General features: G+C 42.8%; 5 protein-coding genes and 2 pseudogenes across 7 annotated transcripts; 1 reads left to right on the top strand and 6 right to left on the bottom strand.

Annotated features, from left to right (window-relative positions):
• Window positions 1-1,335: 1,335 nt before the first annotated feature.
• Window positions 1,336-2,420, bottom strand: LOC136508351 (CEN-like protein 2). Its single transcript, XM_066503004.1, has 4 exons — window positions 2,169-2,420; window positions 2,025-2,086; window positions 1,834-1,874; window positions 1,336-1,755 (listed from the first exon to the last, which is right to left on the bottom strand). The coding sequence occupies exons 1-4, from the start codon at window positions 2,367-2,369 to the stop codon at window positions 1,538-1,540; spliced, it is 522 nt and encodes a 173-aa protein (XP_066359101.1). The 5' UTR covers window positions 2,370-2,420; the 3' UTR covers window positions 1,336-1,537.
• A 6,500-nt stretch (window positions 2,421-8,920) lies between these two features.
• LOC136508350 (uncharacterized) lies at window positions 8,921-11,124 on the top strand (annotated as a pseudogene).
• A 10,178-nt stretch (window positions 11,125-21,302) lies between these two features.
• On the bottom strand, window positions 21,303-22,812 carry LOC136506426 (uncharacterized; annotated as a pseudogene).
• A 3,956-nt stretch (window positions 22,813-26,768) lies between these two features.
• LOC136508642 (pentatricopeptide repeat-containing protein At1g22960, mitochondrial-like) lies at window positions 26,769-30,131 on the bottom strand. Its single transcript, XM_066503374.1, has 2 exons — window positions 27,551-30,131; window positions 26,769-27,455 (listed from the first exon to the last, which is right to left on the bottom strand). Exon 1 carries the CDS (start codon window positions 29,757-29,759, stop codon window positions 27,606-27,608), a length of 2,154 nt encoding a protein of 717 aa, XP_066359471.1. The 5' UTR covers window positions 29,760-30,131; the 3' UTR covers window positions 26,769-27,455; window positions 27,551-27,605.
• Window positions 30,132-30,666: 535 nt separating this feature from the next.
• LOC136507878 (ACT domain-containing protein ACR12-like) lies at window positions 30,667-34,949 on the bottom strand. The gene is made up of 10 exons (XM_066502474.1): window positions 34,656-34,949; window positions 34,061-34,112; window positions 33,627-33,740; window positions 33,435-33,529; window positions 32,851-32,929; window positions 32,676-32,735; window positions 32,407-32,462; window positions 31,355-31,460; window positions 31,206-31,274; window positions 30,667-31,097 (listed from the first exon to the last, which is right to left on the bottom strand). Exons 1-10 carry the CDS (start codon window positions 34,778-34,780, stop codon window positions 31,035-31,037), a joined length of 819 nt encoding a protein of 272 aa, XP_066358571.1. The 5' UTR covers window positions 34,781-34,949; the 3' UTR covers window positions 30,667-31,034.
• A 12,241-nt stretch (window positions 34,950-47,190) lies between these two features.
• Window positions 47,191-56,276, bottom strand: LOC136508553 (transcription factor TGAL4-like). Of its 3 annotated transcripts, none has more exons than XM_066503250.1 (14): window positions 56,027-56,276; window positions 52,817-53,478; window positions 52,519-52,708; window positions 52,071-52,192; window positions 51,430-51,536; window positions 51,183-51,332; window positions 49,997-50,047; window positions 49,803-49,862; window positions 49,634-49,711; window positions 49,503-49,545; window positions 49,132-49,430; window positions 48,636-48,872; window positions 48,162-48,304; window positions 47,191-47,677 (listed from the first exon to the last, which is right to left on the bottom strand). In XM_066503250.1, the coding sequence occupies exons 3-14, from the start codon at window positions 52,617-52,619 to the stop codon at window positions 47,596-47,598; spliced, it is 1,473 nt and encodes a 490-aa protein (XP_066359347.1). In that variant the 5' UTR covers window positions 52,620-52,708; window positions 52,817-53,478; window positions 56,027-56,276; the 3' UTR covers window positions 47,191-47,595. The 3 variants fall into 3 exon arrangements, with proteins under 3 accessions (XP_066359347.1, XP_066359349.1, XP_066359346.1); XM_066503252.1 differs by having other exon boundaries at window positions 49,132-49,403; window positions 52,519-52,711; XM_066503249.1 differs by having other exon boundaries at window positions 52,519-52,711.
• A 1,427-nt stretch (window positions 56,277-57,703) lies between these two features.
• On the bottom strand, window positions 57,704-58,540 carry LOC136506496 (uncharacterized). Its single transcript, XM_066501417.1, has one exon. The coding sequence runs from the start codon at window positions 58,473-58,475 to the stop codon at window positions 58,104-58,106; it is 372 nt and encodes a 123-aa protein (XP_066357514.1). The 5' UTR covers window positions 58,476-58,540; the 3' UTR covers window positions 57,704-58,103.
• Window positions 58,541-60,116: the final 1,576 nt, after the last annotated feature.

The raw sequence follows: 60,116 nt of genomic DNA on the forward strand, positions 1-60,116 counted from the left end.
TCGCCAGGACGGAGTGGAGCGCCATGACCGGCATATGACGCCTGCGCATGGCGCTAGTGACGAACAGGACCGCGACGCGAAGCCGTCCCTATTGACATCTACAGGGTCAGCGGGACCCGCATGAAGGAGAAGAAGGACCCGACGATCGTGAAAGCCTTTGGCTCTCTCTCTCTCTCTCTCTCTCTCTCTCTCTCTCTCTCTCTCTCTCTCTCTCTCTCTCTCTCGCTCTTCTTTTTCCTCCGTTGTAACCCATGCTTTCCCTTGGCCTATAAAAGGGAAAGCAGGGTGCCCCATAAAGGGCATCGCAACACATCGGATCGATCCAGGCCAGACCCAATCGAATCATCACGAACCCATCGAACCTCAAACCGACCAGAACACACGGCCGAGTAGCAACCGAGCTCTCTCAGCACCCGTTCACTCCTTTCACCAGAGACTTGGGACTTGTCCCTCTCTCGCCCGTTTGTAACCCCTACTACGTACTTTCAGTGCTAGGAACACGAGCAGCAGCAACGAACTAGACGTAGGGACATTCTTCCCGAACCAGTATAAGCATCGTGTCCTCTAATCACACCATCGGAGCCAGACGCGCAATATTAGAAATTTATTTGTCGGTGGCAACTCGAAACACCGACATAGCCAATAAACACATACATTCAGTTTACAGTCAGATTTGGTCACATAGAAGGTCAAGTAGAGGGTCAGGCGTGAGTCTTTTATATTCTGGTTGGGTTGTTTCTTGGTGTATGCCAGGTGTCCAGATGATTTTCTCTAGTGTTAGCTCATGACCTCCTCATACCCTCTAGGCGGGTAAGGAGGTTTGTATGGGATTCTCTTCCCTTTCCCTCTCTTTAATCCAAAGACACGCGTCTCTTTTGCATGTTCGAGAAAAAAAGTTTACAGTCAGATTCAATTAAATGGATTGTATTTAACATGCATGGAATAGAATTCTGGTCATGTGGCTTAAGGACAAAATGAAGGAAAGATAGGGGCAAAAAAAGGCCCACCACATTGACATCTCCATACTATTCATGTGTCCAGTGGGCAATCTTCTGGGTAAAATGGATATCTCCGTTTTCTATCTATGCCTCTCTTAACAATATAGCAGTCGAATGCAGTTAGGGTGTCTTAATAGTTCTACAAGTTGAGACAACAAGATCCAACAGTTTTCGTTCCAGGAGATTGCCTGTTAGAAGAAGTGCACATAGTCCAAAGCTGCAAACAGAAAATGAACTTTATTCCCTGGGGGTGGGGGGGTGGGGGGGGGGGGGGATCCACCAACCCTAGTCTCTGACTTTTCAGTGACAGATTATCTTACACATAAAAAATTACCACAAGGATGAATCATTCATAATTCTCATTCTTCCCACTTACAAAACATTCTAGTGCTAATACAATCAGCAAAATGCATCTGGTTTATTATAGGGTAGGGCTCAGGACTTAGGAGAATTTAATGTAGAATAAGTTCATTGACTTCCTAGAAAGAAGATCAGAAGGCCCTTATTTATCATCAGGTGGACAATAAGAGCTGGAATTTTCAGCGTCTCCTAGCAGCAGTTTCTCTCTGCGCATTGAAGTAGACAGCAGCTACAGGGAGGCCAAGGTCATTTTCCTCAGCGAACTGCCGAGTGTTGAAATGATCTCTGGAGGATGGCACAGTTACAGTTTGCCTACCCTTCTGCTTGAAGAGCACAAAAATGAACCTGTGGATACCAATGTTTGGTCTTGGGCTCTCGTAGCTTATGACCTCTCGCCCTGCAATTGAAAGATGCATGGTTATTAATTCAAAGAACAACTAAAACATGGAATGTAGCCTGAATCAGCAGAACCTACCAAAGGAGGCATCTGTTGTCCCAGGTATATCAGTCACGATCCTGCAAATGTAAAGGATACCATTTAGCCAGATTATTCATTGAAATGCTAAAAAAACATGCAATTTTGTTATATGAAAGATATGGTTCTATCTTCCTCAGCAATATATGCTATTTGACACCCCTACTAAGGTAAGAAATGCTGAATATTACCAATGAAGGTGCTCCCTTAGATATGGATCACTTGGTCCTGGGACATCTGGGTCTGTCATAACCTGAAATTTGATGACCATGGCCATCAGGGAAGGAATAGCGTCTGTAGAATGTTTATCAATGATGGAACATTTGACTGCTAACCAATGTGAAGAAAGACCGCAAGTCACCCCCTTGAACCTCTACCCTAGGTTTAGATACAACAGCTGATGGGTAGATCTCATGGCCATTGAATACGAGTTTGTTTGAGTTGTAGGTCACTATCATCTTCACACATGGGTTAAAGGAGTCGAGAACTTCTCCAATCACCCGCCCAACTATGAGAGGCTCCACAGACCTAGACATGGTTGGAGGGACAGGTATTTGTATTTTGCACAAGAAATGCTCTTACTGAATGGAACAAGCGAATGCACTCAATGATACGCAGTGAGCTGCTTATTGGGCATTGGTAGAGGACAAGCCTCTATTTATAGCGGTTAGGAGGCTGCTGCTGAGTGTAGGATAAAAAGACGATGTGAGGCATGTGTGTCTTTTAGTTGGGTATGGTGTGGATGCAGCTGAAATGGCAACAGGAGGGTTGTACCGCTTTTTCCAAGAAAGCCACCAAAGGATGTCATATCTTCTGGAACGGTTACAGATAAAATCTATGCAAGCAATGCTTCATGTCTCATCTTTCAAGTTCTTGGGATAAAGCATTTTTCTCTCTTTGATGACTACGTATGTGCAAAATTGTTCTTTCATGACTCAAACAAAGTATTTCAGGTCACCGTGGAGTCCACAAGAAAATATGTGATAGAACAATATGTTTAATTCTTTATAAAACATAACACACCTCCAGGAAGTGAGCCAGTAAAGACTACGGTGCTAAACTATCTGGTATTATTGGGAAACATTCTCCCTATCTACATGTAGGGTCTGCATGACAGTTACTTTGCAGAATTTGTTGCTTAATGATGTTATCAAATTGTCATGTTCCACCCTTCCGAAATAGAAAAAAGTGAGCTTTTACATAAAATCGTTACCGTCAAATTTCTGGAGAGCACAATTCAAGCACCTTATCATTTTCCATTTTTTTTCTTAAAATGACATATCTATGTAGCTGTTCATGGCAAGTTAGGAAGTATAGCTTTGTGGAGAAAAAAATGGAAAATAAAGGGGATTTTTGTTCATTGGTCTGGAGACAAAAAAATTGCTGCATTTTTTACGTGGAAGCCTTGGCGCTCTGCAGAATATGATGCTTAATCACCTTATAAAATTTGTGTATTGGCTCTGCATTTTTTAAAGAAAAAACATATGAACTATTCTGGAAAACGTGTAGTAGTATCTGATTTCTGGTGAGCACATTAAAATACCTTATCGTGAAAAAAAAACATCTAGATGAAAAAAGTGTCTAATAGGGAAGTGTGACTTTTCTGGATCTAAATGGAAAAAAAAGGAATATGGTTCTTTAGAATTTGGTTTTTGGTGAAACTATCAATTCCATTTGGCATGCTTGATTTGATAAAGGGGGCAGACCCAGTGCCGGAGGCTCCCACATGAGTGCGGTCTGAGGAAGGAAAAAACTGAAGCAAGCCTTCCCCCCGCAAATCTGCAGAGAAACTGCTTCGAACCCACGACCTGGTGACTCAGTGAGACAGCTCTCACCACTGCACCAGGCCTACCCAGTTCCATTTGGCATGCTTGATTTGATGTTTACTTAAATTGCCTATATTCTTATCCTCCTGTTTTCTAATATTTCCTTTTCATGATCTGGGAGACAAGATGCTGCATGGAAGCCTCTCAACCCTCAAATGTTTATCTTTGCTGGTTTATTTGTTTAGGCAACCCTCATTTAGCTGCCCCTTTTTCTGTTAAGGAAAAGAGAAGCTTTGAGTTTAGTTGCTGCCAGAATCTTTGCTCAAACTGTGATACCAGTTGATTTACAATTACATCTGTTTATTCTCTTCTTTGGAATGCCATGACAACAAGTCACTAAAGAGAATAAAGGAACGAATGCAGTGCCACCACCACTTCATCATGTAGGGGTGCTGTCTAGTGCAGAGATGTCAACTCAGTTATAAAATGTTCCTAGGCTCTTCTTGATTGAGCATTTAAAAATCTTTATAGTTTTCCATAAGTGGTGGAGCCAAGTACAGTTTTGTGCATTCTTCTGTTATGGTCAATTGCCATCATGCCTGCTTGGCACCATGCCCAAGTGGTAGAAGTGGAGTCAAGTACGGCTTGGTGACAATTTTCTGCTCCTGGCCAATGCCATGATATTTGATTGAACCTAGCTAGGGTAATGGAATCTCGTAGTTGTTCCAACCAATGGTAAGTACATATAATTGCACCATTGGTAGGTAAATCTCAACAGGTCTGTTTTTTGGCAACTTTGACTAGTTTATTTATCAATATCAGGTCAGGGCTCTCTCTTTTTTTATCTGATAAACGCACATTAGCACCTTTTACAACTTATAAAACGACCTCGACCTAGCGACAACTCATGCTTGGCACAATGACTAAGAGGTATGTAATGCTTTTAGCCCTGCCCAAACCCCAGTACAGCTCTTCACCATCGAGCAGTTAAAGCTTTAGCTATACTCTGGGACACAACATCAAACACACACCGGTTGCAGTGATTCCACAAGGTCCAGGCACCAAGTCAGGGCTTTGTCAAGGGCAAATTTTCATCCATACCATAACTTAAGGGACACTTTTTTGTTTATTATACCACCAAGCTAGTCAATGACAATGTAGGGTCAGGTCCTACATAACATCGACACAGGCTGACAGGCTCGCCACACGTGAGCTAACACACCCTAACTGCTGCCCTTTCTATGATCAAATGGATGAAACTATACGGCACTTGCTGGTTTCTCTAGGCAAATGTGGTTTATTGTCCTCCAATTTTGGGACTGCAGCAGGTGGTTACCCAGCCAAGCTCAGCAGGTTTCTCCTCAGGGTGGTGCCAAGCTCTAAATCAGGGGGGCAAGCAATTCAGGAAAGGGCTCAATTTTTCTTTTTATCATCTTAGTTGCGTGGCAAACCTGGAAGCATCGTAATGATTGCATTTTTAATATAACGAAGCCAAATGTATGGCTGGTAGTCCGGAGCATTTCAGAGGAAGGCACCTTGTGGTGTGCAGGGTGCTGCAGGTGCTAAGGAGTTACATAAATTAACTGATATATGCTGCCAAGCTTTTACAAATAGCTGCCAAGTGTGTTTTTCACAATAGTAATTATTGACTAGCTCCACTTACATTTAAATCCAAAAAAATAAAAGAAGGTCAAAGGTTGCTTTACCAGAGTTGAGCTTCACTAGCAAGTTTCATCTTAACATCTCTGGGGGCACAATAAATCAATAATCATCTTTCACCTCCATGCAGCTGGCGATGTTTCTTGGTTGCTGTCATTAGCTGCTACTTGACACCTCGGAGGCCTGAAGCACCTCGGCAAAAAGGAGCCGTCCACTGAACCTTTTTGTCCCCGGACCGGACATGCAGATGAGTGGTAAGTAACCAACCTGAATGACAGGAGGATCATTGTGGGGGCAACCCCGAGGAGGCAATTAGTGCCCTGTTCGCTTGGCTGATAAGCCATGGCTGAAAGTACTGCTGATTTGTTGTGAGAGAAAATATTGTTCGTTGGCTTAAAAAAGTACGGCTTATAAACCAAGCAAACAGGGCGCAGAAGACTTTGGAGAGGCGAGGACCATGCTGCAACGGATCTCCATGGATCAAGGTGTCGCCACTTGATTGAGTACGAGTCAGAATCCAGACACACAAGATGATATGATAATGATGTACTCAAAGTTGCTATGAATGTGGGGGCTGACAGTGGGCGAGTTTCCGTGTGGGTTTGGGCTAGTTTTCCGTGTGGAATTGGAATTGGGCAGTCAACGCCACGAGATTTGGAAATATTACATTTTTATTTGTTTATTATCATCCCACTTGGTGGGAAGCCGCAGGATTTGGTCGAGAAAGTGGAAGTATTTGCTCATGTTGCGTTGAGGCTCATACACACGAGCAGAAAATTTGCAGTGGTGGCCAAATCATCGTGTGTCTGAAAACTGGCTGGCTCAGGGCACCAGAGCTGTTCATTTTGCACCAATTCTGCCCAGTATCGTCACTGTCGCGGTTCTTTTTTATATTTTTTATTATCTGGAAAAACATGGAAATGTTTCAAAAACATCGAGTTATCTACATGTAATAATTCATCAAATGTGTTGTGATAGAGCTCGTGTGTTGTACCAAACCGAAAGCGATGAAACTGGTGTTTTTGGGCTGTACCAGGACCAGAGCGCCATTGGCAGCAATGAGCTGGGGTCGTACTCGTACGTGCTGCTGCTCTCTTGTCTCCACGACAACTCAACACCAACCCGTACGTGATCTGGGATCCATCCACGTGATACTGCCTACCAAGCAGTACCAACTTGCAGTTGCAGGCCAGGGGAGGTCATGTGGTTAAGGTCAGTGCGTTTTCGCTATCAGCGTGCACCGAAAAATGGTCGCCAGTTTTCTGAGTCATCTACCATTGTCCATTGGCATATAGGATGTGTCACTCTCTGCCTGCTTTGGAGGCTCGACACTTCAGTACCCACTTGCATTGCAAGCGAAGAAACTGAACCGCAGCAGCAGTCATGGAGAGGGGCGGGGATCATAGTGCAGCTCTGATGGTCGCCTGATACCAAGAGCACGCCTCTGCATAATCCACTGTGCTAAGCACCTTTGATGCATGCCTGATCTGCTGCCACTTTGCTACAACAGCTCAGAGATGACTAGGCCTGTGTACTGCAACAGCACCACAGATCTTCACAGCAGTGACATACTGATCCCACTCACAGCTGCAATCCTGCACAGAGCACATATGCAGCACAAGAGCAAAACCTGACAGACAGGAGAGAGAAAACAAAGTTAATCCTGAATCAGGTCGCACTCATAAACTCATGCGGTGAAATGCAGTGTGCAATATTTATATCATCACAGTGGGAAAAATGATAGGGCGCAAAATCATTCCCCACCAAGAGATACTACATGGTAAAGTCGGAACAGAAAGCTGTACCGGTCCCGTTCGGCTTACCCAGAAACCGACTTGTTCGGCTTGTTTTTTCAGCCAAAACAATGTTTTTCTCTCACAACAATTCAGCCAGAACAGTGTTTTTCAGCCAGTTTCAGCCAAGTTTCAGCAAACCGAACGGGTCGGGTCGAAATCCGAAATTCTAAAAGATGGTAAATATATTCAGATTTGCATACAACAACAACAACAACAAAACATTTAAGTCCCAAATAAGTTGGAATAGGCTAGAGTTGAAACATAGCAGAAGCAATCAAGGTTCAGGCACGTGAACTTCTAACCACTCTATCTAAGACTAAGTCTTTAGGTATATTCCATCCTTTCAAGTCTCCTTTTATTGCTTCTACCCAAGTCAACTTCGGTCTTCCTCTGCCTCTCTTCACGTTACTATCCTAGCTTAGGATTCCACTACACACCGGTGCCTCTGAAGGTCTCTGTTTGACATGTCCAAACCATCTCAACCAGTGTTGGACAAGTTTTTCTTCAATTGGTGCTATCCCTAATCTATCACGTATATCATCGTTCCGAACTCGATCCATTCTTATATGACCGTAAATCCAACGCAACATACGCATTTTTGCGACACTTATCTGTTGAACATGTCGTCTTTTCGTAGGCCAATATTCTGTATCATACAACATAGCAGGTCTAATCGTCGTCCTATAAAACTTACCTTTTAGCTTCTATGATATCCTTTTGTCACATAGGACACCAGATGTTTGCCGTCACTTCATCTACCATGCTTTGATTCTATGGCTAACATCTTCATCAATATCCCCGTCTCTCTGTAGCATTGATTCTAAATATCGAAAGGTATCCTTTCTAGGCACTACTTACCTTCCAAACTAATATCTTCCTCCTCCCGAGTAGTAGTGTCGAAGTCACATCTCATATATTCAGTTTTAGTTCTACTGAGTCTAAAACTTTTGGACTCCAAAGTTTTCCGCTATAACTCCAGTTTCTGATTCACTCCTATCCGGCTTTCATCAACTAGCACTGCATCATCCGCGAAAAGCATACACCAAGGGATGTCCCCTTGTATGTCTCTTGTGGCCTCATCCATCACTAAGGCAAACAAATAAGGGCTCAAAGCTGACCATTGATGTAGTCCTATTCTAATCGGGAAGTCATCCGTGTCTCCATCACTTGTTCAAACTCTAGTCACAACATTGTTGTACATGTCCTTAATGAGCCCGACGTACTTCGTTGGGACTTTATGTTTGTCCAAAGCCCACTACATAACATTCCTTGGTATTTTATCATAAGCCTTCTCCAAATCAATAAAAACCATGTGTAGGTCTTTCTTCTTCTCCCTATACCGCTCTATAACTTGTTTTATTAAGAAAATGGCTTCCATGATTGACCTTCTGGACATGAAACCAAATTGGTTTATAGAGACCCGCGTTATTACTCATAAGCGATGCTCGATAACTCTCTCCCATAGCTTCATAGTATGGTTCATCAACTTAATTCTCCGGTAATTAGTACAACTTTGAATATCCCTTTATTCTTGTAAATCGGTACCAATATACTTCTCCTCCACTCATCAGGCATCTTGTTCGATCGAAAAATATGGTTGAACAACTTGGTTAGCCATACTATAGTTATGTCCCCGAGACATCTCCACACCTCGATTGGGATACCATCCGGTCCCATCGCCTTACCTCCTTTCATCCTTTTCAATGCCTCTCTGGCCTCAGATTCTTAGATTCTCCGCACAAAACGCCTATTAATGTCATCAAAAGAGTCATCCAACTGAAAGGTTGTATCCATATTCTCACTGTTGAACAATTTGCATAGTGTTTGCAAAATAGAAACATAGATCTGGCCATCTGGGTCTATGTACACCATGAGGATGTAATGAGTTACATGTACACAGCAGCAAAAGCTAGAGTACAATTGGGCAAAATAAATATAAATAAAGCAAGATGGGGTCGGGGCGGTCCATCTGTTGCAATCAGGCCACCAGTGGAATAAAGGACAATCGACATTAAACCGATCCGCTTCTTTTTTTATTCGGAACAGTGTTTTTCTCTCACAAATTTTTCCAGCATTCCTCCAACCATCCAAATTCCTCCAGAATTGGGCCTGTTCGCTTGGAGGAATTCTGGAGGAATTTAGATGGTTTGGAGGTATGCTGGAGAAATTTGTGAGAGAAAAACACTGTTCCGGATGAAAAAAGAAGCGGATCAAGCCGGGTTTAAGGGCTTAAACCCGGCTTCCGCTTCTCTCACCTCAAAGCACAACCAGATCTTGGAGAAAAATGGCCCCTAAATTAGTCTTTGTTCTTCCAGTTGTGCTCCTCGGCTTGGCACTCCAGGCGATTCTCCGGCCACCGCCCCAAAAACTCTGTGGCTTCCCAGGTGGCCCTCCTCTGACATCCCCCAGGATCAAACTCAGGGACGGAAGGTACCTTGCATACAGAGAAGATGGAGTACAGAAAGACAAGGCCAGGTACAACCGTACAAGATCATCACAGTGCATGTGTTTGATAGCACCAAGGACTTCCCCTTACCTGTTTCTAAGGTAAATCAAACAGCACAACATGACTAGAAGTGAGATACCTTTTCCCCACTTCATATTTTGCTTACAGCTGGTTTCTTGGAACTGTCAATCAGGAGCTTGTGGAAGAATTGGGAATTTACCTCCTTGCTTATGATAGAGCTGGATATGGGAAAAGTGACCCGAATCCCAAGCGGCATGTCAAGAGCGAGGCACTGGATATCGAGGAGCTTGTTGACCAGCTGGGGCTTGGGCAGAAGTTCTATGTCTTAGGGGCCTCAATGGGAGGATACTCAGTTTGGGGATGCCTCCAGTATATACCACACAGGCAAAACATAAACTTCAACCACACGCATTGTTAATGAAATATGCAACCCTTCATATATGTAAAAGCTCCATATGCCTTGTGTGCAGGCTTGCAGGAGCTGCGATGGTTGTGCCAATTATCAACTACTGGTGGCCTTCTTTCCCAGCTGAATTATCTAGGCAGGCTTTCAAGAGACTGGTTGTGCTAGAGCAGAGAACTCTTTGGATTGCACATAACATACCATCCTTGCTTTACCTGTGGATGACCCAGAGGTGGTTCCCTTCTTCTGCAGCAGCCATGCACCACCCTGAAATATTTAGCAAGCATGATATGGAGGTTCTTCAGAAGATGATGGCAATGTCAAAAACCATTGAGGTAAATCACAGCCTCAGAGATAAATGTAGAAAAAAGATAGCAGAACATGAAGTGCTACTTGACAGAGTCAGAGCAGGTCAATTTAATAAGATTGTAATACAAGGATTAGCTTCCTAAGCATTCATGCCATAGAGACAATAACATAGTAATACATTTACATGAAAAATACACCAAGAAAGAGTATAAAAAAAATATGTATTCAAAGTTGACCTGAAGCAATAAAAAAGGGCATACCCAGTGCAGAGAGCTCCCGCTCTGTGCAGGGTCTGGGGAATGGTGTTAGTGGCAAGCCTTACCCTCACCTGTGCAATGCGAGGAGACCGCGACTCGAACCCGGAACCTTCCGGTCACAGGCGGCAAGACTCTACCGCTTGCACCAGGCCGACCTGAAGCAATGTAATATAGAAAAATAACTTATCCCTTCTAAAGATTTCTTGACATAGCACTGATTTGCTGCTGCATTTTTCAGAATAAATCAAGGCAGCAAGGCATTTATGAATCAATCCACCGTGATTTACTTGTCGCTTTTGGAAGCTGGGAGTTTGATCCAATGAACATTACCAATCCATTTCCTCAAAATGAGGGTTCTGTGCACATCTGGCAAGGATACGAAGATAGGTTGGTGCTTGTTGAGCAGCAGAGGTACATTTCCAAGAAGCTTCCGTGGATCAAGTATCATGAAGTCCCAGAAGGTGGACACATGTTCATGCTGGTAGATGGATGGACCAACCGAATTCTCAAGGCACTCTTGTTAGGAGAAGAGCCCCTAGATGTGTGACAGTAGGTCCATTTTCAAAATGTTGAAGAACTGCAGCTGCCAGCTGTTATTTTGCTTATTAATTTTGTTCCCCAAGTTGTACACTTGTATTCCTACAACACCAAGACTAGTCTAATTCATAATCTGATAGACTTTCCAGCATATCAAGTCGTTACAACAGCAGTGAGACCATTGTACTCGTCCCATACACATGCTACCTTTGGTCCAAAATTGATTTCATCCTAGAAAGCGCGTAGTCAATGTAGCATCCGGTTTTAAGAACAAAACCAGATACACACCATATGTGAGTCCAGAAAGTCAAATCTCACATATAACTACAAATAAGGGTAATATCATAAGACATTGCTTATTACATAACGTATTAGTATAAAGAATACAACATCAGAGTATAGACAGCGGAAAGACAACTTCGATCTTCAGGTGAAGACTCCACTTCCACAGGGACAACTGACTGATTGACCACAAGCCTAATTCCTCCAAACTCTAGCAATCTGGTACCCATCAGGGATTTTTATCCAAATAATTAAAAAATAAAGCAAGCGTAAGTACATGTCGTACTCAACAAATATAACATGGGGTTCATGAGGCTCAAAAGGCTGACACTGGTTGACTACGATTAGATTTTAATTGTCACAATTTTAGCAATTAGGTGGCAACATAATTTATCCATAAGCTCATAAACACATGATCAGGTAAACATGAATAATAAATAGCATAAACAGTAATCATTAATGAGCATCTTCATCATCAGTGTTCCTCATCATTAACCATTAGTGATCATCTATTCCGTAAGGGTTCCAAGGCCGCTCGTGACCGTGAGCACGGCTGATATACCAGTTTTACACTCTGCAGAGGTTGTACACTTTCACTGTGAGTCGTGATTTACCCTTTCGCCCGAGGCGGCCAACCTCTTGACCCACTACCAAGGAAGGTCGGCAGGGTTCACTATGAAGTCTTTCAAAGATTCGTCTAACAAGTTAGGGCCGCTAAGGTTTCCCCATCAATAAGCATAAAACCCCCCTCCAAGGAGTGACTAACAAGATACAAAGAAACCAAAGTGCACCCTCTTGGCAGGCCGAGATCATACAAACTGGAGCCCCTCTTGCGTCATAAAGGTAACCTCTAACAAGCTAGAAAAGGTCCTCATACTGAGCTAAAGCCAAAGCCATATAGCCCTCACAGCTGTACTGTAAGTCCCGGATGATCACTTACAGATAAGTCCTTAGGGAGAGGAATCTAGAGCACCATAAAAATAGCCCAATGCTCTAGCCCCTTTTCCATGTTGCTAAAAAGCATCTTTTAGTGTTTATTGCATATACCATTAGTCAAGTTACAAGATCATGGTTATAGTTGAGCATTAGCAAAGCTACCCAATGCAATAACCCAAAGGTATCAAGGTACAAGTACAAAAGACTAGGAAATCCTTAGTGGTAGTCAAGATAGACACATGCAGTATGGATTAAACTGATTAAAGGTGTATAGCACAACAAGGATGATCCCATGCTATACTTGCCTTAAAACACCGATCTTTCGGTAAGCTTTAATCTTCAACGTTCTTCTTCTTCTTGATCACCACGTATATCTCACCGACTGTACGTAATCATAAAGCATCACACAAGCATCCATATAATCATACACGAAGCAAACAATAGATCTAAATCAGAACAGTACACCAATCATAAAATCAAGAAGAAAAGTTTATAAAACGAATCTACGTCTCACTACGAACACACAGACGCGAAGAGCACACTAATCGGAGCTATGGTGAAAAAGATACATCTACCAAAAGATTTGCTTTATATGTGGAAAAGAAAACTATAGGCTTCATTTATTTTAACTATATAAAAATGATATTTTATAAGTATTATAAATTGAATTAAGTCAAATTCATATTTGATTTATAAAACTAAAATCAAACAAGTCATATTTTATTTATAAAATCCAGTTGCATAATTATTAATCAAGATATGATTTAAACCATGAAATTCCAGAAATAGCGACATGGTAACCACTGTTACTGACGCGCAGATCTCGTCGCTATGAATCTAACGTAACTTGAATGGGCTAAAACGGAGTTAAAACGTAGAAGATATGATTTAAACAAGATTTCCTTTATTAAAGTAATAGATTAAATCTAACCTTGAATTTTAAAAGTTGAAAACATATATAACAGTAGTATGAACATGTAGATTATGAAATTACGAATCTAACGCAAGTTGAACGGGTCAAATCGGAGTTAAAATGGAGAAGTTACGCATGAAATAAGGTGCAATGGCATTTCTGTAAATAAACTGAACTTATTCTTGAATTAAAACAATTAAATTACCTGACTGTGGTTGCTGACTGGGCGAAAACAGAAATAACCGTAGATGACAGGGGCTAGCTTGAAAGATATACAAGACTCACAAAATAGTAGATCAATTACGGAAAAGTACAGAGGTTAGAACGCAAAGTGCGCATGCACTATGCTGTGGACCGAGTCTGCGAGCCGTGAACCGGTGGAGGTGCTGTGAGGGCAATCCACCATGGACCATGTCCACGATGGTGTATTTGGAATTGTATTTCTAGATTTATTTTTTCAAAGAAAAACGGCCATAAATGCGAGTGATGTCACGATGATGTCAACAAGCTAACAAGCAAATTGAATCACGAGACGCATGTAAGGCTCACGGCCGGTGGCACCATTAACGGCGGCGACCAGAGCTTGCCAGAACAGCTAGAGAAAAGGCCTAGGGTCTCGGTTGACCAAAAGGAGAGCAGGGATACCGAGAGAGCGACGGCGAGCTCACCTGGGCACTGAACGGAGATGGACTGGAGGCGGCACCGGGCTTGGCGGAGCAGCAGCGACTTCCACATGGTAAAGCTCGTCGGCTAGCTCGAGTTGACGGAGAAACAGCAAGATTCCGCGACGGCTTCGGCGGACAGGCTCGGCTCCTCGGCGAGATTCAACTGGGCAGCAGCGTGAGCTCGGGCATGGACAGCGGTGAAACGGCAGGCGACGTCAACGGCGACGGCGGCGTGAGCTCGGATGGAGGTGACGGCTTGCGCTAGGATTCGGCGAGGGCGTAGCGGTGTCGGGGCTCGACTTATATGGGGCGCTTCACGTGGGCGCGCGGCAAGCGAGTGAGGCGGGGCAGCGTGGGACTCTCCGACGGCGATGGCAGTGCTGGGGTCTCTCGAACGGCTGCGCCTTGCGCTCGGCTTAGATGGGGAGGTGGAGCAGACGTAGGGCGGTATTTAAGGTGCACGGAGGCGTGGGCGGCACGGCACGCGCGGCGTAACGGAGGCAGACACGGACGGCGACGGTGTCCAAGCTGGCCACGACGCTAGGAAGAAGAGGCGCCTGATGGGTGGGGATGGACTGTCAGTGTAAGGAGGGAGAAAGGGATGGCTCGGCTGGGCTGCTGCGTAGGCTTTTGCTGGGCCTGACTTTGCTGGCTGCACGGTGGTGCGGAGCTGGGCTACGCAGGACGGCTTCCAGCAGGGAGAGGGGAGAGAGGGGAAGTTAAGTTTTTTTAAATGTTTCTTAAATCCATTTTAATCATTTTAAATTTTAGACAAGACACGTATTCCAATAATTCCAATACACCAGCATATATGCACAAACACGTTGCTAATTCTTATATTTGATTTTAATTTTAACAAAGTTTTTATTATATATTTTTTTCTAGGTTTAAATGCTCACAAAATAAAAAATTAAATCAATTTTATCTATTTTAAAACCTTGTAAATTTTAGGGTGTTATAATTCTACCCCCTTAAGATGAATCTCGTCCTCGAGATTCGGAAGACAGTGATAAAAGAGATATGGATACTCTGCATTTATTCGATCCTCATTTTTCCAAGTTATATCCTTCATTAAGAGCTATTCTAAGATCCTGGTTAGCTAATCTACGTAAGCATGATCGTCTCTCGTATTGAGATCCTCCAATGGTGTTTCTTCCTTTACACTGACATCTGAAAACTCATAGTCCACATTACTATCCTCACAGGATGCACCTTCTAATAGGTCATTTTCGTATTCCTCAGGTGCAGGTTGAATACCTTCATACTCAATTCTTTCTCCTGATGGTGTGGTTAGAAGCACCGAACGCTGGGCATACTTAATCACTCCTTTACAAGCAGATAACCATCCATTTCCAAGGATAACATCAATGTCCATTAACTCCAAGACTACAAGATTTGCCTCAAAGTTCTTCCCTTTTATGTTAAGACTAACTTTTGGGCATAAGCGGTTTGCCTTCTTTTCTTCTCCTAGAGAGTTAACTATTATGGGTTTCCTCATCGGAAGCATAGTCATCTTATGTTCTTCCACATATTCCCTAGAGATAAATGAATGTGAAGCACTAGGGTCGAATAACACCATAGCAGTGTCTGAGCTTACTACAATCAAACCATAAACAGACTCCTTAGCTCCATAAGTGGTAATCAGACCCACATTGTTCAACCAGCCTTGAATGTAGTTTCGCTTTGACTTATTGCCTTGCACCTGCTTCTTATGGACGTTCTGTTCTAGCTCCGACTGCTGTTGATTTTGGCTTCGATTACTGTCGTCAAACTTCTCAAAACAATCATTCTTATAGTGTTCAATCTCACCACATTCATAACCTTCCTTACTAGTAGAGGTATTTGTTGTTATCAAAGTGATAGTGGGAGATGACAAACGTGGCTCTTGAGAACTAAAATGCTGCACTTCATCATTAGGTTGATGATACTGATCTTGATCATTACTTTCAAGCAGATTCATAGGGTGCGACTGATATTCTGGTTGTGTAGCGAAACGGAGACGAGTATTTCTTAACTGGCGTGGAAGGTCACGCTTTCTCTTCTTCTCTTCCATCTCTCGACGCTTGTTCTCAATTACAATTGCTCTGTCCACCAATGTTTGAAGTCGACATACACCACGGTCATCAGCTGTAGTTGCAACCCATCATTTAGTCCTTTCAAAAAGCGTTTTTGCTTTTTAGCATCACTATCCACCTCTTTTGGAGCATAGCGTGACAATTGAGTGAACCGGTTACGATACTCACACACTGACATAGATCCTTGCTTCAAGTTGAGGAACTCTTCTTGCTTAAGTTCTACCTCACCTAACGGGACATGGTAGGACCTGAAATTCTCCTTGAATTCCTGCCAGGTGATAGCAGTAGCATTGTTGGGACACCCATACTCAAATGACTCCCACCAATCTTGGGTAGTTCCTTGTAGTTGACCGGAAGCATAAAGCACCTTTTCATGGTCATCACACTGAGCTATGTCCAATTGTCACTCCACAACTCTAAGCCAGTCATCAGCTTCTAGTGGTTGGCTTGTATGAGAGAATGTCGGTGGATGTCCCTTCATAAACTCGCTACGCTTGTCAATAGGTGGTGCTTGATGTGGGTTATTCAACACATTTTGAGCAATAGTCTGTAATAACTGAGTCTGCGTCATCAAAGCTTGCTCTATAGATGGGGAATTGGATGGCGGTGGATTAGAATTGGCAGCATTCCTTCCAGCACCTTGTGAAGCACTTCTCCTGGTAGCAACCATCTGTTTTCAACATGTATGAATTAGAACTCAATCGTTCATAACATCCTTAATTGTAGCTTCAAGAGATGACAAGATAGGATTGATGGCAATTGAGACAAGAGAACACCAAACCCCAGAGATAACTAATACTTCCAAACGAAGCGCTAGAATGTAACAAACTTCATCTTACAAATCCTTCAACTCAGCTACCCCCCTTAAGAAAAGATCAACTAGGGGACACATAAAGGGTAGCTTGCACCTTCTTCCGGATGATCTAACTAGTAACAAAATGTTCTAACATCCCAATGATACTCTTGTAAATGGGCAAGAACAAGAAATCTAAAATTCCTCGCGAGCAGAAAAACAGTAGCATAGTAAAACAGATGTAACTCCCATTCTGTTAATCCAATGAAGTTGTAGCTTATACCGTTGGAAAGCTTACCAAATTCTCCACAACTTCCTTATAGAACACTTTTCCAAATTCTGCAGTTAACTTAGTCGAAAATAATGCACAACAGAAACTACTCTAGATTCCAAACAGCACAGATGCATCGCTTTGTGATTTTCGTATCTCCATAACCAAAATAGCTATCAGGCTGATTCTTATGCTCAGAGAAAGATATTGAAGTCTACTATCGTCCAGAATTTTCTTATTATTTATGATTGTCCAAAATCAGAGATATAAGCCGATGAATGCAGGCTGCTCCGAAGCGACAGGATAGGGGAAACAATAGAAAACCATAACCCAACTATTTATATCACTAATCCTTATACCTTAGGCCTATAAACTAAATGATATTGTGGGAACACCCAACAAGATCATTGCAATCATTACAAAGATGCAAAACAATCATAAGCAAAATGACAATTCAACAAGCAATAAAGATACACAATTCAATCATGGACTCAACTTGCGATACTATCGTCCTTATTGTACTAGGGGTAATAATCATAAGACTCATCTTCAGATTACGCAAGAAGGTGGTGAGAGACAGTTCTAAAAGCATATCAAATCAAGGAGTGAATATGAGAACAAAGACTTTTAAAATAAGCACCAAGGTAGAGATGAATAGCATGGGTACAGATATAGTAGAGAAGAAAATATCAAGGTTCAAAGAGCAAGGGTTTTTGTAGCAACTTCTAAATCTTAGAACGACTAGTTTCTACTAAGCTTGCGTCCTACAGTCAGCATTACTCTGATACCACTTTATAGCATCCGGTTTTAAGAACAAAACTAGATACACACCATATGTGAGCCCAGAAAGTCAAATCTCACATATAGCTACAAATAAGAGTAATATCATAAGACATTGCTTATTACATAACGTATTAGTATAAAGAATATAACCTCAGAGTATAGACAGCGGAAAGATAACTCTGATCTTCAGGTGAAGACTCCACTTCCACAGGGACAACTGACTAGTTGACCACAAGCCTAATTCCTCCAAACTCTAGCAATCTGGTACCCATCCGAGATTTTTATCCAAATAATTGAAAAATAAAACAAGCGTAAGTACATGTCGTACTCAACAAATATAACATGGGGTTCATGAGGCTTAAAAGGCTGACACTGGTTGACTGCGATTAGCTTTTAATTGTCACAATTTTAGCAATTGGGTGTCAACATAGTTTATCCATAAGCCCATAAACACATGATCAGATAAACATGAATAATAAATAGCATAAACAGTAATCATTAATGAGCATCTTCATCATCACTGTTCATCATCATTAACCATTAGTGATCATCTATTCCGTAAGGGTTCCAAGGCCGCTCGTGACCGTGAGCACGGCTGATATACCAGTTTTACACTCTGCAGAGGTTGTACACTTTCACTGTGAGTCGTGATTTACCCTTTCGCCCGAGGCGGCCAACCTCTTGACCCACTACCAAGGAAGATCGGCAGGGTTCACTATAAAGCCTTTCAAAGGTTCGTCTAACAAGTTAGGGCCGCTAAGGTTTCCCCATCAATAAGCATGAAACCCCCCTCCAAGGAGTGACTAACAAGATACAAAGAAACCAAAGTGCACCCTCTTGGCAGGCCGAGATCATACAAACTGGAGCCCCTCTTGCGCCATAAAGGTAACCTCTAACAAGCTAGAAAAGGTCCTCATACTGAGCTAAAGCCAGAGCCATATAGCCCTCACAGCTGTACTGTAAGTCCCGGATGATCACTTACAGATAAGTCCTTAGGGAGAGGAATCTAGAGCACCATAAAAATAGCCCAATGCTCTAGCCTCCTTTTCCATGTTGCTAAAAAGCATCTTTTTGTGTTTATTGCATATACCATTAGTCAAGTTACAAGATCATGATTGTAGTTGAGCACTAGCAAAGCTACCCAATGCAATAACCCAAAGGTATCAAGGTACAAGTACAAAAAACTAGAAAATCCTTAGTGGTAGTCAAGATAGACACATGCAGTATGAATTAAAGTGATTAAAGGTGTATAGGACAACAAGGATGATCCCATGCTATACTTGCCTTAAAACACCGATCCTTCGGTAAGCTTTAATCTTCAACGTTCTTCTTTTTCTTGGTCACCACGTATATCTCACCGACTGTACGTAATCATAAAGCACCACACAAGCATCCATACAATCATACACGAAGCAAACAAATAGATCTAAATCAGAACAGTACATCAATCATAAAATCAAGAAGAAAAGTTTATAAAACGAATCTACGTCTCACTACGAACACATAGACGCGAAGAGCACACTAATCGGAGCTATGGTGAAAAAGATACATCTAACGAAAGATTTGCTTTATACGTGGAAAAGAAAACTATAGGCTTCATTTATTTTAACTATATAAAAATGATATTTTATAAGTATTATAAATTGAATTAAGTCAAATTCATATTTGATTTATAAAACTAAAATCAAACAAGTCATATTTTATTTATAAAATCTAGTTGCATAATTATTAATCAAGATATGATTTAAACCATGAAATTCCAGAAATAGCAACATGGTAACCACTGTTACTAACGCGCAGATCTCGTCGCTATGAATTTAACGCAACTTGAATGAGCTAAAACGGAGTTAAAACGTAGAAGATATGATTTAAACAAGATTTCCTTTATTAAAGTAATAGATTAAATCTAACCTTGAATTTTAAAAGTTGAAAACATATATAACAGTAGTATGAGCATGTAGATTATGAAATTACGAATCTAACGCAAGTTAAACGGGTCAAATCGGAGTTAAAACGGAGAAGTTACGCATGAAATAAGGTGCAATGGCATTTCTGTAAATAAACTGAACTTATTCTTGAATTAAAACAATTAAATAACTTGTGGTTGCTGACTGGGCTAAAACAGAAATAACCGTAGATGACAGGGGCTAGCTTGCAAGATATACAAGACTCACAAAACAGTAGATCAATTACGGAAAAGTACAGGGGTTAGAACGCAAAGTGCGCGTGCACTATGCTGTGGACGAGCCATGAACCGGTGGAGGTGCTGTGAGAGCAGTCCACCATGGACCATGTCCACAATGGTGTATTTGGAGTTGTATTTCTAGATTTATTTTTCCAAAGAAAAATGTTCATAAATACGAGTGATGTCACGATGATGTCAACAAGCTAACAAGCAAATTGAATCACGAGACGCATGCAAGGCTCACGGCCGGTGGCGCCATTAACGGCGGCGACGAGAGCTTGCCAAAACAGCTAGAGAAAAGGCTTAGGGCCTCGGTTGACCAAAAGGAGAGCAGGGATACCGAGAGAGCGACGGCGAGCTCACCTAGGCACTGAACGAAGATGGACTGGAGGCGGCACCGGGCAGCAAGATGCTACGACGGCTTCGACGGACAGGCTCGGCTCCTCGGCGAGATTCAACTGGGCAGCAGCGTGAGCTCGGGCATGGACGGCGGTGAAACGGCAGGCGACGTCAACGGCGACGGCGGCGTGAGCTCGGTTGGAGGTGACGGCTTGCGCTAGGATTCGGCGAGGGCGTAGCGGTGTCGGGGCTCGGCTTATATGGGGCGCTTCGCGTGGGCGCGCGGCAAGCGAGCGAGGCGGGGCAGCGTGGGACTCTCCGGTGGCGATGGCAGTGTTGGGGTCTCTGGAACGGCTGCGCCTTGCGCTCGGCTTAGATGGGGAGGTGGAGCAGACGTAGGGCGGTATTTAAGGTGCACGGAGGCGTGGGCGGTCCGAGCTGGCCACGACGCTAGGAAGAAGAGGCGCCTGACGGGTGGGGATGGACTGTCCGCGTAAGGAGGCAGAAGGGATGGCTCGGCTGGGCTGCTGCGCAGGCTTTTGCTGGGCCTGACTTTGCTGGCTGCACGGTGGAGCGGAGCTGGGCTGCTGGGCTGCGCAGGACGGCTTCCAGCAGGGAGAGGGGAGAGAGGGGAAGTTAAGGTTTTTTTTAAATGTTTCTCAAATCCATTTTAATCATTTTGAATTTTAGACAAGACACACATTCCAATAATTCCAATGCACCAGCATGTATGCACAAACACGTTGCTAATCCTTATATTTGATTTTAATTTTAACAAAGTTTTTATTATATATTTTTTTTCTAGGTTTAAATGCTCACAAAATACCAAATTAAATCAAATTTATCTATTTTAAAACCTTGTAAATTTTAGGGTGTTACCGTCAAACATTCAAATTGGAGAGGGGAGTGTTTTGAGTCCTTTCTTTCTTGAGCACTAGACGAATCCTAAAAGTGTGCAGGTGCTAACAGTCTACATAGAAACATTAAAAGAAAGTACACATCAGTTTACTACCAATAAAAGTTCGTCAGATAAGCACCCTGGAAATGGAAACCATACATAAAAGCAAACAGCATACACTTGAATCCAGTTCTTGGAAATGAAATAGCATGGTGCCTCACACCAGGTAGCAGCAGTGCTTCGGCTCAATCAGACTTGCAACGACCAGAATTGATCTACAGCAGCTGTTCATTCAGAAGGGAAGAGCCATGTTGGATTCATCAGGCTGCCATCTGGTGCTCGAAGGTTGTCGTCTGCTATTTCCACAGCAAATGGCACCATCCAAGCTGTTGATCTCAGTGAATCTGAAAGGGTTTGTGCTCAAGTCCACCTCAAATACCCCAATCTTACAAATATTGTGCCAGCCTTCAGGTCCCAAGTATATCACAACCAGCAATAGTTTCCCTTGCCACTCAATTATGTTCCACCTCTGTCCATAGCTATCCTTGACCTCTGGCAGTTGACTCACACAGCGCTCGACACCAGAAACCATCAGGCCACTGTCGTCTTCTGAGATGTCAAAGACAAAGAGGTTCGTGGTGACCTTGCTAAACATGTAGACCTTTCCCTGGTACAAGGCAATGTCACTGAACTTACTGATGCAGACACCTTGGCACACGCACCACGGCGTCATTCCAGGCCGCCAGAGGGCAAGGCTAGCTGTGCTCCTGTGCACGGAGACGGCAGCCACAATGCACTTGCAATCACGGTCAGGTGAGGAGGACAAGACTACCTTGCAGAACAACATCAATACTGGGCGTCATTGACCGTGCATTGCACTGCACCAGAGCCGTTGGCGATGGGGACAGATTTACTGTAGGCATCGAGGGAGTGGGTGGTTATGGAAGGCGGCGGGAGGCGGACGACGTCATGGCAGAAAGCGTTCATCAGGAAGCACCAGCCGTCACCAAAGTAGCGACGTTTGTTGAGCTGCACGCCGACGAGCCACCCGTCAAAGGAGCCCACGCAGCGGATGCCCGCCATCTCCCACGAGGGCAGGGGGATGCGCCGCACGCCCGTCATAGCCCCGTCGGCGCAGAAGGCGGAGAAGGAGAGGTCGGAGAGCACGAGCAGCGGGAGCGCGGCGGCGGTCGCCCGTGGACGCGCGCCGCCGCGCGCCACGCCCGGCACACGGAGCGCAGCCTGGCGCGGTCGTCGGCGCGGGGGAGGCGACCGACCACGAGCCCCAGGACGTCCGCCGGGAGGTCCGCCCACAACAGGAGCTCCGGCTCGCGCCCCGCGCTGGGCCTTGGCGGCTCAGGAGCCGGAGGACATTCCGTCGAACGCCTTGCCTGCAGCCAAGCCATCGACGGCAGTGGCGTGCCACGGCAGTGCCCGTGTGGGGCGCGGCCGGGTAGAGGTGGGCCTCGCCTCCGTCTTCGGGCAACTGTGCTCGTGCCGCGATCCATGGCCGCCTCCGATCGGTTCATCGATGGTCAGCAAGTATGGGGACATCCTGTACTGTTCAACAGACCGTGGCGATGAGGCCCTTGCGCCGGGCGCTGGGTGCCTCGGCTCCTTCGCACAACAGCACAAGCAGGCTTGGCTGCTACACTGGCATTGGCTAGCGCTTCTGGTCAAAAAGGTTGCAGTGTGTGTGTGTTTTCTCAGAAAAAAAAGTTGCCCTTTTTTGCAAAAAAAAAAAAGAGCCCTGACTGCATTTCGGTGTGTCTTGTGGGCCGCCCATCTTATTTCAATGTGTGAGAGCTGCGTATCACTGTATTAGAAAAAAAAAAAAGAAGATATGTCCCATTGATCAAGATACTCTGCAATGGCCCTGATAGATAATGCTCCTCTAGTATCAGAGAGCCTTCTCATGTTACTGAGAGCCTCTCATAAGCTGTTCTCTTGTTCACAGTTCTTTTTTTAGATACAAGTGCAAACACATGAGGCACAAGGATAGATATATTCTGACCATGCAGCCATCTGTCTGACCAAAAAAAGTGTATTTTTTACAACCTCCAACTTATGAGATAATGGCATGGAGAAGAAAGCTCTGATCAAACTCTGAACCTGAATAGGTAAGGCTGCCCAGGGGCGATCTGGCTCAGTTTTGCACAGCCAAAGCCATCTCATATGGAGAGCCCATCCCAATTTTCTGTAAATTGAAGATACCAAGTCCGCCAAGCTCAAAAAGCCGAGTCACTTTCAGTTTCAGCCAACAAGCAGTGAGTCGGTGACCACCTTGCGCATCCTTTCTTCCTCTCCATAGGAAACATCTCCTAATTTTATCAATGGCCATGAGAGCCCAAGGTGGAATATCAATGTCCAATGAGCAGATAAAGCAACATGGAAGTGAGCACAAATTGAACTAACATTCAACTTCCAGCCATTATCAAAAGGTCGGCTTTCCATCCAGCAAGCTTATCTGCTATCTTATCAATAATTGGCTGAATCTCCTAAAGAAGAAGGTGGATTAGGTGTTCTTAATCTCCAAACTCACAATGAAGCCCTTTTGCTTACACACTTACACAAGTTTTTCAATAGATGCAACTTACCTTGGGTGGAGCTGGTTTGGGACAAGCACTATAAAAATGGAAGGCTGCCAAGTTCTACGGTGCCAAAGGGCTCATTCTGGTGGCGAGATGCCCTGGACAAACATAAAGGAATGGCCAGTGTGATAATCTCCAATGGGCAGACATGTTTTCTTTGGAATGATATGTGGAATGGTCAAGTAAGGAAACTCCAATATCCAGAATTATACTCATGTGCAAAAAATTAAGTCCATAAGCCTAAACAAGGCACATGGCACTGCTGCTCTTCATGATCTTTTCAGTCTACCAGTGTCAATTGAAGCTTTCAATCAGCTACAAGAACTCCAGCTTGAATTCTCAGCAATAACACTCAATGAGATGAATGATAACTGGACATACATTTGGGGCTCTATTCAGTTCTCTTCATCCAAAGCATACAAAACACTCACTGGTCACTCCCAGGCAGCACCAATCTTCAGATGGCTGTGGAAAACTTCCTGTCAAGGAAAACACAAAATTTTCTTCTGGCTGGCACTTAATGATAGACTAAGCACTAAAAATATGATCAGAAGAAGAGGAATGTTTCTACATGATTATCAGTGTGTTCTCTGCCAGCAACCCCCAGAGGAAACTATCATGCATTTACTTTTCTACTGCCCATTTGCTAAAAATTGCTGGGGCCTGATGAACTTCCACTTTGCTGATCACCTTTCAATTCAGCAAACATTTCAGGCTTGGAAGTCCCTGGTGATGGTTGAGTTCTCTTTGGACATATTCATTCTACTCTGTTGGGCAATTTGGATGATAAGAAATGATGTCATTTTCAGAAATAAAAACCCAACAGTGCAAGATTGCAAAAGATATTTAACAGTGGAGGCACTCCTCCTGCATAGATGCAAAGCTAGAATCAGCCCCATCCTAGAATCATGGATCAATTCCAATTTGTAATTGTTTGGCCTTTTTGGCCTTTTTTTTACTCCTTTACCGTCCCTTAACTCATCCTCCACTTTCTTTTTTTCTTTGCTCTGTTTGTATCTGCTCTTTGTAACGGCACTTTGTGTTCTTTTTTAATGCATTTGCAGGAGGAGCCTCCTCCTGATTCCTAAAAAAATGATTGGCTGAATCTGAGCCCTTGTTAGCTTGCACAAGGAAAGAGGCAGGCTGAGATATTTGCATGGAAAGTCCATGAACTGACAAAGGAGTCCTTGTAAAGCTTTCACTTCACTTTCTGTGCATTGGATGGGTAGCACACTACTTTTGTGAACACTACTCTTTAGACCAGCTGAAGCAAACCCAAAGTTATTAAACATCACTAGTTGAAGGATGATATTGGGTCCAAAGTTAATTCAACATCACCACATGTTTGGAGTCCTTGTTTCCTAGTTTGTGGCATTTAGCTCTAAACTCTTGTTCTTGTGTTGTAACAGCTGGTAACCCAGAGGATGATATTTTGCTTTCAATAAGTCAGGGTCAATGCTCTGATCTAAAAAAGCATTCTTTTTTGCCCTAAAAAGAGTCAATTTTTTATGATTATACCAACATAAAATATGCAGTTTTATCAGATGAAAACATCAATGAAGTCATCAGAATTGCATCAATGTCATTATTAAATCTACTACTTTTTATAGCATATGCTTAAGAAAGAAATGGTCAATATTGTGCAATGGAGGACATATTAGTGACCTAAATGACAAGTGGATCAGACCATTGGTAGTACTATAATTTGGCTGCTCACAAGTCTTAGAAACAACAAACACAGGAAGAAAACAAATTATAGTAATATGCAGTCATTGTCTAGATAAGATCAAGAAATGCTTCAGTACATGAGCATTCTCTCAGTATTTTCTTAAAATTTATGGTCTGAGAAATTGATAAGACCAATAGAAAAATTAATAAGGTTGCATGTGCCTCATTTCTACCGTTAGTCTATCAATAAAAAAAATCAAATATCAACAGCCACCGTAGAAGAAAATAAAGCTCAAACAACAACAACAGCAGCATAGCCTTTCAGTCCCAAGTAAATTGGGGTAGGCTAGAGTTGAAATCCACCAAGAGCCCCAAGTCATGGTTCAGCCACTTCAATAGCTGCTTTCCAAGTACTCCTATTCAAACATAGATCTCTAGGTATATCACAAGCTTTCAAATATCTTTTTATTGCCCCCATGTCAATTTCGGTCTTACTCTACCTCTCCTCATATTATTAGCTTGGCTTAGGACTCCACAATGCACTGGTGCCTTTGGAGGTCTCCTTTGGACATGGCCAAACCACCTTAACCGATGTTGGGCAAGCTTTTCTTCAATTGGTACTACCTCTAGGCAATCACGTATATCATCGTTCCGAACTCAGTCCATTCTCGTGTGACCGCAAATCCATCGCAACATATGTATTTCTGCAACACTCAGTTGTTGAACATGTCGAATCTTTGTAGGCCAACATTCTGCTCCATACAATATAGCCGGTCTAATCATCGTTCTATAGAACTTGCCTTTTAGCTTTTGTGGTACTCTCTTGTCACAGAGAATACCAGAAGCTTGTCGCCATTTGATCCACCCTGCTTTGATTCTATGGCTAACGTCCGCATCAATATCTCCATCCTTCTGTAGCATCGATCCTAGATACCGAAAGGTATCTTCAAATGAGTGAAACTGCACTAGACAATAGCATGCCTAGCTATGTTAGGCATTAGCACCAATGTACCATTGAAGCTTTCATATGAGTACAAGCATATCATGTGATGTATTAGCTCGTCCATGGTTCTGATATTATGCATGTTGTCAAAACTCACTCGTATACAGGACATACACTTTCCACTTCTACTTATTTGGTAAATCGCTAACCAAGACCAAGTACCATTTAATACATATATTCAGCTACAGGTTTGCACCTCGGATCCAACCTCTTGCGAACTCGGGAGCTCTGAAGTTTTAACACAAGTGAAACAACAAATGCTGATGTGGGCCGAAAATTAAAAGAACCTTTTTGACAAAAAAAAATGTTCATGTCAATAACAGTTGGGATATAGCTGAATTTTTTTAATGAATAATCTTCTCATTAAATGATTCAATGAATGAGAATACAGTTACATATCTGACAGGTCAATATACTATGACTTAGCCTATGGCAAAATTGATGGTGATACAAGAATTATTCGTTACAAAAAATTCTCGGAATGTTCTTACCAAGAGAAATCCTATATATAATTGAAGAAAGCTCAGTCGCAAAGGTCCACGGCCATTTACTATTTCAGATAGTTGGGTAAGGAATTGAGGGCCAACAAGTTTCCAGTATACCTTATCAAAAGGAAATAACAAAGGAGACAGAATTGTATCAAGAGAGGTTTTTAGAAACGGAGCAGATGCCTACCACCCAGTTTTCACTAGAAAACGTATCTCCATAGCTATGATGCCAAGGAAAGAATTCTGACAAGGTTTAAGCAGCAAGGGGAAGACCTGTTTGTGATCAACTATTCATTTGGGAAGCACCCAGCTGATTAACTAAGAGAACATGGTCCCAAAGTCTTGCTTTTCTTCTTTTGGATGGAATTGCCCCCAAACTCCATCTATCATCTCTGAGCAGCAAGAGGAAGGCCTCTTTTTGCTTAACTATTCATTTAGAAAGCACCCAGCAGCTTAACTCAGAGAATGTTGTTTCAAACTCTTTTTTTCTTTCCATTTTGAAATGAATGGCCCACGAACTCCATCTATCACCTCTGGCCTGAAAACAAAAACGGAAATTGGTTGGAGACATGAGCAAAGCTAGGTAACAAGCCACTGATGAAGAGAAATATGCATATAGGAGAAAGCTCTTACAGGGAGACAACAGCGAAGCAAGGACAAGAGGACAAGCTTTCAGAGATCGATCAATCTATTCACCCAAAACGACATTCTCCAAGTACTCAATTGCATGGTGCATGTGACCTTCATCAAATCCGTTGAACAAGGCCTTATGTGTTAAATAATCTGGATGAATACTGTTCTGATGCATTTCAAAATAGAATCTCATCGCATCTTCCCAGTTGCCCTCTTTACAGTTCCCATCTATCAACAAAGTATATGTGTATTTGTTTGGCACCAATCCCCTTTCTAGCATCTCATGAAAATGACGATAAGCCAGTTGAGTTCTGCCCGTCCTGCATAATGCATGTATGAGGACATTATATGTTATCTCATTAGGTTCAACTCCTTCCACCAGCATCTTTCGAAACCAACCATACGCTGAATAAAGGTTTCCTCTTCTACAATATGCATGAATAAAAACAGTGTAGGTCACAGCTGAGGGTGCCAAACCATCTGAGATCATGTCCTTAAAAAATTTTCTTGCTTCTCTTAGGAGTCCCCTTTCACAGTGCGCATGAATCAAGCAGGTGTATGTGATACAATCAGGCTGTAAACCATTACTGACCATCTTCATCTGCAGCTCTTTGGCATCTTTCAGGTTACCAGTCTTGCACAGTCCATCAATAAGGATATTGTATGTCACTGTATCAGAAGATATGCCTTCCAACATCATCACCTCTCTCAACTGGAAAGCTTTGGAAATAGCCCCTAGGGTTAGCTCTGCACAAATCCTTGTATTATAGGCAAAGCAATCTGGCTGCAAACCTTTGCTCAGCATCTCATCAAAGAATTCCCTTGCCATAGCAAGGCTACGCGCATTATGCGAGCCCTTCATGAGAATTGTATATGTACAAACATCAGGCAAACAACCCTGTTCTACCATTTCCTCTTTCAATCTCCTGGCTTCCTCTAAATCACCTAATCTACAATAACCATCGATAAGAATGTTATATGTCAAAACTGTTGGTGCTAACCCTGCACGCCTCAAATCGCGATACAACAAAAGAGCCTCTTTCAAGCTACCTGCCTTGAAATACCCATTTAGCAAAGAATTGTAGGTGATCACATCTGGTAGCAAGCCCATCGCCCTCATTTCCACAAACTTTGCCTGTGTAGCCTCTATCTGCCCACTTTGAAGCAGCCCATGGATCATTGCATTGTACGTCACTACTGTAGGCATAATGCCCTCATTCTCCATCTCCAGCTGCAAATCATCAACCTTTTTGACAAAGCCCCTTGCAAGCAACCCAGTGATAAGTGGATTATAAGTGAAGGATGAAGCCTTCTTGGACAGACGCATTCGCTCAACCAGCTCCGCTGCCTCCTCAAGGTCACCTTTCCTAGCCAACCCAGTAATCACCACATTGTACGTGACATCGTTCGGCAAGCAACCACTCCCCCGGGTCTCCATCTCCTTCAGTAGCATGTCAACCTTGTCCTTCCTTCCCTCCTTCAAGAAAGAATCCAGCAAAGTATTGTATGTGACAATACTCGGCTCAATCCCGAGCTGGAGCATCTCCGCATGCACAGCACAAATGTCGTCCCACCTGGCTGCATCACGCAATACACGGAGCACACGGTTGCAGTCTTTAACGTCAGGGGCCACGCCGTGGCTTGCCATCTCGCGGAAGGCGGACAGGCACAGCGTCGAACAGGTGTCGGGCGTGGCGTCGCGGGCTTTGCATTCCTTTGAGTACTTGGTGGACAAGCGTAAGAGGAGGCTCAATAGTGACCGTGGGGCGGTAGAGAGGGGAGCCGATAGGAGGAGGGACACGAGGGGGAGGAGGAGGCCGAGGTGCAGGGCGCGGAGGGAGACAGGGTAGGCAGCCCGGATGTGGTTGGCTCGGGCGAGCGGGACGAGGACGGCGGCGAACGCGGAGGCGGAGCGGGGGAAGCCACACGGGGTGGTCTCCGCCCACCGGAACAACTGGCGCGCGAGGCCCGGGAGGCCGCGGAGCGCGGAGTGGACGTCGCCCGTGGCGAGCACCTGGCGGAGAGGCTCCGGCGGTGGGGGGTCAGAGGCGAGGAGCGCGGCGAACGGATTCTCCTCGTGCAGGGGCGGAGGCGGCGGAACCAGCGCCGGCAGGGAGGAGGAGGAGAAGCGGATGCTGGAAACAGCTGCTACGGCGGCGGCGGCGGCTACAGGAGCTTGTGAGTTGCAGTGTGGGATGTTGAATAGCATGGATTATGATTCTGGTACCGCCCGGCGACGCCTCGCCATGAATGATGGCGCGGCGGCGGCGAGAAGGAACCTGTGGCAATGGCTGCGGCGCATCCAATCCACTAGATTCCGGCGCCCGTATGGGGTCGAGGGCGCGCGCCCCAGGCTGCGGCCCCCGACCTTGAGTGGAGGGCGGGCAGAGGGGGGCCTTGACTGAGATGCCCGGGAAGCGGCGGCTGAGCTGGCTTTGACGGCGGTGATGCCTAGGCGGCGGCGGCGGCGGCGGCTGGTGAGACAGAAAGGCGCCGCGGGTTGGGGAGGAAGAGGGATCGGAGGAAACCAAGGCCACGTCCACGTTTACCAGAGCAGCGCTGGCGCTGCCGCCGGAGGTGCACACGCCATCTGCACCGTTCATTTGCATCAAGATTTGTGCAAGAATCTTGTCTTAGATTCAGTGCTTCACACATACTGAATCCTGACCAAAATCCGGCCAGGAAAACGCTGCAAAATCAAATTCATCCGACCAGGAGTATGAACGCTACAAAATCAAATTCAAATGCGAGGTTTTGACAAGAATCTTAGGGTTCGAACCTGGTGACATGCAAATACAAACATACAATGAACCTGGATGTGAAGAAACCACAAAAAAACTTCCGAGTAAAAAATAGAGGTTTCAAATCCACGATGAACTCAATGCATTTTGCATTTTCAGTTACTATATACTCAAGTTGGACCCTTTCTATCGATATAACAGAGCACATTTCTGACATGCCGCTCAACCCTGACCTGGGATATGCACAGATTGATATCTGAAGAACCCAAACTTCACGCTCATCTCAATTTTGCCATTAGTGCAAAAGGTTCAGTAGTATAAATGCAGCTATTTTAATTGACGATAACAAGTAGGAAGCAGGACCAAGGTGGTCGGTGATTTTGTAATGCTCTTTTATTTATTTCATCAGAGAACACCACAGTCCACAGCTGAGTTTTACATGCAAATGGATTGTACCAACTTACAGACAACATCAATCATGCGAGGACCTTCCAATGTGATCCCTTATAACAGGAATCAAATGGGATAACGATGATTGAAACCTAATTCTGTTGCTCCCAGCTGTATATGACTACAAAATGGTTTAGTGAGCCAAATTTCAATGCCACCTATGTCCATATATATGGATGCTACAATGGTAACTCCATTTGCTACAGTACAAGGGCTCATAGAGAAGGAACTCAAGCCAAAGTTTGAAGTTTCTGACTTTAATGTACTACTAGGAAGGTTCGACAACACAACAATCAATAACTGTCTTCATCTGTCTCAGGCCTTCGGAGGTAATAACGCAGACAATTGATCAGTGCCTATACAAAAGCAAAATAAAGTGTGCAAAGTGAACACAATGAAGACAGAAAAAAATCACATTAAGTAGAAATGATTATGATGTTGCTGAAATGACCAAGGAAGTAGACCTGAGATAAGGAGCTGTTTAGTTTTGCACCTCTGTAACTCACATGGAACTTGTCCTTCGCAACCAAACCCTGTATAAAATGCCAAAATATCATCTAACAGGCTTTAATGGTCTTAGCTGAAAAAAACAATGAAGTGAAATGCAGCATACTTCAGTATCAATCTCAGCTGATTCCACATCAATATTTGTGTCCGCAATGATCTTGATTATCTCAAGAAGTAGGCCAGGCCGATCGGCTGTCTCTATGTAAAGCATGCTGCGAATTTCAACAGAAATCAATGAGGAAGCAAGTGATGCAGCATTGTATGAACAAAAAAGAGATAACACATCGACTCATCGAGTTCAGATTCTACTTATGTTGGAAGTGATTCCTGGGGAAGGACAAATATGCATTTCTAACATGTTGGGATGCATCAAATTTGAAAGGATCAAAGGATACAACTAATAGATAGGCACAAAAAAATGATTTGAAGCTGATTATTATGTGAAAAGCAAAATATAGGGCTAAAAGAATCCTGAAACAGTTAATGATACATATGAGGAAAAACAACTTTGATGGCTTCACGTGGTATTGTGTTGCCCATGCCTACATGTTCTCAGCCTGTCTGTGATACTAAAAAACTTTCTGCTGTAACCAGATCCAGTTTACTAATTATTTGGTTTGTGTGAGAAGTAATGCATAGCTCTTTCCAAAGTCTTTCTACAGGAACTGATACTACATAACGCAGACAGCACGGCTCAAACCTAAGAGGTTCTGCCTGATGTCTTGCTGTACAGGTGTACACGAATAGCTAATTCATTCTGTAGTACAAAATATTTGAGAAATATACCACTTGGTGTTAGTACTTATTTTCAAATCGTATAGGACTTCTGCTAGGATAAAACAATACACATGGGCATGAAACAATAAGATTGACATATATAACATGACACGTCACGGGCGTACCCAGTGTAGAAAGCTCCCGCTCTGTGCGGGGTCTAGGGAAGGGTGTCAGTGGCAAGCCTTACCCTCGCCTGTGCAATGCGAGGAGACTGCGACTCGAACCCAGGACCTTACAGTCACAGGCGGTAAGACTCTACCGCTTGCACCAGGCCCGCCCTTCATAACATGACACGTCACGAAACATGCAAAATAACAGTTAATCTAGAAGTGGCCGTACGTGCTTGGATCATGCTAAATAAAGGAGCTAGCAGAATCAAACCTTCTTTTGGGTCCATCATCTTCAACAACTATACGTGTTGCAATATCGACAACAACCTGCCAGTTCAAAGATCAAAGAATGCAAGTTCAGGCTTCAATGTATTATCGAAGATCGAAGCACGAACCAATAGCATAACAGAGTAAATTTGAAGCCTTCCATTTCCTAAAATTGAGATAATTCACAGATTGTAGTCAAAAAGATGTCTAAACCCAGATAACATGATGCAGCACAGCATCTGAAATTACAGAATGGGAATGCATTATACTTGCCTTCTTCTCAGGAGGCTTTATCCCAAAAAATTCACCCATCGCTAACTTCTCACTTGATTCCTATACAAGGATTACATGACTACTATGTTAGTTACATTCAATGAAATAGTAAAAAATAGGTACAGCAATAACGATGCAGAGTAACAACTAAAACACACAAGAATCTAAAACATACAGGATGATACTGGAGAAGGTTGTTGATGATGGTTAGCCGAATCCTTTCTAACATGTCAGGATCCTCAACCTTGCGTCCACTAGATACATACAAAAGGGAGGAGAAAATATTACTGTAAGAACTAATCCAAATAAAAATTCTGTAGTGCTAAAGTAACGCTATAGCATTTAAACAGAATCTTGGTACAAAAGTCCTTAGGGTGCCACCCTTTTTTCATCTAAGATTGAACAAGGGATTTCAAGAAGGAATGCCAATACTCTGAATGATTGATATGTGACAAAGCATATGTGCGAGGATTATATGATTACTATCAAATATCTCAAGAAAACACTAGGCTAGATGAAAAATAGTGGAACAGTATAAGAAATCTATGTGTGTACAGGTACAGAGTATAGTTGAGAAACCTTATCACATGAAAGCTGAACAAAGGTAGCATAAATGTGCCGATGCTATGCGCTTAGGCATTAAAAGTGAATGTAAATGCATATGTGCAGGAATAGCAAATGCTTTCTTTTGTTTTCCACGTAGACACACACAACTAGATGCTGCACACGAATATAAAACAGGAAGGGGCAAGCACCCACGATCGCATGATGTGGAACTTTGTTTGTGTGACAGCTGAGTCAGTTGTCACACTTCCTTTTGTGACATCAAGGCCAAGGTCCTTGAGTGCTTTCATCTGCAAACAGCGAATACCAGGCAAAATAATTGGCAGATACAGCAAAAATGTAAACATCACAAGTTTGAGCAGCAACAATGTAAAGACAAATCTATACCGTATCAAGTAGTGCCCCCAAACGATCTCCAAAACTTAGCTGCACAATGGTTGCATCACGGTCTGAATCTTGATCTATCTGGACAACTGGGACTGGGACTGCCTCATCAGATGTCTGGGATGAGAATTTTCCCAAGAATACACATTAAAGCAATCATCGGCAAATTGAATAAATACAAAAGTAGCGTCTACCACTGATTAATAGCAGCATGTACAAGAAATAAAGCACGAGGAATAAATGGAGTTCCTCAAGCAGTAAGCCAACATTTATTAAAAGAGTATATCAGAACATATATGTGCTGATGACAGCCAAATAGAGAAGTAAACAGATCTTATAATCGAGAGTTCGAGACTACAAGGGCACACTACATTGTCATGAAACTGTGGATGCAAAAGGAGAAAAAGGAAAGGAAACAGAGTCATGTGAAAACATACCGTTGAAGAAGCTCCCAACGCATTAGCTGAGTTGATAGATTGGCAACAAATTCTGGTAAGAATTAAAAAAGATAAAGATGATTATTACATACAGTGTATAGAACAGGGAAGTAAAAGTATTATACAAGACAGATCTATTTAGTACTATCATTTATATGTAACTTAGGAATTGAGACGATAGAGTTGAGGGTTGAACAGATACAGGACGTGCAGACAGAACTTCCCAAACGAATCCTACTACTGCCCAACTTATCACAGGCGCAGGCAAAACTTTCCATATACCAATCTAACAAAATCATCAACCGACAACTCGGCGAAACCGTCGAACGACGAACCAGGCTGAATTACCAGGGGCTCAACCATCATCTCCAGTCGTCGGGACAAAAAATCCCCTAGCGAGTACTAAAGCCAGCACCTACGATTCTACGAAACCATTGCTACTCTGTAACGAGCAACGCAAGTGGATAATCTAGCGAAGCCGCGCAGCACGGAGACTCGATCCCTCCAGCGAGCAACATCCGAGCAGGGCGAGCAGAGCGCGACGGCACGGAAACGGGCCCCGGGCCCTGGGCCCCGCGGGGATCAGATCACTCACCTTCGGGCGGGTCGGGGCAGAGGGCGTGCGGCGCGGAAGCGCAGGTGCCCCCGCGACGGGGTGGGGGTAAGGGTGGCGGCGGGGGCGACGGGCAGGAGGCCGTGGTGGGAGGCGGCGAGCGCCATGGGTGGGTGGGTTACTGGGTTCGTGGGTGGGCGAAATCTGGAGCGGCGGAGCGGAGTCGAGAGGCGTGCGCGCGGCGTGTCACTCTGCCCACCGTGACCGTCTCCGCCTCGGCTCACTGGAGGGGCGTTGGCGCCGGCCGGGGACGACGGGAGGGGAAAGGGGGTGGGGTCTGGGGTGGGCTGTCGCCGAGCCTATGGGTCGGCGGAGTAGGTTCCTTTCCTCACAAGTGGGCCTGAACGTGACGTGCAGATTTTAATTTACGCGCCACTTGGACGGCATGATTGTACCCGGACCGCTAGATGGGACGGGCCGGTTTCATTTCATTATTTGTATTCGCACACGTCTTGTTTTTTGTTTGCTGCTTGCTGCGCTGGACGTCACCGGGAAGAGAGCACCTTTCCTACTTGAGACAATTCCACGTGTCATTAAAAAAGATCGTAATATCTATATGCCTCTAAAAAAGTTCAGCGGTCTTTAACGACACTGTTCCAACTTTTTCGTGTCCTCCATGCCACTTCCATCAGTTTTGGCTCTAATGCCGTCAAACTGTAGATGTGAAGAGACAAAAATGCCCTTAAGTGTAAATATGTCATTAATTTTTTTTTTGCATCTTAACGACTTCAAATGAAAAAACTCAAAACTAGAAAGTTGTAGATCTCGTCGAGATCTATAATTTTCATATAAAAATTATTTTCATTTAATTTCGCAAAAAAATATGATTTGATATGATTAATATATTTTAGAAAAATCATATTATTATTTTTGCGGAATTAAATGAAAATAATTTTTATATAAAAATTATAGATCTCGACGAGATCTACAAGTTTCTAGTTTTGAGTTTTTCATTTGAAGTCGTTAAGATGCCCAAAAAAATTAATGACATATTTACACTTAAGGGCATTTTCGTCTTTTCACACCTGCAATTTGACGGCGTTACAGCTCAAACTGACGGAAGTGGCATGGAGGACACGAAAAAGTTGGAGCAGTGGCGCTGAAGACCGCTGAATTTTTTCAGAGACACACAGGGCATTGCGATCTTTTTTAATGGCACACAGGGAATTCCTCCTTCTTACTTTGGTTTTGCCTCCATCTCGAAGACGTGTGAGATTTTATAAAAGCTTAAGGGACATTAATTAAATAAGTTGATATTTTGCTAAAAACGTAAATAAGTTGATACGACATAATATTGGTGAAAAGAGATAAGATAAATAAAATGAGTTTCATAAGTATAAAACTCGTTTGCACTGTCTTCAACATATAGGAGTCTTAAAAACAATGACATAAAACGCAAAGTGAGTGGCCCAATAGGAAAAAAAATAGTCATTATTAGTTTCTCTTTGTTTATTATGTATTAGCAAAACATGTATGCTCGTGTGTTGCAATGAAACACCAGTACAGAAAAGATTTTTAGGAATGTCTCCCTTTTTCTACCCGAGGCGGTTAAACTAGCACGTCGCCTCTAACGTCGCCAGGGAGCAATGTAGCTCCGTGGGCGGTTCCATTAAGAAATCCGTCTCTAAAAATGTATCTATTTTTATGGGAGGTTCCATTAAGAGAACCACCTCTGAAAATACTATTTTCAAAGACGGTTGCTTATGTCAACCGTCTCTGAAAATGAGTGAATCGATTTTTAGCCTTAAAAATAGTTGCAGCCCAAATAAATTCATATATTTTTTAAATGAAGTCGGATGAAGACAAAATTTATATCAAAATTGTAGAGCTCGATGAGATTTAAAACTTTGTAGTTGATAATATTTTTGTTTGAGATCATTTAGGGTTCCAAATATATAAATTAAGTCTCATATTTTTTATTTCAAATTTTTTTAATTTCTCAAATGACCTTGGATGGAAAATTTCATATACGAAAGTTGTAGTGCTCGAAGAGATATAAAATTTTGTAGTTAAAAATTTTTCCATTTAAGGTCATTTAATAGTCCAAATATTGATTACAAGATCCATACATATTAGTACAAATGGATAGCATTGTATATCTCAACATAAGTGATTGTGTGGTGTAGTGGTAGGGACGGCGCGCGGAGCAAGAGGTTGCGAGTTCAAATTGTAACTGCTAAACTATAACAAATGGTGGCAAAAATTAATTTCTACAAATGGTGGTTGGTCCTCTGTCCACACTAAATATTTATTTCTTATTTTTATTATACTCTAAATGATTTTTAAAAACTTCTAAAAATTATTTTTAAGGACGGCCGACTTAAGTCAGCCGCCTCTGAAAATTAATTTTTAGGGGCGGTTGTCTTAAGAGAACCGCCTCTGAAAATCGATTTTCTGAAATCACTTATTTTTACAATCGGTGCCATTGTATCAGTTTTTTTAAACCGTCTCTGAAAACCGATTTTAACCGCCTCTAAAAATCTTTTCTGTACTATTGAAATGTATTCTACAACTTATTTGTTGGTTATATAGATGATTTATTTATATTTATTCAATAGTGACCGTCTATTTCAATACGCGTCAGAGTTGGACTTAGTATCATTGTCGGGTGCGCGCTCTTCTAACCCGTACGAGCATGAGGCCCGAATCCGGATCACATATTGGGTAGAAAGGGACATAAACGCACTTTAGGGAACTATACATTTACCGACAGAAGAATCCACTCTCTCTCTCTAATACATGTGTATGCCTTGCAATGACGTCATTTATTTAAACACGTCTTGGAATAAGGACTTTGTACTGTGATTGGATGCATGCAAACTCTAATAACTCGTATAAGCATCAGGCGTGAGATTGCGTCACGACACGAGAGTGAACCAACCTGGACTCTAATCCCTATACTATTATACTAGATAAATACCCGTGCGTTACACAGAAACATAACAATGATATAGTAATTTAAGTATGAGCGTGCGTTGTATTTATTTTAAAAAATAGTATGAGTGTGTTAAAAAAAAGTAATTTTTTTGTAGCAATTAGGAGATTAGAAGGAGGGGCACAGGATGTTTTGATGATCCCGTACACTCATACGTGCCTTTTGAATAATTAAACTGAGGAGCTCAGCCCATACATATCTTTGAAATTACATATCTTTGAAATTATAAATAATTCGACCGTCCCAAGATGTCCGCCGTCCAGGGCGTGCAAAGGGCGGCAACATCTGGATCAATCTTTCCGCCGCCAGCCAGGTCCTGTAGATGGCGTACACGTTCATGATCAGCAGTGTCCCGTGATGGATGTAGATATATATCGTACGTGTGCATGCAGTGGCTGATCGCGTCGTGCACGCGGAGATTGCCGCCGGCCAGGACATGCAAAGCGGCATCAACATGTGGAGGATCAACCTTTCCGCCGCGCGCCGGCAAGTTAAGATGTATGTACGTGTGCATGTGCGAAGATACATGTGTTCCGTCTATTTGGTTGCTAACATGCATGCTGCATATATATCAGACTCGGATGGATACGTACTCGTTTGTGACTCCGAGTTTTGTCGATCTGGCTGATTGGGCACTCGTACTCGTACTCGTACTCGTATCAAAGTACCAGATTGTTTAAATTAACCAGGTCGCTTTAGATGGTAAATAGATCAACAAGTTGAACTCATGCCAAATCTACATATGTATGTCTGTCTGTCAATATATGTATATATTGCATTTCTTCTCCTTTTTCTTTCTTTTAACATAATCCTAATTCAGCCTGGGCGTTCGGGTTACCCGATTTTTCCGGGTCGGGTAATTCGGGTAATGAAAATTGCTACCCGATATTACCCCTGAAAAAACACTACCCGCAAATTCGGGTACCCAATAATTCGGGTTCGGGTTCGGGTATTACCCGATATACCCAAATTTACAGAAAACAACAAACTACACTAAATTTCAGTAGCGATCTATACATAATTTCAGCAGCAATTTGTATAGAATTTCAATAGCAATTTGTAGAGAATAATATATTACAGTCACTCATTCAAATAGAGAGAATTATATTCTAATAAAGTGATAAGTTAAATGGTTCAGCTAACAACACATCATAAATACAAAGACAAAAATAAATATTTGGGTAGTTCGGGTAGTTTGGGTACCGGGTGATATTACCCGAATTACCCAAACTAATTTCGGGTAATCAAAATCGCTATCCGAATTTGGGATCGGGTACCTCGGGTTCGGGTAATTCGGGTCCGGGTAATGGGTATCGGGTATTTTGCCCAGGCTTAATCCTAATGAGTCTGTCTACCCAACAACCATGTGTTTTATGTAGTTTCAACACATGAATTTTTTTGCACCATGAAATTAAGATCTAACAGTCTCCATCCTCTTTTTACCTCCAGCCTTCTTCTACCTCCAGACAATCACAAATCATAATATCACAGATCCACATATCATAAGAAATAATTTTTTTCTATGCAAAGACAAAAAAAGGTTCCCAGTCGAGGGAGATGTCAGTCACCTGGAGGGTGCCGTTGCCAAGGAGCAGCCGCGGCGGCGTGTGGCTGGTGTCGTAGGTGAGGTCGAACCCCGGCAGGTGGCACCCGGGGCTCAAACCGAACGGGAAGGGCATGCTCACGTCCCCACACTGGAGAAAATGGTGATTCTGCCATTACGAAAACTGGGCTTCACAATTTTGCCATCCCGCAAATGGGATTCGCCCGTTTGCCATTCTCAAACGATACACACCTGCAAATATGCCCTGTGGAGGATTTGTTGCCAAATTAATTTTTTTTACCATGGCAAACTTGCCTACCCGTTTTGCCCCTCCCTGATGCATCACGGAGGCCTTCTCTTCATTCACGGGAGACTCATGGTCGTTCCGCACGGGATACAGACGCCGCCGCCAGGTCAAGCGAGGGAGAGAGGGAACGGATCCCCGCCGCCGCCAGCACCGCCGCCTCCGACGCCACCGCCGACAGTCGACTGCAGGGCACCTCCTGGGTTTCCCCGAAGCCAGCCAGGCGTCCCGGCTCTGCCGGCCGACGCCGGTGCTGCTCCAAGTGGTGGATGGAGAACTGGCCAGATCTCTTCCAAGGGTACGTATTCTTGCTTTGCTGGTAATCTAATTGTGCCCAAGCGTGTAGATGAGACTCGACAAGTGTAGATGTTGTGGTAATCTAACTGTGCCACCTTTTTATTTCTTTACTAGGCTCGATGGGGAGCCTGACCTTAGCTTAGCACTGGTAGAACCTCCTGCACAGCAAATGCAGGCACCTCTTGTTGATTGGGATAGCCTACGCATCGAGGACAATCGAGATGAAGAGGGAAGAATTGAGATTGTTGATGATGAGGTGATGTATGAGCTGTTGGGGTTTAGGGCTGACGATGAGGAGGCTGATAAGGCAAGAAAGGCAGCCAGTAAAGCTAGCAGTCAACAGAACGCCGATACTTGTCAGAGGACTGAAGAAATTGATACAACTGGGGCAGTCATTGAAGTTGATGACTATTTACCAGGGGAGAGGACTGTGGTGCACGATTCAAATCGGCTCAATATGGATCTTGGCACAGTTTATTCTAACATGAAGGAGTTTAGATTGGCGGTGAGACAATTTGCTATAAATAAAGAGTTTGAACTACGCGTTGTCAAAACAGATCCTGAAAGATATATTGGAGGTTGCAAGGGGGGAGAAGATTGTCCTTGGCATCTTGTTGGGCGTAGACAGCCTGATGGGTGCACCGTTATGGTACTAACTTTCATTTTGCGTTCCATTAATTTTTTCCCTTCAATAATTTTAAGGCTGCCAATGTTTTTTGCCCTTCTATATTAGTTGCCTTGACTAAATGCTACCTATCTTGAATTTATCTGGACATGTACTTGAATTCCTCCCGCATGTTATTTGGACCTATGTTATTGTAACAGAAATGCTACCTATCTTAAATGCTACCAGTTGTTCTGCACTGCACCTGAATTCAAATTCCTCCCGCATGTTATCAGGTTCCCTGGATGTTCTTTATGTAGTGGTGTGGAGACCATTAGCTGATTCGCTAAGTGATATGCACATTTCTGTTCCTGCTTGTCTGCAGAGCTTTACAGTGAAAAAACAGAGAACTGAAATGCATGACTTCATTGTGTGCATCGGGATCTAGAGTGGACTAAGCTTCCAACCATAGCATTGCACTTAGATGCTTGGGTGCTTTGAATGTTTTAGTCAGTCGTACTTGTGTATTGCAAGCTCCATAACATGGTTTGTCCAGTAGGACCGTTATTTATGATAAGTAGAAGTATCTCTATGTTTTGTCTGCAGGGATTAAATGCTATTCACCATGTCGTAAAGGATCGACTGGATAAGAGAATGGCCAACCGGGAGAAATTCTGCTTACTGCATTGCTTTGATGTACCCAAAGGTTTTGTGGCCGCTGAAGATGTACGCACCTTATCCTAACGTTAAAGATTTGACTCCAGCATGCTTAAGTTACATGCATTACTGTGGAAAAGTTTCATTTGTGTTCATGAAGGTTCATAATTTAGAAATCTGATGCTTATTTATTGATGTAAACAGTAAACATTTAATTACAGATGCCCACACACTCTTTTGCAGTCATAAAATTGAAGAGGTTGTGGATTCAATATTGGTTAGAGCATCTTCTAAACTGCTGGATTTTTTTTCTTGAGAAGGGGCATAAAATACAATACTGAGCTTTGTTTAACTGAATATAATTTCTTACAGGCTTGCAAGTTTGATGTTGTTGAAATCAGTGTTTCTGGCCTTTCTGGTGAATGTCATAATTGTAATACCATTATTCACACTGATCTTAAAAATTACCAATCTATATGCAACATTGGTTAAGCTTGATTTTGTCCAAATTCTATTGAAATTCTGTCCAAATTCAAGCAAAATTATGTCAAAATTCTGCATAAAACAAGTCAAAAATACAGGTCGATTCCAGAAAACATCTTCATTTCATAGGACTTATATGTCATTACAACACATTCTACAAATCAGTTACTAAACAGACCACCACCAGGAGTCGTATCCCACACTTCTAGAACACAGTTACTAAACAACTTCACTTGCTAATAAGCACTACCACACCTAAAAGAACTAGGACTGCAATTAGTAAACACAGCACCACCAATAGCTGCACCAGAACGATAAGCTTGTCCATCTTGAGATCCATCATCTCTTCCTCGTAAATCCTGCAATTAGGCTTCATTTCGACCAAGGCTTTAGTTTCACCATGACCTTCGTATGCTACTGCAGCTTGCATTTCTTCTTTTCGTTTCTTTTCCATGTCTTCTTTAATCTTCTTTGCAACTACTTTCTTGTAAGCATCAATCCACCTAAAGAATGGATATTTCTTCACTGCCTGTGGAAATGACAATACATAACACAAACTATTTATCCAAATCTTGACACAGTACCTAGTTCATCCATTTCTATATGACAAAAACAGATCATTATATACTCACAAATTCATCGTAGTTTACGCATTTAAAGAAAATTTTGCCGTTGTTCTTCCAGGATTTGCATTCCACTACTTTATCACCACATTCTGGGCATGGAATGAGGGGGATCCCGCTAGGGCCAAGTGGATACAGAGAAAGGGCAGCTGTTGGGATGAACGACGAACTAGACGAAGCCTCACCCATATCTGGCGTCGGGGCAGCGGCGGCGTCCTGGCGCGGACGCGTCGGGGCGGCGGCAGCGGCCTGGCGCGGACGCGGCGGCGGCCTAGCGCGGAGGCCGTGGCTGTGAAGGAAAGGGCCGAGGAGGTGGGCTGCTGTCGGCCGTCGGCGGCATCGGCGGCGGTGGAGCAGTTCCCTCTGTTCGTCTTCGTCTCGTCTCTCTCCCGTTCTCTCCGTGCTCTCTCTCCCGTGAAGATACGGTGAATGAAAAGGAACGAAGGGATAAGGCTCAGGGGCAAAACGGGAAGAAAAAGATGCTGCAGCAAAAAAAAAATTAATTTGGCAACAAATCCTCCACAGGGCATATTTGCGGGTGTGTATCGTTTGAAAATGGCAAACGGACGAATCCCATTTGCGGGATGGCAAAATTACGAAGCCCAGTTTTCGTAATGGCAGAATCACCATTTTCTCCCCGCACTGGTCCTGCAAGTCCCCAGCCCCATCGCAGCTGCAAGCAGTTGGAAAGAGAGAGGGAGGGAGAGATAAAAAAATTCATATGTTTTTTTTGTTAAAACACATGTGTATTGTATAGTATTTCTGAATCCTAATAATATATGTATAAATGCATATATTACATATAAATAAGATTTTATTGCACAACGAGTCTGCGTCGGTATTGGCGGGTGTGCGCACGATGGTAGCTGTGGACGAAACCACCTCAGGCTTTTTAGGTGGTAATATAATATATAATAATGGGCTCGTTCGTTGGTCTGAAACTTGGCTGAAACTAGCTGAAAAATATTGTTTCAGCTGAATTGTTGTGAGAGAAAAATACTGTTCCGACTAAAAAAAGAAGCCAACCAAGCTAAATATAGGATAAGCCGAATAGGGCCAATAGATAAAAAAAACGGCCAAAACTCTTATGCTCGGGTAATCAAATCTCCATGCCGAACGTGAGTCTCGCGCGACTCCGTGAGCCCTCGCGTCTCGTGACTCCGAGCAACGTCTCCATCACCGCTCTGGCATATCACCGGAGGCAGGACAGAGTATAGGCTCTCTCCGCGCCAAGTTTTTTTTTTTTTTTTGGTGATTTATCTTCTCCTCTCCTACATCGACAAGAGGGCAGGGTGAAATTGTTTTTTTCGTGGCGGCTCTGTTGAAGATGAGGACGACAACTACGACATCAGTATCCTCACTGATATGACGACATAGAGATTTTTATTTCCAGACGGCGACATCAAGACGGAGATGGTGTCGCCACCATAGAATAATTTTCTCTGGTCTCTTCTCCGTTTTATTATGGTTAGATCTGGCCATGATGAAGGATTAGGGAGTATAAGTTTCAGATCAGTCTTCCTCATTCTTCAATGGCAGAAAGAAAAAGAAGGAAGACACCAGAAAGAAAAAGTTTCTCAACTCCAACTACATGAATGTTGATCGTCGTTCGTTGGACATATGTTTTGGGGCTTTTTGTCGAGTGTTTGCATGTGCGGTCATCCATGCTGTAAAGCGTCGTACTGATTTGGTTTTGAGAACTGGAGCTATTCACAAAGTAGGTACAATTTAGATGAAAATCAGTTTCTAGATATTTGTGTAATCCAAAGTGCTTATAACGTGTTGATGTACCAAGCTATTATCTAATATAATTATTCTTTCGACAAAAAAAAAACTCTTATGCTCGGGTGAGGGGAGGGATTAATAGACCCGGATAAAGAATGAAGGACCAAAAATTGGTGGATATGCTCATACGTTACAATGCAACTGCAACTTGTAATGAGGTCTGTCAGACGACTTGTAGCTCAGAGATATGAGCAGTACCGTGGTGGACTTTGAGTTTTTGATAAATCGGATTAAAAGTATGCTTCCTCGATAGATTTTGTGTTTTCTTCTTGTTTCCAAGACACTGATTTTAAGTATTTGCAGATATTGTTTATGACTATATTAGGAAGCATTGTTCACACGTAAACTAAATTATTTTCTTGCATATAATTTTTCCGTTGTTAACGCACGGGGAAAACGGCCGACGGAGTCGATTCAGAAAAACAGACGAGATTGTGGTCCAGAGGGGAAAAAAAGAGCAGAAAAACAGACAGAATTCTAGACCAGAGAAAAAAAAGAAATAAACAAAGTAAATAAAAACTGTAAAAAAACAACATCTGAAGAATCGGCTTGGATAAAAACAGCAATGGAAAAAAATGAGAGGGGCCATGGAGCATCTCCAAGAATTTCCAAGAATTTCTTGAGTTTTTCAACTCACTAAAAAGTATTAGGAGGAATAAATAAGATCATTTGCAACAATTTTTAATAATTCACTCCTAAAATATAAAATATTATTTTACATCAGAATCATATATTATATCTAAATTATCCTAACCACTTTTATATAGTCTTTCTCTCTCGTATATATTTGCATCAGGACCTTTTTCCATTCTTTATTCTTTCCCGATCTTTTCAGCTTTAGATTGGTCGAAGGATACGGACGTTGCGGGAGAAGATAGGCACTACTTGAGAGAGTTTTTTTTTCAAGTGCTAAAAGATTGGGAGGTGAGTTTAGGACTTGTTGGAGATGATTTTTTTTATTCTTCTAAAAAATAATGGATTGAGAATGATTATTGGGTACTGTTGAAGATGCTCGGAAAATCCATAAAATATGACGAGCTCGGATGACGTGTGGGTCGGATGGAGTCTTTACTATGATGCCGGATGTGTCAAGGCACATTCACAACTTAAAGGATAGGCAGACCAATATTATCAACGAACGTAGGCAGTGTTCGGCTGGTACGGATTATTTACTGTTTATGCTGGAATGTTGTGAGAGAAAAATATTGCTCCGGCTGAAAAAAGAAGTCGAATAAGCCGGCTTGTTGCTCAGCCGAACAAGCTGCTACGACATCCGAGCGGGTGTGTGATTAGGCTAGACAAAAGATTTCGCGGTAGAAATTTTAGCTTTATTTGGGTTCAAATTTCTATTGAACTTACTCATGATTGCAGGTATCTGTTTGAATTAGAATTCCTAACTATTCAGGCTATCTTAAGAACCTATGCCCATATGTGTCGTATAAAACAGAAGAGTTGTATAGAGACGAACAAAGACCGTTTATATTCATGGAATTAGTTAGAGGAAGACGCTTAAAAAATAAGGGAGAAATTTTGGCTCCTAAATACTAGATATATAGATATATTATATACTATATGGAATGATTAGCATATTTGATAGGAGAAAAACATGAATCTTACAAATTTTGATCAATGTTTGACTATATGCAGGTTTATAGGATATAAAACTTGTACAAATAGATTTGATATTTAAAGTGTCTCAGAGTTTTTTTAGCAACTAAATATATGTTAGAAGAGAAATTAACTATTAAAATCTATTTTGTATAGGCAAATGAGGGAGTATGATGGAAATAAAAAGGCTTTGGCTTCAACCTCTCTGTCAAGAGGGCACTAATAGATTGAACACAAGGAACCTTTTGAGGAGGAAAAAATATGGTCGAAAAAAGGCCGTCGCGAGGGAATAGATTTGCAACTTGCAATTTTCACGAGACAACAAACCCAAGTCGATGTAGATCATGATTTGGACTGGCACAGTAGTTATTATCTCTGCCATTACAGTTTATTTTCCTTTCCGCTTGGAACAGATTAAGGAGCCTCTCCGCTCAATTGAACGTCAAGTATTATCAAAATTTTAATTTGGAATCATCGCTATGGTTTATTATTGATTTATACATAAGACAAGTTTATTTTCCAACTATTGCCCGAGTTTAGTTTTAGCTCGCATGGAACTCGAAGACCAGCAATCCTTGGGCATAAAGCGTGTTAGTAGAGCCCACATGTCACCATTATCTTCTCTATCCACTCTCCCAACTTATCACTTTGGCCCGACCTAAATCAGATCTTGCTAGAATGATGACCAGGTCTAGTTGGTCACATCACTTTACAAAAATGGTTTCTAACCACCAGTAGAAAATGGTGTGTTCCACTGGCGTTAGCTTGAGAACCGTCTGTAATAAATAGTATAAAGTGACCGTTGGCATGGGAATCATTTATCTTCTATTACTATTTATTGGAATTGTTGTTATTGCAATGCCACTTTTGCATCATGCAGTGCCATCAACTTACCTTGGGATCTTGGGGAAGCACTCCGTGGGAAGGTTTTCCTTTTTGGTCCGGCTGACACTTAAATTGGGCATATGCCAGTTTATATAGGCTCGTGACAGTTTTGATTTAATACAAGAAAAACTCTATAATAGCATAAAAATAGTGCCACATTGATTTTTTAATAGGATAAGACCACCCTACTCCCTATAAAATAGGGGGTACATGGCCGATTGAGATATGCAACACACAATCGTCCAATTTACATTTAATATATCTTTTTTTCTCTAATCTTTTTTTCCAACCTATATATGCTGATCTTCATCCCTTGATCCGACTAAGGATGACTCCCTAGCTTGCCAGCCGATCTAAGGCAACTCGTTGATGTCCTTGCCCTAACAGGGTCCCTTCCAGACGAGAGTTTCGACGGTTTCTTTGCTAGTTTGTTCATAAACTAGCCGTTCTTCGTTATGCAAGCATGATTTGTTACCCTTTGGTAGGGTTTACGCGTAGACCTCTCCGTTCTTCACCATGTAAGTGTGAACCTTCCTGTGTTCTTCGATCCGCAGCAATCCAGGTGATCTTGCCCTAGCTAGTGTGTGACCTATCTTCGCGTCAAAATGTCAACTATGCCCAGGAGGATCGACATTTCACTTTGATTTATTATATATCTATTTCTGGGAGGGTTTTATACTTTTATTCACCGACCTCGATTGTGATCAGACACTATCTTTAATTCTTTATTATTTTATAATAACCAGATAGGTGGACACATTGATAAAGATTACATCATAATAACCAGATCTAGTTAAGATAGTGTATTAGTAATCCTTATGGGTAACTAGAAAGTGGAGAAAATCATACAAATTACTAGTAGATAAGTAGATATGCAGTAACCAGAAATTATCTGTAGAGTTGCCGAATGAATTCTTTCATAAGGCAGAGCTGTTTGAGAATCTATAGACTGGACAGAACCAAAAGAATATGCAGTACTGGACACGAGTCCAGTGAACTAAACAATTTCACGTCCTGGAAATTGCTCATACAGGTTCCGCACATTTTCAGAAACACTCCCTGTTCTAAAGCTTCATGCATTTCCCAGCTCTCTTCTGTGCCTCTCAGATATCTGATGGCATCCAAAACTTCTCTTTCCACTTCCCAGTCGTTTCTCTCTTGCTCCTAAGACGAAGGTTAGTTCTAAATCATGCGTGAATCAGAAGGATGAAAATTGGCTTTGGGATGCTTGTGCCGCAATGCCTATCTCCCCACAATTGCCTTCATCTGCAACCAGTATCCTGCACGCCATACAGGCACCAGCAATAATAAATTGATCAGGGAAGCATCTTGAAAAATGAAAAGATATGCTATAGCTCTTCAGCTAATTATTTTAGGGTTTTGTAGAGTTCAGTTAGTTGGCCAAACATCTAATATGCCATAGCATGGCCCTTCTTTTAGGTGAGTATGGACTTTATTTTTTTTGTTATTGTTGCTTGCTGAATTTTGATTCCTGGTAGGAGGGCAGTCCATTCCCTGCTGATTTAGTTGGGAACACCATGGTATTAATTTAGTATACCTATCCTCTATCCAGAAGCCCTGGCTAACTCTATATAAATTAATTAATGTGTACAATTTGTTCACTCATTAGTCAATACTACCTTCAACAACTATAGGTTGGATCTCTTTCAAAAAAAAAAGAGGAAAAATAACTAGAGGTTGGATACTTCTTAAACCAACTAAAGATAGGGGACTGACGAAGGAACTGCACTGCATGGTACTTACTCTCGAGGCCGAGAAACCCAGAGGGAGCTTAAGGCACGGAGGCGGTTGTGGTACTCGCCAATGGCCAAGAAACATCGAGCTGCCTGCCGAACTGTCAGAATCCGGTTCATCTGATGAAGAGTCTGCTGCCTCAAGTTATCAGCCTGGAAATTACACATCTAGCTTTAGCACATGTTGCAGGAACATTGGACAGATGCATTTCCAAAAGATATCATTACATGCTTAGTTGACAACTCATATCTTTTCCACAACGCAGACACGAAACTTCACCATTTATACATTCTGATGGTATCATAAAGCCGATTAGATATGAGTGAGCTACATAGTATTGAATAATTAAACTTGATGTTGTCTAAAAATAACTCCTGGAAGTCCTATTTAAGTGGTTACTTGCTCATCTACGAAGTTGAGTGGAGGACTATATATATCACTGACATAATGATCAAGAGTGAGGATTTGATGTGAAACCATAACCTGTATCACAAAACCTTCAAGGTTGGACAGCTTGCCAAGGGCAAGGGCTATTTGACCCATGAAGCTCATGTTGGTGTCGTCAATCAGAGATCCACCGGCCATGGTGTCAGCTAGTGACTGATGCAGCTGGTCCAGGCCCTGGGAGAGAGCTTCCTCTGCCTGCTGTGATGACTGTTGAAGGTTGCATATGCCTACCAGTTGCTGCTCAGTCAAGGGATCTAGCTGGGGTAGCAGCGTCTGCAGCAACATGAAAAAGTATCTGTACTGAACATGGAAAATTTTGCTGTACTAAAATGATGTCAGATTTAGACTGAGTTCATTGTTTCCTACTGTTGGTTGAAAAAATCTTGTTATTTAAGTATTGAAAAGTATTAAGACTGAGTTCAGTTTATCAATCTATGTGAATGCAGTTATGTACAGTATGTATAGTGCAGGCAGTTTGACTTTGACATCAGTTGTTCTATACTTCTATTCAGATTATCAGACGAGTTCCTACCTTGACCAGATCTGATGGCCTGAATCCACCCATCCAGAGGAAGCATCGCTCGGCAGGGGTTGTCCACGCCCCGGTGATGAGGTGCAACACGTCAGACTTGGCTGCCGACGCCTTCAGCTGGAACAGCTCATCGTGGTGAGTCAGGGTGTCATCCACGATGGCTCTGAGGTCACCGTCGGGCAAGTGCGCATGCAGAGCTCCATGCAGCTCGGCCATGCGCCGGCCATGGTCATCCAGCCAACGGGCGTACTCCACGTCGAACATTGTGGCGCCTGGACATTGATGGTGAGGCAAGTGGACTATAAAAATGTTGGTACTTATATCTCCAACAACGCACAAGAGCGTTGAGAAATGAGGATCAGATTAGGCACCTGAGCTGGTGTTTGCACCTGGAGCTCCTCCAAGAAAGATACCCTGAAAACACACGAGTACAGATTTCATCGATTCAGATGTTCAGTTAGTAGTCAGAAGGCAACTCACAGACCTAGAAACTACAGTGTACCTGGGAACGTGCTCTCTGCATGCCCTGTTCTATCTGAGCAAGCTTCAGTTTGCTGCTCTCAAGCTGCTGAATGTAAGCCTATAGCACATTGACAAAATTAACTGTCAAGAACTTGGTAAACTCACTGTTAAATGATTTAGTTTCTAAGTAAATGGTGCTCAATATTGACCTTCTTTCGCAGCCGGCTTTTGCGTGCAGCTTCTCGGTTCTGCGCAAGCCTTCTGATTGTCTGCTGACACGAAGAGACAAGATCAAACTCATCATCTAGGATTTTGAAGTACATATGTATCTTCATTAGCTTGCATGGCGTCAACCTGAGAATGAACTACTGCAAATAGGTAACTGGAAGAGCCAGATAGAGACCTTTGGATCAGGAGTCTTGCCAGTCCTTGGAGTGGAACTAGTAGCCATGTTCTGCATACCGCAAGTATACATGAACAAGTCACAACATGTAAAATCAGTAAACCTGAGTACAATTAGACAATAGGAGAGAAATGACATAACACTATTTTTGTTCATCTGTGTGTGCCCCGCGTAAACAATAAATAGCAGGATATCAACATTCACGTTACATCAATCAGAAATAAAAAACAGTAGTGTACATTTGGTGGAAGCCACCCACTCTTACAACAAACAAAACTTGGTTTTGCTTTTTGTTCATGTTGTTGTCACGCCCTAATTCGCAAAGTTTCTTTCGGTTAAGTGTGAATCATGCAGTTCATATATAATGTTTTCACCCAATATATCTTGGCAGTTGATCAATTGACCAGAAAGTACCTAAAGCGCCACTGACCCAAAGTTGCCATTATTTAAGCATCAGCTGGTTCATTTCTATTCGGGCACAATTCTGTAAGCTAGAGACAAAAATAATATTGTAAGAATACTAACTTGTCTCCTATTGCAGCACCAATGGCAGTACATGATCTATCATGCACTACCTAACGTATCCTCTACTAGCCTACTCGACTTATCCACACACCTATATAGCAAAATGCCATTGCTCTAGAGGACTAGCTAGCTCTTATTTTAGATGAATAACTAGAATGACTAGTTCTTGTAGAGGACGTTGTCCGTCATCCTATAAAATTTTCAAAGATAAGGGATCATATTCTCCATCTAAATACTAGCAGTACACAGAAACATTAACCCAGTGCAAAAACATCAGCGAAGCAGTAGAAAATCATCTTATTTCTATAGGGGGCTAGGGGGCAAAAGATTCACCTATCCATGTTGGGATTGGTGATCTTGGGAGCAGTAAGACCATAAATGCCATGGAATAATGTCTTCTTCTAAAAATAGGAGAGCATGTACTACTAGCTAGCTGCATGAACATCTTGGAAATTGTGACTTTGTGGGCTAGCTAGCGACATGAGAACAGGATAGGGAACAAGATATACTACTATACATTGCATTTTTTTCATTGCTGACTGATGAGGATGCAGCCATGCAGGAGAGATAGTCAGATGGATGCAGAAGCAAAGAACACAACCAAAGAAGTCAAATGCGTCAAAAAAAAAAACGTGAGATGCATCCACAGAGAAATGCGTACCTTGTGCTGAAGCTGCTGCTGCTGTGAAACTTGATCAAACTGGCTTTGCATGTCTGCTGCTGCTCCGTGCTGATCTGAGGAGTGGTTGCTGTTGTTCTTGCTGCTGCTCTCCGAGTCGTCTGTGCTGTCTGCTGTCACATTTGAGCCCTCCTAACGTGTAAAAGCAAAAGGGGGAGCAGTTGCAAACTTGTGTTCTTGCGTATACTAGTTAGAAGCAGGGATAACTCTACTTGTAGCTAGTCCATACCTTGGGTGTGTGAAGTGACCTCACAGGCCAAGCTGGGAAGATGTCCAGTGTAGGAGGTGGCCTAGCTGTAGCCGTTGCAGCTGTGACAGTAGCAGCAGTGGGAAAGGCTGCAAGAAGATATCATAGGGGAGAGGAGATCAAGACATCTATCCCAGTACCAGAGATGAAACTGAAAGGATGCATTGGGATCACAAGGGAAGGTAAGTGGGACCACTGTGGCAGTGAAAGTGAACGGAACTTATTCTCTTTGAGCTTTTGCCCACAGAGAGCCGGAGAGTTGGTAGTGTGGTACTTGTACTACCATGGAGATCAACTTGTTGCACTCTCTCTAGAGAGAGAGAGAGAGAGAGAGAGAGAGAGAGAGAGAGAGAGGAGAGGAGGGAAGGGAATCACAAGGTAGTCACACCACACACAAGTAGCACGGCTGCATAGCTGCCACTCCTGCTGCTCTTGCATGGTTTCTTTTGACTACAATGCCCTAACTATTGCAAAAGTGCCTCACAAGGTTGTGCGTTTTTGGCCTTGGCCAGTGCCCAGTAGCCAGAGAGAGAAACGGTTGTGTGTTTTCTTGGTCTTGGTCAGAGCCAGAGAGAGGGAGAGAGAAAACGACTAATAAAGCAGAGAGAGAGAGATTGGCATACGCTTGATGTCTCCATGATGAGCTGTGGAGGTGGTTGCAGTTTGTTGAGTTCTTGTGAGTGAGGCAACCTGATGCATGAAAGCCTCTTCCAGCTCTCCAAAATAAGCAGCTCCTTCTTGGTCACTGCTAGGCATGTGAAATGGCAATCAGTAACCATTAGAGGTAGAGCAGAAATGTTAGAGGCAGGAATCATGAGCAACGTCGTTGGGTAGAAAAGGATGAGGAACCAATGTGACAGAAGATACAGACAGAGAGGAATCAAGAAATTAAAACTGAGGAACTCATGCAAAAAAAATCATAAACTTGAAACAAATGCAATCAAGCTGCAGTTCATTCATCTTTGCCTTTTCATTTGCAAAAAACCTGGCCCCAAAACTGAAGAAAGATGCCAAACAGAATATGAGAGGAAAAGAGAGAGGAGAGAGAGAGAGAGGAAGAGGTGCTCTTACAAGAAGTTTGCAGGAGTGGAATTGGCGATGGCACCATGGAAGCCATAGCCAAGAGCACAAGGATCCTGCCTTGAATGGCTAGAACTATTAGTCTCTCCCATCCTGTGCAGCACGCTCAGAGCTCCTATATGCAGATATCCGTGTCCCAAATTCTTCTGCTCTTCTTGTAGATTAACCAGCAACCTAGACGCTTCTGCATCCAGAACGCAAAAAAGATCAAATCGGCTGATCATGATGCTGCACACCACTAACTCAGAAAACACATGCACAGAAGGTGGAGTCAAATCAAAGAACATACCAGGATTGGGAGCCCTCCAACAAGAAAGAGCCCTGGCGACGACGAAGTAGCTTTGGAGGAGTTGGAGCGCAGGCAGGCTTGACCGTTTCTGTTCTGAGTAGCTCTTGCTCACACGCCGCAGCTTCTTGTTTGATATGACAGTGTAATAGTTTCAGCTTCTTTAGGTGTGCCAATCCCCCAGTTTCAGAGGACGATATACTTTGTCCTCATAGCCTGCTTTTGTACTGTGATTTTGTTCTTCCCTATCGGAGAGAGAGAGGGAGAGAGAGGAAGTATAGGGCCTTGTCTTCACTTGAAAACTTTTGTCATGAAGCCACAGGAATCCCAGGCTGCACTCTTATCACATTGGAACTGACTGCCCTCCCTGGTTGGCCCAGCAAGTCCTTCTAATTTATCTTTATTTATTTATGGCATGACCTTCTCTTCTTCTTTTTTTCAAAACTAGAAAGGAAGAACTGTGGATGGATGGATATGGATAGAAGCACTTCTTTAATAATATTATGAGCCGTGGGAAGGATTACAACTTCACATTGGTGATAACATAATCTTACAGGGACTATCGAAACATAATTTAAGTTCAAAATAATTCTTGGAGCAGCTGGTTTTGTACTCAACAATGCCACACCATCCATCACATTAGACTCTCACCATCCTGTCAATCCCTGTTATGATAGCATGGTTATCAACAAGCTAACCAATGAGCTATTAATAACTCATACAAACACATATAACTGCACTTGAAGTTGAAGTTCACTTAAGTGCCCAAGAGAAACTAATGTGAAATGCAAGAGACAACAAACTGTTGCCTAACAAAAACAGAGGAGCCATCTGGTGTTATCAATTATTCGAGACCGCTTACACTACTATTATATTTACAAAATAAAAAACGTCTGAAACTATTGGATAGCAACAGCATGGACATTTTAGTCAGTAGCGTTGCCGCGAAGGCGTGAACCAATTTTCTCTTCTGGGAAAAAAAGGCAGGATCTCTTCCATTCCATTAAGATGGAGAGAGGGAGAAAACCAACAAATAATAACAGAGAGGTCTGTGGCCAGGCCAAGTCAAAATAACGTTACTTTGCACTATGTCCTACCTTTATTTATACACATATCCTGGCCCAATGATAGATGTTTATGGTCTTATGTAGCTCTCGGCATGCAGTGTTTCAATAAAAAAACATAAACACAATGCATTGCTTATTTAAACTAGATCAGCAATTCAAAGATAAAAAATAACCGAACAAAATAAAAGCATAATCTGAACCTAATTAAACCTGTTGAAAACAAGTCTATCTTTGAGGAGTATTATATCAATTAGATAGGAAGTATAATTCGATGTATTCTACAATATTCATGACAATGCCCAATCATCCAGCGAAAGTAATGACATAATCTACTGGACAGGCAACACCAATATTTTAATTTGATTCCTGATTTTAATTGGCATTGTCCCCTGTTAATGAGTCAACATCCATGGCTTGTCAAACAACACCTAAACCCACACCAATCCAATCCATATCCAAAATGTGAGCTAACATATTAAATCCCTCAGCCCAGTGGTCTAATCAATCAATGGGCTTATTTTGTTAGCTAATAATGTCACTTGTCATTGATGTGTTGGACCGAGGTTAAATAATAAGTATACGCTTGCCACTAACACCCTTCCCCAGACCCCGCACAGAGCGGGAGCTCTCTGCACTGGGTACGTCCTTTGTCATTGATGTGTTGGACCGAGGTTAAATAATAAGTATACGCTTTAACATCTTTGTGCACAAAATTACACTGTAATTGAAAGCAACACTTGATGCCTCGTGTGAATCTCTGCAGAAGTGCAAATCACAAACTTAATGGTGGGTTCCTAAAGCCACATCTAAACTCCAGTGGTCACATGATGACTCAACTGATGTAATTTACAGTAGTGAAAAACACATGAGGCTTATCATTTTAGTTAAAAGAGAACTCCACTACTGTGTGATTCCACATCAGATGTTCACCAAAGAGGAGATATATTTGGCATGCATGTAAACGTGATCCTGTCAATAATCTCCAATTCACCAACAAAGCTTAGATCCTTTTTCAATACACATTGGATCCGCTTTTGGTGCTAGCTATACAAAAGGAGACATTTTTCAGATAAAGACGATGCGGGCATGTTGTATATATGTTGAAAATGATGGTCGGTGGACATCTTTGTCAATCATGGGTGGATGTCTACTAATGGAATTTGCACTTAATTCATTTTATCCCGTATAAGTTTGTGTTCATTATTTTGTTTGGCTGTTTTGCTAGCAAACTTTTATCAGTCGGGGACTGGAACTCATAATGATGGATGGTTGAGAACATAGCTCATGCAGAGGCTGGGATAAATACTAGTTAGAGTTTATTAAAAAATAACCTTTTCCAGTCAGGAAAGACGATGGTTAGCTGGAATAAGAACATATGTCCCTTTCGTTTTATACTTAAAAAATTAAAGCACTTGACTAATCTATGCTGTTCCTATCGAGCCTTTCTGTTTCCTTTCCTCTGTCCTCACCCTGTCACCCACTATTTTCTTGCCAATGATCAGGCATGAAAATGTGCAAAAAAATATTTACAAGAGAATTTAATAATAGCCCGAGAAAGGAATAGGAGAATGTTTATGATTGGATTAGGTGATGCATGAGCCGAGCTGCTAGCAGATTGAAAATTGGTACGCCTGGCAAGTTTGGATGCATGCACATTTGGTACAGTAGTTGAAACTTCAAGCATGATTTGAGGTAATTCATTAAGGCTCTAATTAGTTTCTTCGATGGCCAGTACTATTATATTGTTGTGTACAGCTTTAAGCAAACAAAGAACATTAAGTAGTTTATTGGCTAGGCTGCGTTATACTGTAAGTACTAAGCACGGATGGATTACTGGATTAGGCCATTCCTTGTACAGTAAACTTCCAAATAAGGCGTATGTGCCTATCAAGAGCACCGTAAGCATGATATATACATAGAGGATGATGTAATAGGAAATTAGGAATAACCATTTAGTAGCAATGATATACACAACTAGAGTTGCATGTTAGTAGTTATGATGGTTATGATGATTTGTATGCGAAATGCCGAAATCGAAATCAGTTAGTACTTTGTAAGGGGGAAATGGTAACTGAATCGGGCAATTCAATCAAAGGAAAGCTGCAATCGAAATAACAGAAATAAAAGAGATCATTAGAAACTTAGCGGGTGTGACCGTATGAGGCGCCGCGCCGATCGACCTCCTTCGCTGTTCGCTCTTGCCGATGGAGGCGGAACCGCCGGACCGTCCGCCACCCGCGCCTCCCGGCAGGCCGCCCGGCCGCCCGGCACCCTCTCCGTCTCCACCCGCCGCTGCCGCGCATACCCGACTCCTGTATCACCAAACATAAGCCCGCCGCGTCGCACCACCGTCGCCGGTTGCCTTGCCGCGTCCCCTCCGTTGTCGTTGCCGGCGATCGTCGTTGGACTTGGTTAGGAAGATGGGCTGGTGTGAGCGTGGTCCTAGACAACTGCTGCGGGCTGGCCGATCCTTGATGGGCCCATTATTCCCTACCGGCGGCACTGGCTAGGCCTAGTCTTTGATTTGGGCTATGACATTTTATGGCCCAGAACTGGTCGTCGTAGGAAAATGGGCTGGGCTGTGTTCAAGTGTATCATTGTACAGTAGATTATTCTCAGCCCAGACGTGGTGTACAACTTTTTCCCACTGATGATTTTCAGGCACATATTTCGTACAGGTACAGCTTGGCAGGGGGCAACAAACACAAAATGATCAGCAGATGGGCTACATCCTCATGATCATATACCCGGATTCTATGAAGAAGATGGGGTTCATGGCACCTTCAGCGCCGAGTTCCTCTGCGGCCAAGCGCTCGTACGACTCCTACTTCAAGGGCAACCTTTCGGCAGCAGACATCGAGGCTCTCGATGAGTTGTTCCCAGCATCTAGGGCGATGACTGATGGAGCAGCTCGCTGGTCTTCGGCCATGGCGCCATAGGCCCGCACGTAGTTTAGGTTGATCCCAATAGATCCCATGGATGTCATAGCCAAAATGTAGCCCCCGGCCTCTTTTGTATTTTTTTTAAAAAAACTTCTATCTTCTTAATACAATGATATGCAATACTCTTGCGTATTCGAGAAAAATATACCCGGATTCTCGTGACAGATAACCACAAACTTTGTTGGCGAAATGTCTTCCGGGGTTTCTCCGTGAAAATTACTGTGATGTTTCTTGTTTATCATGGGCCTGTGGTTGCCACCTTTGAGAACATCATCACTTGCATTTGTTGATCTCCGAATGCAAATGCCGAAATGACAGACCTGGATTTCGCAGGGTCGAAGATGGTGCGTGGCACTGAAACCGTCAAGGCTAGTAACGCAAGCGTTTGTTTGGTTTAAACTACATGGTGTGCAAGCGGTATCTTGATCTCATTTTTCTGAGTTCATTTTCTCTGTCTGGGAAGATATTACTCAAAATTTTCCGGTTCGGCAAAAAATAGTGCAGTGCTAGTTGATTGATCGCTAGGAATTTTGGTGGATAAACATATGGATTCATCTGCAGTTCAATAATATTCAGTCTCACTAATGATTTATAACTTCTTGAAGTGGCTTGCAGCAGAGTGCAAAGTTCTGTTTTCAGCTTAACAGACTAGGTACGTATCATCAGTAATTAAGTACCACATGCCTAAGCGGTAAGCTGTGCAAATTCTTCAGTCTTAAGCTCACGTTGATTCCAACCTTACTGCCAATGGCAACAGTGCAGAATAGCATAACAATATGTAAAACCAACTATGCAAGGCCTCTTATAAGAAAAGGAAAAAAAACTAACTATGACAGGGCCAATGTCATGTTTTTACTGACCATCACAATACACCAGGGTAAGATAGTTAGGAAGCTGACAGTGACAATTACGAAGGATCAAACTCATAGCAGAAGCACGCATGTGAAACCCTTGGAGTTGTTCCTGTTGATAGATATGATATGAGCTATTTTGCTGATGACCGTGAGGACACAGAGTGGGGCACCATATAACGACCTGATTGACTTCCATGATCATCATCTTTACCTCTTGTTTACATATATAAGCTGACCAGCAAGAAAAGATGAAGAGAATCCCTATCTCAAAACTCCACTCTCTATATCTAACTATCTCTGTACGCTTAGATCCATATGTATACCTTTTCTTTTTGAGAAAGTATCTCCAAAAGGCATCTTGTAACTTGTACTAATATCTTGCATCTTCGATATACTGGAGGACCCCGGCCGGCCGGCCGGCCGGCTGCTATAGATCACTGCTCTCTGGTATGCTCTCCAGCGCAGTCCGCCACCCCCCACAGCAGTACCCCTCCTCCTGTTCAGAATCACTTGCTTCTTTGCGCATGAGAGACACCACGTCGTCCAGCGACACGCCCTCCTTGTCGAGCATCTTCTTGAGCTCCCGCTTGCTGATCACCAGCTTCACCCTGACCGTGCCAGCCGGTGCGTTCACCGGAAGAACGCTCGCCGCTGGCAGGGGCTGGGGCTCGCCGAGGGAGTCGTCATGGACCTTCATCAATCTGCTCGGGGATGGCACCCTGAGGACTTCGCTGCTGCCATCCACGCTCATGATCTTGATGATCTCCTTCCTGTCCTGAATCACCAGGCAGTTCCCCATGACGATGGCTGCCGATAGAATTGTGATGTGCTCTGAAGTCTGAAGGCTGAAGTGCTCTATTGGAGCAAAAGATCACAGTTCACAGCTGTGAGAGGGGGTTGGAGGCAGTAGTGTGTGTTGTTGTTGTATTTAAAAGAAACGCTTTGTGAACTGGGACACATTGTTAAGGGCATATTTCTTTTAATGCCACTGGCCGACCAATCGAAGTTGCTTCACCTATGAGGCTATGGCCTATGCAAAAGCTTATTTGCACTTTGGCTGATAAGCCATCACTGAAAATACTGTTGGTTGATTTGTTGTTAGAGAAAAATAATGTTCGTTGGCTGAAAAAGTACGGCTTATAAGCTAAGCGAACAAGGCGATTAGCTAGCATAATGACTAACCCACTTAGTAGATATGAGGGTATCAACCTGCCCTTTTGTAACTTGCTGTTCTTGACTTGTTTATTTGGCATGTTTTGTATCAGGTCGATCTAGGGAAAAAAATGTGGCACGTGCGCAATGCATTAGCACAGTTGTCTTATTAACACTAACAAAAAGTTTCACATCATAATAGTCACAACCTTTTCTGTGAGGATAATCGTCACCACTTTGTTGTTTTCTCTAGTAGACTAATGTTGATTTGTAAGATTAGAAAACACTGGTCTTTTTGTGGTTCTGATCTTCCCCTATTTCAAAATATCTATTTCATCTACTTCAGTACTACTAGTGTTTTTTTTTTTTTTTTGAAAACAAGTACTACATACTAGTGTTGATCACGGGCATGGTAGTTACACACGTCTCTTGATGTAGTTCTAGCTATATATGTAATGATGTAAAATTGTAACGAAATCCATGAAAATTTATTTCTTTTCAAACTTGCAAATGGCGAAGGCTAGACTAAACTTATGTCCTATTTGGGATTTGGAAAGTCTTTCTAGAGGGAAAAGTTGGCAATATCAAGAACATGCTGATATATGCAAGCTGAGTGTAGCTCGGCTAGTTAAATTCTTTGCAGTAAAACCTATCCATCAGGGTTCAAGAACATGCAAACACCAGTGGAGTTTGTCAGCGATACGCTTGACTTCTGATTCAGTCTTTTCGATGTACTCATAAAAGTGGGATCTGTGTTTATAAGGACATGAGTGGTTCACGGTTCTGCTTAGCCAGGTTCTCTTATCCAAGCTCAACGGATGCAACTGCAGTTGATTGTTTGTCAGTTTGCATCTAGCTAGGCTAGTGAGAGAATCTGATTGGTTGCACCCTACGCGTGCTGCATCCCACATCGCTGCTCTCTCAACTCTGCATCGCTCGAGCAGGCTCTCTCACCTTCTTTTTACTGGCGTTGACATGTGATTTTTTTCATATTTTATTTTCTCCCTTTTCAATTTAAGCCGGCAATTTGTAAAGGTCATTGAAGATGCCGTAAGAGTAATTAAGTATGCATGCATTTATATAATTGTTTGTGTCCCTACTGTGATTAGAAAATGCTAATGCAAGGATTGATGTTACAAAACATTACGATCCATATGGGGGCAGGCGTAATCCATGTTGTGTGCTTGCTGCTAGCATTTGGAAAGCGGTGGAGGTAAGAATCATTCGCGTGCATGCTGTCGATTTTGCAGCTGAAAACGACGGCCGAAATGAATGAATCCAACAACAC

This window comes from Miscanthus floridulus, chromosome 15 (genome assembly GCF_019320115.1).
Source record: "Miscanthus floridulus cultivar M001 chromosome 15, ASM1932011v1, whole genome shotgun sequence".
NCBI lineage: Eukaryota > Viridiplantae > Streptophyta > Magnoliopsida > Poales > Poaceae > Miscanthus > Miscanthus floridulus.

Bases quoted from the DNA above. Each gene is read 5' to 3' on its own strand.
- LOC136508642 (XM_066503374.1), bottom strand. From the start codon at position 29,759: ATGCTATTCAACATCCCACACTGCAACTCACAAGCTCCTGTAGCCGCC.
- LOC136507878 (XM_066502474.1), bottom strand. From the start codon at position 34,780: ATGGCGCTCGCCGCCTCCCACCACGGCCTCCTGCCCGTCGCCCCCGCC. The intron at 34,113-34,655 runs GTGAGTGATCTG...AATTCTTACCAG, and splicing joins CTGCCCCGACCCGCCCGAAG to AATTTGTTGCCAATCTATCA. The intron at 32,736-32,850 runs GTATGTTTTAGA...ATCCTTGTATAG, and splicing joins ACCTTCTCCAGTATCATCCT to GAATCAAGTGAGAAGTTAGC.
- LOC136506496 (XM_066501417.1), bottom strand. From the start codon at position 58,475: ATGGGGAACTGCCTGGTGATTCAGGACAGGAAGGAGATCATCAAGATC.
- LOC136508553 (XM_066503250.1), bottom strand. From the start codon at position 52,619: ATGGGAGAGACTAATAGTTCTAGCCATTCAAGGCAGGATCCTTGTGCT. The intron at 50,048-51,182 runs GTACGCATTTCT...TGCGGTATGCAG, and splicing joins AGCAGCAGCTTCAGCACAAG to AACATGGCTACTAGTTCCAC. The intron at 49,546-49,633 runs GTACACTGTAGT...GTGTGTTTTCAG, and splicing joins TGCAGAGAGCACGTTCCCAG to GGTATCTTTCTTGGAGGAGC.
- LOC136508351 (XM_066503004.1), bottom strand. From the start codon at position 2,369: ATGTCTAGGTCTGTGGAGCCTCTCATAGTTGGGCGGGTGATTGGAGAA. The intron at 2,087-2,168 runs GTTAGCAGTCAA...ATCAAATTTCAG, and splicing joins TGCGGTCTTTCTTCACATTG to GTTATGACAGACCCAGATGT. The intron at 1,875-2,024 runs GTAATATTCAGC...TTACATTTGCAG, and splicing joins CTAAGGGAGCACCTTCATTG to GATCGTGACTGATATACCTG.